General features: G+C 34.4%; 6 protein-coding genes and 1 pseudogene across 6 annotated transcripts; 3 read left to right on the top strand and 4 right to left on the bottom strand.

Annotated features, from left to right (window-relative positions):
- Window positions 1-15,883: 15,883 nt before the first annotated feature.
- Window positions 15,884-16,984, bottom strand: LOC124457083. The gene has a single exon (XM_047007374.1). It carries the CDS (start codon window positions 16,982-16,984, stop codon window positions 15,884-15,886), a length of 1,101 nt encoding a protein of 366 aa, XP_046863330.1.
- Window positions 16,985-17,326: 342 nt separating this feature from the next.
- Window positions 17,327-22,060, bottom strand: LOC124457082. The gene is made up of 4 exons (XM_047007373.1): window positions 20,926-22,060; window positions 20,465-20,869; window positions 19,447-20,327; window positions 17,327-18,127 (listed from the first exon to the last, which is right to left on the bottom strand). The coding sequence occupies exons 1-4, from the start codon at window positions 22,058-22,060 to the stop codon at window positions 17,327-17,329; spliced, it is 3,222 nt and encodes a 1,073-aa protein (XP_046863329.1).
- A 9,585-nt stretch (window positions 22,061-31,645) lies between these two features.
- LOC124457081 lies at window positions 31,646-33,513 on the top strand. The gene is made up of 3 exons (XM_047007372.1): window positions 31,646-31,901; window positions 31,992-32,715; window positions 32,805-33,513. Exons 1-3 carry the CDS (start codon window positions 31,646-31,648, stop codon window positions 33,511-33,513), a joined length of 1,689 nt encoding a protein of 562 aa, XP_046863328.1.
- Window positions 33,514-34,475: 962 nt separating this feature from the next.
- Window positions 34,476-37,374, top strand: LOC124457080. Its single transcript, XM_047007371.1, has 4 exons — window positions 34,476-35,516; window positions 36,208-36,268; window positions 36,574-36,706; window positions 37,001-37,374. The coding sequence occupies exons 1-4, from the start codon at window positions 34,588-34,590 to the stop codon at window positions 37,372-37,374; spliced, it is 1,497 nt and encodes a 498-aa protein (XP_046863327.1). The 5' UTR covers window positions 34,476-34,587.
- A 1,582-nt stretch (window positions 37,375-38,956) lies between these two features.
- LOC124457079 lies at window positions 38,957-39,885 on the top strand. Its single transcript, XM_047007370.1, is given in 2 exon segments — window positions 38,957-39,422; window positions 39,425-39,885. Coding segments are annotated over 2 exon segments (804 nt in total). The 3' UTR covers window positions 39,763-39,885.
- A 177-nt stretch (window positions 39,886-40,062) lies between these two features.
- On the bottom strand, window positions 40,063-40,924 carry LOC124457078. The gene is made up of 3 exons (XM_047007368.1): window positions 40,725-40,924; window positions 40,367-40,537; window positions 40,063-40,099 (listed from the first exon to the last, which is right to left on the bottom strand). The coding sequence occupies exons 1-3, from the start codon at window positions 40,922-40,924 to the stop codon at window positions 40,063-40,065; spliced, it is 408 nt and encodes a 135-aa protein (XP_046863324.1).
- A 10,819-nt stretch (window positions 40,925-51,743) lies between these two features.
- LOC124457077 lies at window positions 51,744-53,057 on the bottom strand (annotated as a pseudogene).
- Window positions 53,058-72,089: the final 19,032 nt, after the last annotated feature.

Raw genomic sequence — 72,089 nt, 5'->3', positions numbered from 1 at the left:
TTTACTATAGACACCAGGGGGAGGTCGAGAATATTATTTTTCTGCAAAGCGATCATTTCAGCGGAAATACGTCCGTTGGCCGCCATTTTTATGGTGACCTCGCCCAGTAAAGTTAGCCGCTCCAGTTATTATAGAACTCAATGTGGCTTCAAAATTTGTTTACAAAAAAATAATGAGTTGCTTTACCCAGTCTTTTTACCAGAACAGTGGTGGAAAATAGTGTTATTGACAATCCTAAAATAATGATATATTTATAGCACTTTACTTTTGATGTCCACTGTACTATACACGAGTTCTGGGATATCTTCATATTATAAGATGAGTCAGGGTTTCGTAAACATTAAAGACATCTAGAGATTATTTGTATAAATGTTGTGTAGTGTAAACTTGTTTAGAAAATGTTTTTTGGAGGCTTCGTTCATTATTATATCATGTCTCACTGATCTTCCACTTTCATCTTTCAGTCGACATTAGATTGTTCAATTATAGCACGTTAGACTGATTGCCGGAGTACAGCACCTTGGTTTGGGCAAAAATCCGCAGACACTACGTAGTACCCACTAGCTTAATCTATTTATAATTTCATATTTTTCTTTGTAAACAAGTTTTGAAACTATGTGCTGAATACGTGCCTCTCTGTACACGTTACTCAGGTGTCGTCTTGCACATTGGTATCCTTGCCCGAGCTCCGTACTTTCATACCACTTCTTTCCCTGGTGCCCAGGCCTTGGCACTTATATAAGGGGGAACCATGAAAATGTTGTGTTTATATTGGTGCTCGTGCCTGATCACAGTGCCAGGGTACTCAGTCTGAACACACTATAATAAACTTTACAAACGAAATCAAACAAACTTTGTACGATGAACGATTACTGCGAAGATTGTCAAATTACAAGATACACTTGAGAGCAGTAGCTAACAAAAAATCGCACGAGCAAAGAATAAAAAATTTGTTAATCAAAAGGGACGACACATGCTGACTGCTTGATTGCTGCCTGTATTAAATGTAATGGGAAGTTTGTTCACAAAATGAAACATGTCAAGCGTATGATTCTTGTTCCTGAAGATGTGTTTATTAGACACGAAAAACAACAAAAACTTGAAAATAGTCCGAGCATGACGAATATGATGAAAAAAGATTCACAGCTCTCACATATTGTTCAACAAGACAACGTGATGACGATCAAAGACAAAGACTTTTTAACGCAAACTTTGAACAATTACTTAAATTGAAGCAACAAAAAGATAATCTGATACTCATGATACGCGTGGTAGACACTGTTGATAGGACTTAAAGAAACTCGATAAGCATCAATAAAATGTAAACATTAGCTAACTCTGTCATTGTACAAAGTATACCAAAAACTATGCGTGAAAGAGCGAAAGCACTATTCCAGCGTCCTGAAACACACCCAATTAAAATATTATGGGACGGTTATGGACAAGTCAAACATGAAGGGTTCGCCATTCCGCTGTCAAACATAGCAGTTCTAATTAGCGACATTGTGAGAGGAAGGAAAAATCAATCCTAAAAGTTCGAAAGAAGTCTTTCGTGTTTTATCAAAAATAAAGATTCCTCGTGATTTGGTTGGGAACGATATAAGATGGAAGGAAGCTCAAATTGAAACTTCACTTCGTGAAGAAAACGAAACAGTTTATCATAGCTCATTGATAATGAAACTGACAACATATAGATACATTAGAGATCGGTGGATGGTCTTTCCATCGCCCATTTTTTAAACTCGTTTGCGTTGGGGGTCAAAAATATATAGCTAGTTCACTTTTTGTACATTCTGCATATTTTGGATCGATGACCTCCATTTTCAAATGAAAATATCTTCTGCTTCTTTAGCTGCTTTACGTCTCTTGGCTAAACGTTAAATGAGAAGGGAAGACGGTGCTTTTCTCATTTTAGCTGTTTTTTCTTACCTGTTTCTTCTGGGTTTACGTCTTTCTGTTTGAGCAAACTGCTGCATATGGTTTACAGCTTTTCTCAATGTTTCCTTTTCTGCTTGATTAACTCGATGTTTTGCAGCATTTTTAAAACTTTTTCCTGAGATAGCATCACCCAAAACATTTGCCCCTCTATAAACGGAAATTTTGCAAAGAGCTTTTGCACCGGTTTATGCCAAAGGTATTTCAGCTCTAGCTAATCTACGAAATAAACCGCCATGACCGTAACACATCTTCCCAGAATCCTTTTGCCAGGATGCTCTTCTGTAAACAGGTTTTGACCCATATAATTGTATATGATTGAGGTAATATTGAACAAAACGGTTTGTTCTAGCCATATTTTTTATATAAAATAAGAGGAAGCTTGTTTTCTGAATTGAACTGTAACTAATGTCTTCCCTCGTTCAAATGAGATCGGATTTCCTAACTCGTCCCTTAAGGGAATTTCGATGTCCTCGGAGGTTTTGTTTACATAGGTAAATATTTAATATTAGTAGATGTTCTTAAAACAACATCTCCATATTATCCTTGAATAGCAATTGCCTTTATTAATTTCACATCGTCATCTCCAACAACTTGAGGTTGTACAATGTTGCAATATACTTATATCATCGCGGATCCATGCAAATCAGAATCGTAGGGGCTTTCGGTTGTATTTAAAATCTGTACTTCCTTCCCCCTCAAACCAAGTAAGATCGACATTTGTTGTTCGAATAATACTTAGTAACCCTGTTTTATATGGACTTTAACGTTTCTGTTCGTGGGTCAAAAATTCAATTTATTTATTGTCTTTTACTTCTTTACAGTCTTGTTAAATGCTTTTACTGGGTTAAGGGCTTTTTCATACAAGCCATAGTGAACAATTACAAGTGTGGGTAGACTTGATTTCTAATTTACCTATATATGGCTATCAAAACCTTTTTTAACGCATAAAATATGTATGAGGACGGGGGCGGATCCATACTACGTCAAATTTGTCGCATGATGTGGTTGAAAAATTTTTGTAATAGTAAATTTACTTCCCTTTTTCATAGATCCATCACGACCTTCAACTTCTTAATTTAATATTCTTTGTTAATGACCCATAATAAATCGAAAATTGTTAGACAAATTTAACAAGATCGAAGTGTGTTATATTTATCGCACAAATTGCCTGTCTCCGCCATGTCTATTTCTATAAGTAAACTACATGAAGTATTTATCTAAAAATCCAAAGCTATAATATTCTATATATAACATGAATGATGAATCTTTACTTAACTACGTCGTTGCCTGCAAGTTTTGACTAAGATCAAGGCATGGGTAAGTTTAAACTCAACATCTGATTGGGCAAAATCATGAAATACGTCATTTTGTCTATTATCGAGCCTTCGTTTTTACCAAAATTCGGCGCGGTTTTATGTGAAAATTCAGCAGAACAAAAAATCCTCATGCACTAGTACCACTGATATGTATATCAGACCGGCTAACGCATCTCTTGCGAAAATTGAAGTCTGAAGATCGATCATTTCCTACTAGATTCATGGGGGGTATTGGTCCCACTTTACAATACTTTTGTATTACAAAATCACAGTTTTCGCGTTTTTATTCCTTTTAAAAACATCTGATCAAGGCAAAATTTTTATGACATGTAGAGGAAAGTCGGTAGAGAGTTTTAACCCTGAAGCTCTGTTTTTTTGCTTTGTAACGACCGAAAAATAAGATGGCAAGTTGTTTTGAAATTTGAAAGTTGAAAGTGACGAAGACAGTTTCAGCCGTGCGAGGCATTTCTAGAAGATGAATACTTAAATTACAAATTTACAACAAAGTAAGAACAAAGGTATTCATATCTTCAACATATTTATCGATATTGAAGTTGTTCAAATAGGAACTGGTAAAAAACTTTGCTTCGCTTAATGACAAAAGAAGTAATTTAATTCGCATGATTTGATGATGTACATCTCGTAGAGTTTGATGATGCCATTTTCAACTTACTATTTTTCATTAAAATGTCTTTCTAATTATGTATCTATGTCGATTTGTTTCGTTTCTTTACTGAAATAATTTGAAATTTTTATGATATTAGCGATGTGAATAACAAAGTGTTCTTAAATAAGTAAGTTTGTAGCAATCTTCCATAAACGTCATTGCAGATGAAATATGATTCTGCAATATTTTTACATTTTTAAGAAGCAGCAGCATCATATAATCTCCAGTTTGTTTCTAAAAAATACAGGTCGACCTTGTACCATCTCAATTTTCTGCCATTACAAAGCCAAGAAGACAAACTTTTTAGGATTAAACATCTTTGCCGGTTGTTCTGCACTTTCACAAAAATTTTGCTTCAATGAAAAGTTTGTAGAACGAATAAAACCGCAAAATTTGTAATTTTTTTATACAAAAGTGGGACAGATACCCCCCACGAAGGTCATAATCAGATGAGCCAACATCTGCCTTCAATTATTTTACTATATTTTATACATAGTGCCTTATCCAATGTATATACATATCAGTGACTTGTACGTTGATCAGTCGAATTTTTTGTAGCTAGATCCCGATCTTATTTCAGAATGCGGTGTTTCAACATCGTGTTAACAGCGTTTTATTTAGCAAAGATCTAGAAACTTTGGTGTTGATTTACGAGAAATTATTATCGTCTGCAATCTTGCCAAATTTACACGGAGGAGAACTTTTCGCAACGTATCGGGGTGGATATCTATGGTAAAATCAACGTAGAAAATTTCATCCCTGTTGCTGCCAAGGACAATAATCCGGATTTAATTGCAATAAGGTTTGCGAACATGTTGTTGTATGTATGGATTGTGTGTTGATGATGTCTTTATCGACGTTATTAAAGCAGTAAACTTTGTTTACACGTTTTGGCAGAAAGTGCACCATAAATGAATTTAATCATTGTTGCTTCATTCAGTTTATTGCTAATTTGTTATTACTATTAAAGTTGTGCAAAGCAGTCAACCTTGCTTTTTTGCCAGAAAATGTATTATACTGCAAAATATGTGGGCTTCGTTAGTTTATTATGTTCACAGTTCACATTCATGGATTCTCATTATGGATACAATTGGTTATTTTGTAGTTTAAAAGCTATACTCATGAAATTTAGAAATTATTTTTAGTGCCTTTAAGCAATTTATGACCACACCAACCTCTTGAGCTTGATAAAATATGTTTTAATTCTTGTTGTTACCATTTAGATCTAATGTAAGTGACAATTGTTTGTATAGTTCTATTTCTATGGTGCTTGTTGGGGACAACTCTCTCATTACCACTCTCAGACTAATGACCTCCATTGAGCTGTTTTCAAATGCTGATTATTACTGTATACATCCATGTCACATTTCTATTTTTCACAGGTAATATAGCATCTTCTAATTTGCTGTGGAAAGAGGCTTTGCTTAACTGTGCAGATAATAGGTGCTGCGGTTTCAATTTGTTTAATGACTTTAGCTTCTGTAACATCCAGAACTATATACTCCTACTATCCAGATTTTGATTCCTGCTCAGAAAAATGCAAGCTTTTGTTTAATCAAAGGATTGATCCCAGATCTCTGAAATCAGAACTCACAAATTTTGCTCATATAAGAATTGTATTTCCTTATGAAGGTTTACTAGATTCCTTTTCATCATTTAAGTACAATCATTATGTTCTATTAGTAACATTAGCAAAAGGGCTTAAGAGAAAATGCAATTTTCCTTCTTCTAAACAAAAGAAAAGTACAACTCAGTCCAAATTGTAATTTTAAACTTCTTGCTCCAAATCTCTTAATCCTCAAAGCTCTTCAAAAGTAACCATATTTGATGGGTCCATTAAAACAAAAATATCGTCCCTGTCATCATTAAAAAGTGATGCTATTGATAAATCTCACTCCTCTTTTTCTAGAAGTGCCCCTCTGGCATATAATTCCACCTGTGATCATGAATTTGATGTTTCTTCTTTTAGGGAAAGAGTAAAAGGCATGACAATTCTGAAACTGATAAGCTTATTAAAAATGATTTTATTCGAGATATTCATTATAAATTCGCTCTATTTGCTAATGGTTGTCGATTTCAATTTGACTGGATTCAAGATTATTCCTGGTCATGTTACTTATCCAAATTAGATGGTGCAATTTGCCTTCCTTGTGTTTTCCTGGTTGTGTTACTCACCCGAATTAGATAGTGCAATCTGACTTCCTTGTGTTTTGTTTGGACACAGATTTCCAAAAAAGCTTGGTAAGATCAAAAAGCTTTTTATTGAACCACTTAGTTATTGGCCTCATACTAAGGCAGCTTTCAAACGCCATGAAAAAGCAGTATCGGGGCTACATTATTGCATGGATGCTTTGTATAAGGATTTCCACAACCTGGCAGGATAAGTTCACTTTATTTGCTACCATGTTTACTGATTATCTTCTAAATCCTATTACTTTGGATGGTGAGCTTGAATTGTGAGAAACATATTGGAAATCTAAGGAGCAAGTTGGTCTTCCTGATAATATTAGTTCAACCCTAAAGGCCATTAACTTTCCGGGTTGTGAGAATATCAAAGTTTTGTTGAGAATTTTAGGAATCATTCCCGTAACCTCTTGTGATTGTGTGAGATCGTTTTTAACTTTAAGGAGACTTAAAGAGTATATTCGAAGTATGATGGTTGAAACTCGTTTAAATGGTTTGGCGTTGCTTTACATTCACAATGACATAGAGTTGGATATTGAAAAAAAGCTAAGTTCTGAGAAGAACTGTTGTCTCGATGTTGACTGACATTGCGATAACCTTAGCCGTGGTCATCTTCAGACTCAAATGAGTAGCGATACTCTTAGTTCAAACCATTTACTTTAGTATTGATATTGTTGCAATGTCGATACTTACAGTCTTCAACAAAATTGATTTTAGCCTTTAGGAACTTGTACAGTTTCAAGATGGTCTATTCTTCATTATATTCAAACGTCTTCAAAGCTTTAAATATCTGTAATTTGTCCGTTAATTCTTCGAAAAATTATGTTTTCAATGCACAAATAAGCAGATTGCTCGTAATATAATACTTAGTCGTCATTTTGTAGGTTTTTAATTGCTCTTAGTTCTTCGTTGTTTAGAGTAACTGGTGGTTTGTTGCAGAGGTTATTAGTGATTTTGTGGCGAATGTCTTCTTTCAATTGGTCTGCTAAATTGGTGTACTTTACAGATGATTCCAGGTCAGCAACTTGGTCAAGTTTGTTCGCGTATATGAAGTTGTAATTTAATCCCTTGTTCAGAATTTTAGTTTGCTGTTCAGTTAGTGTTTGCTTGGGATGTTCGTGATCCATTCATTTTTTGTTGGGTTAGAGTTGTTTGTATGATCTCGATTCGTGTTATTTTCGATGAAAGTTCGTGGTATTGTTTTATAATATATGTGGATGTTGCTTTTTTGATGGCTTCATTAATGGACTTGGCGTCTGTCTTTCGCTTTAGAAATGGGAAAGAATGATTTGCAGGAGGAGAGCGACTTCAACAGTGAGAGCCAACTTTCTAGTATTCGTGAAAATGATCATCATGATATTTCGCCGCCAGAGACAAAACTCAATGAGGCACTGATTTTTTTAGAACGATAATCTAATCAAACAGCAATCACACGCCCATAGCAAATTAGAGGGGGAAATTAAATATGGTCACATTAAGATGCCTCTTAAAACGATGAAAAGAGGTCGCCCAAAGGGATGTGGGCTTACTGTTATTGGCATTCCAAGAAGTAAGAAACATAAATCTGAAACTGATATAATGTTACCATTCTTTAAGTTGCCGCCTGTTGACATAACACGACTTAACCTGGACTGTTTAACAAGCAAATTTACCACTGCTGAATGTTTGAGGTTAAATGATTATCGAGCAGTCATGATATTCGCATAATGTCCATCTAATATCTGATACAATTAGGGACACTGAAAACGTTGACATTAATTGCGTTCAAGAATACTTCAAACAGAAGGGATGGTTAACAGTTCTTTCTATTCTGGAAAAAAAAACAACAAATAAATCTTTTACAAATTATGTGAGAAAGCTATAACTCAGGCACAAGAAAGTATCGCATGCTATCGGTGCCTTTTATGGTATCCTTTTCTTGTATATCACTCACAAACAAAAAAAAGCATGGAATTGGTTTTGTTATGGTTTCAAAGCAAAGTACAACTTAATTGTACAGCAAACCAGCATAAGAATGTTTAAAAACATCTTTAACTATACTCTTAAAAATAGCTACTTTGAATTACAACCATTTATGTATGTTTCAATTGAGAGTTTTTCAATTGAGACTAAGTTGGTTTTTTAACTTGGAAACTTTATAAGAAAAGCAGCTTCTTCTATTTAATAATTTTAAGGTCCTGCGTATTAGACCAGATGTAAAGTACGCCCTACCACTTCACAAAACGTTGCCGCAACTATAGAAATACAGGCATGGAAAAGACAATATTTTGGGGAGCTCATGTATTCATATATGCATGTTATATAATCTATAGAGAACAATGCATTTCAAATAACATTATGGTGGAGTATCATGCATGTATGAACATGAGCCTCTCTCTCAACTATTAATTTTCTTACGCTCATGTAGGAGTGAAACATAACAGTTGTTTTCCAGGTACATTTTACAAACAAAAAAGTGTCTTATAGGCCAGCTTAAAAATTACATACCAAGGGTTATGGCATACTTTGTTGAATTTATGTTGTGTTCATCATTGATGTAAAAATACCAAATTGTATTCAATTATATTAAAGCATCAAAAAGTACCACTAATATACGTACCATGTGTGTTTGCTCACAAATAAGCCTTACTCTAATAACTATTGAAAAATGTTTTTGAACAAAGGATCCAGGCTCTAAGAGAAATTACGCAAAAATCAAGCACTAACGACTTAAAGAATAATAATGCGCTATATGGGATGAAGATAACAAAAGTTTTTGATAAACTTAGTCAAATCACCGTGCAGTATTATACTGTAATTCCATCATCAAGCTTACTCGTTATGATGTTTCATTGGTGTCTTTCAGCTTTGCTTGAGTAACCAAACATAACAAATAACATTTCAGCCTAACACCTGATTTTTAATTCGTAAATAGAGATGTCGGAACGATAACCGTGAAAGCACAAGATCCCAAGAAGCAAGTCGCCAACCATCCTGTTTTTTTGTATTTGTATCATAAGGTACGGAACGTATATTTAGAACTTTGACTGCCGGGTATCGAAGGTAGCTTATATTTCCGATATCCGCGGCTGCCGGGCATCTATTATTTTAATAATCCTTCCCAGCTGTCGGTTAAATATTGTGAAATTAGGTCGGCACCATTGAGTTCTATAATAACTGGAGCGGCTAACTGTACTGGGGCGAGGACGCCAAAAAATGGCGGCTAACGGACGTATTTCCGCTGAAATGATCGTTTTGCAAAAAAATAATATTCTCGACCTCCACCTGGTGTTTATAGTAAATTATAAAGAATATTTCAAAAACAAACACGATTTCACGGAATATAGATATCATTAGTTCCCTATTCTCTGACGATATCTTTTTGAGCATTTCTTTTATAATGCCAACACTTCAATCGTTCAGTTGTTGCATATTGTAGTTTCCACAAAAAGGAACAAATCGCTTCTCACAGGAGAGATATTTGCTTGTTTTGCTAGTCCGTCAACGATTGAAAAGCAATCATACATGCATTTGAAAAGCCTTAAAATACATACTTAAGATCGTATTTTTTAAGACTAACTTGAATGCCAAATATACTGATGTTTTCTTGTTTTTGTTGATAAAACTGAGCATATTCTTCTGTCATTTGTTAATGCATGAAATCGTGAATATACCCATCTATTTGCAAAATAGTTTCCCTAAAGCAAAAAAGACCCTGCACACATTTTGCTCTGTGAGTAAGTATGAAAAAGAAACGATAAGCCCAAACATTACCCAAGATTTGAGGCAGAGATTGTTATGTTCTGTTTGCTGACAACATGTAGGGAAGATCAAGGAGTAAAGATGACTGGAAGATGTTAATGACCAGGCAAAGTCCTAAAAAAATAATAATGCTCCAAAGGTAATTGATTTATGATCTTCCCTATCCAGAGTTATTTAATTTGATCGTGGTCAAATTCTATGAATGGAGACATCAGATTCACTAATGATGCCTTGATTGCTTTGAAGTTAAAGTTCATGAACCAAAGAAAGATGGCAAGAACGTTTTTTTTTATGCTTAATAAAATGTCAATTTTCGAACATGTTTAATGGGACGGTCATAAAGTTTGTGTCTATGTAAACATTTGTACTGAGATTAATGATTACTCGATGCAGATGTGAAGTTCCAACTGCATAAGCCATTGGGTTTTATATAATTTAATAATTAAAACATGTCATATCTTTATCAAAATATTTTAGTTAAGTGTTGTTTGAATGTTAGTAGTATCTTTACTTGGTTTTATTGCCTTGGTATAACACATCTACTTGCACTTCATCATTCTTGTATGAAGAAAATACCAGATGTGAATACTCAGAGAACAAAATGCACCACCAACAGCTTATGAAATTTATTATTGAGGTGAAAACTGTTAATCATTCAAATTTTGCACTTATATTGCAAATATAGGAAAAACAAAACAAAGTCAAAAAGAAGGGTAGAAGTATTAAAACTACAATTGAATTGTAAACACCATTGGAAGCATAAATGTTTTGATGATTATTTGCATTTTTCCCAATTCATATATCAATACAACAAAATCAAAACGTTCTACAACTTTACAAGTATTTGATGTAGTTGCACTTCAGAACATCACAAAAAGGTTGCTTGATGTAATTTCTATACAAATTTGTTTGTTTTATTTACCAAACCTATGCAGACTTGAGTCTTTTTGAAATTTAATATGAAACTCAATTACAGAAAATCCGTAAATATCCTGAGTCTTAATATTTAATTCTTTAAAGAAGCATGTAAGAACCCTACAATTGTTGTGAAAGAAGATATTGCCCATTGCAAGAAAAGAAGCAAAATAGCAATGATAGCAAATAAGCTTACTTCTCTCTCATCAACCGTGGAGATGAATTATGTTATACTTTTTTGTATAGACTAAAGACTTTTATCAATCAAACAAGTTTGACGCTGGTAAGAAAACGACGCACATCTGCATTCAAATATGTGTAGCCGACATATAACTCTTTCGTCAATAGTTATAAATGCACCCAATAGGAGCAGATAACTGACAACCACAGTTGACTCGATGTTATGAATTCGATGTATATAATTTTTTACCTTGATTTTCATGAAAAAATTGCTTGCCGAATCCCAAACATACATATCCATTTTCCTTACTCTTTCCTCAGGAGGGAGTGGGAAATTGTAAATTTTTGGAAAAGTGGTCAATTTCGGTAAATCTCAGCGTCAAAAGATAAAATCCGCCATTTTTTGGCGTTATCACACATCTACGGCCGCGCTTGAGATAGCCGCTCCAGTTATTATAGAACTCGATGGTCGGCACTAGATCATGGTTAACTTACACACGCGCCCACATATTATTCTTATTATGTCAGCGGTAAGTAACAATTGACGAATATTCATGTTTTCCTTAAACGAATGACTTTTACCGCACTACATATTGCGCTTGCTATGGCAATAAGGCAAATTGGCAATAGAGAAAGCGAGAAAAGATTATAAATGTCTCAATTCATTTTTGGTCAGATATACTTTTTTTGAAATGTCTGCCTTGCAGAAATAATGGTTTGACAGTACTTTACAATATAATAACCGCACTTGATAATATGAGAAACGCGACTTGCAGAATCACTCGACCTAAGGAGAACAATGCAATGATATATAGTTTAAATGGACTGCATTTGTATTATAGATATAATATTAAATATTTTCCTGTTACTTGTAGTACTAAAATAAATTATCATAGATACAACATACATGATAAACGCACCCATCTAGATTCGTATTTTCAATTTTTTTCCCAAACTTCCTGCATTATAAAACCAAGTTTGTGTGTTTAATGTGTTTCACCACTTGTCCGTACATGCTTGTAATTTTCTGATTTGATTTAATGCATATGTGTGGTAACTTTTATAACTTTGTTAAAATTATTGCCTGGAAATTTTGAAAAGCCATTATCTCCAGCAGTGCCATCCACACAGTGAACTGCAGTCTAACGTAAGTGCTCATTAAATGAAATGGATGTTTGTCAATTGAGCATATTCATTTATCACGAAAAATAGATAGATGATCATAGTAAGGTGCAGCCTGATTGAATGTTGAGTTGTGGTGTCAGTCACAGTAGCTAATTTATATATGTTCCTGAAAATACTTTACAATAAGAAAAGGTAACAATATTTCTTAACATGTAACACTGGGTGTTCTTTACATTCATCTCTGGCAAAAATTTTCACATTGAATCTCTAAGCACTAAAAAATATTCTATTATGGAAAAACAGATTTTTCAGAAAAATCTCTGAGCATATGATTCCTTCCATTGTCAAAGGCTTTTTGAACAGTTTAAAAGCCTCCACCTGCTTTTGTTATGGTTGTGGCATAGACCCAAAGCTGTGGAACATAACTTGCCTTACATGCACATCTCTCAAATAGTGACATGTAATTGTAAAATCATTGTATGATGTCATTATGTTTGCAAACAATATTACCACTTAACATGAATAAGATTGTTTATCAATTTTATAAACTAAAAATCGGCTTTGTCAAGTTGTGGTGCTCTGTCCTCCACTTTGACCATCTCATCATTTCATAAAGAATACGACATTCCAAGTAAAAACATCAAGATGGAAACGCCAAATCATTTTACTGTAAAAAGCTCATCATCCACATATCAAGTTTTTCTGAGATCAAACGACCAAAAGATTTCTTGCCAAGGTCTTCATTACAGGAGTCGGAAGATGCCTTGTAAAAACATCTGTGCTGTTGTTCAACAACAAAATGTTGGGTGGGAATCAATTGATGTAAATTTTTCCAATCATCTGCTATTTACTTTAGATCCCCATATAATTCGACCAAAAGCCAATATAAGCCCAACTCAGACTTTTATCAAATATTAATCACTGCCAGGAAACTTTGCGTAATGTCCTAATTATGAAAAAGCTCATTCTTCTAACTGTTTTCTTACAACAACGGATTATTGCTCCAACTCAATCCAAAATGTTAGAAATAAAGTGTGTTCAAAAAGTCAAACAAATTCATTATAAGCTTTAGATTTTGGATAATGAGAAAGTTTTGGACAAAACCCTGGAGATGTTAGAAGAGGTAATACAATACACAAGAAAAATCATCCTGAAGAAAATGGAATTTCATTGAAAAACATTTCTTTATCCTCAAAAAGAAACAAATTTCAAAGTGTAGGTCACAATCTGCTTTGCTAATACGAAAATACAAGAGGTGTCCAGTTAACTAGTGGGAAGAGCAGCTTATTGAAAAAGTTAAGATTGAAGTATATGAAGAGAAGCTTGGAAAACAAGAGAAGCATGAGAAACGCAAAGTACAAGTAATTAATGAGCAACTAGTAAAAAAGATGAAACTGAACAACATTGAGGAAATTAAAAATTCTGAGGAGTGTTAGGTAGATATTCAAGGAAGAAAGTTTTCATATGCTCAGAAAGACGTGCTTCTAAATTTAATGGATGGCTTTCAGATGAACATTTTGCTGCATTACAAAAAATGAATAGGTGATCTTGGTGCCGATGTGGGAGGTCACAAGAAAAATCATCCTGAACACAGTTGTAGCAGTCACATACAGCGACAAATTCATAAATATTCCTGAAAATATCACCATGCAATTCAATGTCACAATATTGGTCACGACTGGGTGGTTTCTAAATCTATAACTGGTGAAATAGTAGTCTTTGAATCTATGAGTACCAACCTGAATTCATCATTAAAAAGGCAATTTCAGAATGTTTACAAAAACTTTCAAGAATAGGATGGTTCTTTAAATGTCAAAGTAATTCTCCAACAACATTAAAACGATCATAAGATTGTGATCTTTTTGCTGTGGGAAATGCTGTTGCATTGGCTAATGATGTGAACCCTAGCTCTGTTACCAAGCTGCAGGAGAAAATGCGAGTGCATTTGGTCAAATGCTTAGAAGAACTTCCAAAATAACTTCTCGAATTAGTGTTCTTTTAAACTCAAAATATACCATACGCAAAGTTGCTCAAGTAATTGGCTTGCTAGTTTCTTGCTCTCCTGCAGTAAGATATGGCGAGTGCCATTACAGATCAATTGAGAATGACAAAATACAAGCTCTGAAACAATCTCAAAGGAATCTTGATATGTGCATGGCTTTATCCTCTGAATCAATTGGCGAATTAAATTGGTGGCGATCATCACTACCAAATGCAAAGTATTTCGTTCATACTCTGGCGATAGATGTAGTAGTTCACTCAGATGCCTCACTTTCCGGTTGGGGTGGTGTATTGTGGAACCAGAAAATTTGTGGATTTTGGACTAATTCGGAAAGGTCAAAGCATATCAACTATCTAGGACTTCTAGCTGCCTATTTTGTTTTCAAATATTTTCATTGTTTTCTTGCTGACAAACATGTTAAAATTAATATTGATAACACCATTGCTGTCTCCGTTATTAACAATAAAGCACAAGTCATAGTGGATCCTGTAATGATGCTGCCCGTAGCATTCGATATTTTGTGAACACAATAATATGTTGTTAACGGCAGCGTATATACCATGGACGCAGACATAAGTAAGTCGATAAAGAATCACAAAATAAAAATATTGACACTGAATGGATGCTTAATCCTACGTGTTGGTCAACAACTCTGACGCAACTTGCTTTCTTTCCTGACACTGATTTCATCTTCAAGTTGCTCGCTACGTTTCTTATAGACGACATCCCTACGCCGATGCTATTGATTCCTTTACTATAAACTGGAAAAATAGAGATTTCTATTGTATTCCCACATTAAGCTTTATACTGCAAGCCATCCGCAAGATAATTGAAGAGAAGGCCAGGGGAATTTTAGTTGTTCCGGACTGGCCAATTTAGAGTTGGTACCCATTTTTAGTACAAATATTGGAGAAACCGCCTTAACTTTTTTTCACTGGAAACCGACTTACTAATTCTGCCTTCTCATCCCAACTCGAGCTCTAATGATCGTTCAAAATATACTCTCACAAATCTTTTTTGAACGAATAAACAAGATGTCTTCGCCTTCGATATGTATATTTTACTGAAGTATGATTGACATGTTTTTCTTTTCTACTGTGCATTTATAATTATTAGTCTAATGTTTCTTACACTCCCCAGGGTTGACATAATAAAATGTTGTCAACAAACAAAACAAAAAAAAAACAAAACTATTTTTAGCTAAGAATGTACAGTTGCTTAGAACTTGTTTGTATTCTGCAATCTTCGCAATTTTCCTGTTATTCCCGCGCTGCGTTGTGGTCGATCAGTTGGACGGAGCACTAGTTCTCCTTCGCCATTCTTATCGCTCTCTACTCTTTCGTTACTGTCTTCTTCCCGATGAATCTCAATTGGAATAAGTTGCCTGATAGAACGTCGCAACAAGTGTGAATGACTAGAGTCTCCATGAAGGACTCTGACTTGTGCAGCTCGTGTAATTCCGTCGCCACCTTGTAACAATTGTTCAACTTTCTCCACCTTCCAAAAGATACGTTTTGTTTGATCGTTGCGAATAATGACGATATTTCTAACTGCTATTTCGAAATTTTTATTACCTCTTGATTTTGAAGTGTATTGCTCTCGTAAGGCTAAAACATACCCGTTTCTCCATTGAAGAGTAAAACGTTGCAGCAAATTTTTGTGATGTTTCGCCTTTCTCGTCAAAGAATGATAGGTGCTCTGAATTTCAAAGTGCTCACTGTTTGGCAAGGTCGTTATTTGTCTTCCATACACCAAGTGCGACGGGCTTAGCGGAAGAGATACAGCTTCTTCATCGTCGTACACGTAGGTTAGGGGTCATGCTTTTATTACGTCCTCGATTTCAACCACAATAGTATGCAACTCGTCGTAGGTTAGATTGGTTCTACCAACTACCTTTCGCTGCGGATGTTTCACGCTTCGAATCAAACGTTCCCAGAAGCCTCCCCACCAAGGGGCCTTTTCGACGATAAATTGCCATGTAATATGATGGTTTGCAAGATAGCGTAACAACTCCTCAGAACGACATAACTTGCAAATTTCTAAAAATGCACCTTGGAAAGTCTTAGCATTATCGGATATGAGAAGATATGGCAGTGCTCGTCGACTAGCGTATCTGCGGAACGCGCGGAGAAAGGCTGGAACGCTTAAGGAAGGAGTGAGCTCCAGATTAATGGCTCTAGTAGACGCACAAGTAAACAATAGAATATACAACTTTGTTGGATTATCCGACAAATTATTCCTTTCGCTACTCTCTCGTATGAACAACGGTCTGGCAAAGTCCAAACCTACGTTTGTGAAAGGGGGATCATCCGACACTCTGCTAACAGGAAGATCTGGAGGTAGCGTTCCCCCATAAGGAAGACCTTCGGCTTTACAAAAAACGAAACATTTCCTGACTATGTTCTTTACTGCTTCTCGACCACGGATTATCCAAAAATGCTCTCTAATGGTTGTTAGTGTATCACAAATCCCGCTGTGCTTCACATTGTGCTGAAACTCGCATATTAATAACTGCACAAATCTTGATTCCTTTGGAAGCAATACAGGAGTTCTGCTCTCCAGATCCAGCGATGAATTCTTCAGTCTCCCATGGCACCGCAGCACGTGATCACCGTCAAGAAATAGCCCAAATTGCTTAACATAAATGGGTATTGAAGAATTCACATTCTTTGACAGAAGGAATAATATTTCCTTTTCAAAGGATAGTTGTTGAATAGACCTTATCCATAGCAGCTGCACCTTCCTTATTTCGTCTGAGCTTAGTTCTTCTGAGGTTGTGAGTTTGTTTGTTGTTCGCTCGCACCGTGGCATCTTCTTTAACATGTTGATGAATCTCATTACATAAGCAGTTGTTCGAAGAAGTTTCTTCATGGAGCTATAACGAGTAATGTCGATTGCTTTGTTAAGATCTGGCATGGCTCGTTGTTTGATTTCATTCGAAACTAGTGATCTTACGACATTCGGATGCTCTTTCACAATTTCCCTCAGAATTCGTCACTTTGTGAGAGGTTGCCAACTGGACGTTTTGGCCACTATTCTTCGCCCCTTGCCAAGAATTTGGGTCCATTGAACCATAAGGAAGTATTCGAAAGTAGTTGCCCAGAAATATCTCGTGAGGGTAAATCTGCAGGATTAAGTGATCCAGGACAAAAGTTCCAAGATTCTGTCAACGAAATACTTCGAATCTTGTTCACTCGATGCTGCACGAATGGCTTCCATGCCTGATCGTTTCGTATCCAGTGAAGTGCTGTCATCGAATCAACTCGATAAAAAAACTTCCAGACTCCACTTGAGTGCCTTTAACAAAGACTCTACTAACTTCGCTAGTACAGTCGCTGCCACCAGCTCTAAACGGGGAATCGTTTGCTTTTTCACTGGTGCGACCTTTGTTATTGAAGTGATTAATTTCACGTCGATGGCACCATTCTCATAGACTGTTCTTACATAGACAACAACACTAATTGCACTTTTAGATGCATCACTGAATCCATGAACTTGTGTGGTAAAGTATTTCGTTTGGGGTATATAATAGCACCTCGATACACGAACATCATTTAGAAACTTTAACTCTGACATTAAAATGGTCCACTGTTCACGTAGATTGCCATGCAGTTCAAAGTCCCATCCCAGTCTATCCAAGTACATGATTTGAAACAGAATCTTGAGCCTTATCGTAAAAGGACACAAGAATCCAAGGGGATCGAAGATTTTAGATGACCATTTCAACAACGATCGCTTTGTGACAGGTAAAGAATTGGCGTACTCGATTATTTCAGTCAAATTGAATAGAAATGTGTCCTCCACCATATCCCACACCATTCCTAGTACCTTGACTTGAGTGGGTTCCGTGAGCCGGGACTCTTTTGCAATTGTCGACTTTGTAAAGGACTGATCATCTTGAGTAACACTTGACTTGTCACTAATCAAGCTAAAATTCTTGTTACCTTCTAACGCTTCAATAGACTTTACTACGTTACTGGAATTTGAGTTCCTTTTGCCAAGTTGAATCCACCCTTTGCCATCAACTGCTTTGTTCCCTTGTATATTTGCATGATGAAACTTCGAATGATGAAACTTCGAATAAAGTGTTTCTGTCTTCAGATGTCATTTTGAGTTGGAAAAAGCAGTGTGGGGTTTTTGAAGTTATTGATGAATGTCAAAAATTACTTTAAGCATAATTTTTGACGCATATGAAAATAAATATGTTGTTGTAATTTACCATTCTCTGGCTTTATTTAACTTTAAAACACAACTTAAAATACTACAAAACAATAATATGGCGGATTATATATAAGAATGAGTACCGCTGGTCTGAAGTACCGCAGATAGTGGCACAGGGGACCAATACCAATAAAACAATAATATAACATTCTCCCTCCCTTAAACAGAACTGATAATAACACTTATGAGTTCAAAGTTTAGAGTCTATTCGTCTTCAAAACCATAACGGGTTGGTGGTTTTACGACACGCACTGAGCGTCTCAGAGGGGTATGTTGCTGTCCCAATTCATTTCAAATACTCTCCTTCTCAACTGCTTGATGCTCAGCCGGAACATGTGCATGGTCCTTTCCCTCTGCAATGGGGGCACGGTGGCAGGGGTGGTGTGATTGTGATCTGGGGGCCATGGCGCCAGATCTCTCAGTGATACCGTTGATTATCTGCCGTCCAAATATTTAATATTGGCATAAGTAGGGTTAGCTTCCTTCAACTCTACCTGGTCAACAAGTGGATCATTCTTGCTTGTTCTCACATACCGGCGGAGCAGAACCGGTCCGGGGGACTGTAACCAGGTGGGAAGTGAAGTACCATGTGTCGAACGGCGTTGGAAGCCAAAAAACCTCTCATGTGGAGTTGAGTTGGTGGCAGTGGAGAGGAGAGACCTTGCTGAATGAAGCGCGTCAGGGAGTACCATTTCCCATTTACTGTCCGGCAGGCTTGCTGACTTGAGAGATAATCGAATAGCATTCCACACTATACCGTTGTAGCATTCTACTTGGCCATTGCCTATCGGGTGGTAGGGTGTAGTTCGGCTCGTGGCGATGCCTCTCTGAGAGAGGTATTCTTTAAGTTCCTGGGACATGAATGAGGCACCTCGGTCTGAATGGATAAAGCCTGGCGTCCCACACAGAGTGAATAACTGATCCAAGCATCTGATAACGGTTGATGAACTCATGTTTGGGCAGGCGAAAGCAAAAGGGAAGCGTGAATACTCATCCACGACTGTTAGCATATAGGGATAATTAATAGTCGTAGGTAGTGGACCTTTAAAGTCCACGCTGAGTCGCTCCATAGGTCGGGTAGCCTTGATGAGGACTCCTGGCTGTGGTTTGTAAAATTGGGGCTAGAGCTCAGCACAGACCCTACAACTAGAACACACCCTCTTAACTTCTTCTGTAGAGTAAGGGAGGTTTTTCGACCTTATGAAATGTAACATTCGAGTGACACCTGGGTGGCGTAGAGCAGCGTGTATCTCAGTAAGGCTAGCTGCAGGTATGGAAGCTGAGAAAGCCCGGGTAAATGAGTCGGGAGCAGCGTTATCCTTACCGGGCCGGTATTTTATGGTGTAGCTAAAAGAGGCCAGTTCTAGCCTCCAGTCCTGGATTTTATTGCTCTTTACTTTGGTGCATCTTCGGTTGTCAAACATGAAGGCGACTGACTGCTGATCGGTTTTGAGTGTAAAATGTCTATTTGCAAGAAAATGTTGCCACTTCCTGACAGCTTCAATTATGGCCATTGCTTCCTTCTCTACCGCAGGATAGTGGAGCTGACTCCCTTGGAGGGTCTTGGACATAAACGCGACAGGTCTGCCTCCTTGATTTATTGTAGCAGACAGGGCAGTTTCTGACGCATCAGTCTCTACAACGAAGGGAAGGCTCTCGTCAATAGAGTGTAAAGACGCTTTCTGCAGCTCCTCCTTCAGCATTGTGAATGCATTCAGGGCATCGCCATCAAGTGGAAATGAGGTTGCTTGTAGTAGCGGTTGTACTTTGTCAGAATAGTTTGGTATCCATTTTGCGTAGTATGCAAACATACCGATAACTCTTTTCAAGGATTTGGAATTTTCTGGAGGAGGGAAGCTTTTAAGTGGACGAAGCCTTTCCTGGTATGGGGAGATGACACCATTCGCTATACAGTTACTAAGTAGATTGAAAGCAGACTTGGACTCTACTGTCTTGTTTTCATTCAGAGTGAGGTTTCGGCGCTTTACAGCCTCTCTGAATTTCCTCACATTTTCGTCATGCCCGAACTGATCGTAGCCTGCAACAGTTATATTATCGAGGTAAGGAAATGTATTTTCAGGCCCTCCTCTTCTACGAACTTGTCCATCGCTCTTTGGAAAACTGCGACGCCGTTGGTTACTCCAAAGGGGATGCGACAGAACTGGTAAAGCTTACCATTGGCCTCGAAACCGGTAAATTTTCCGTCGGCTTTCTTGATCGGTACCTGGTGATAGGCACTCCTTAAGTCGAACTTTGAGAACACTCTATATGAAGCTAGGTTGTTGACCATGTTGTCGATACGGGGTAACGGGTATGCATCGAGTTCCGTGTAGAGGTTGACGGTTTGAGAATAATCAATGCAAAGCCGCTTCTTGTGTCGTTGTAGTGGGTCCTTTGATACGACGACTTGAGCCCTCCAGGGCGAGGTGCTAGGTTCGATTATGCCTTCAACGAGTAGGTGGTTAATTTCTTGTTTGATAAATTCCTGGTCCTCCCTGCTGAATTGCCGCGACTTGCTTGCGATAGGCTTACATTCGGGGAGGAGGTTCGCGAAGAGGGATGGTTCCTCAATAGATGCTGCTGCAAGAGCACATACAGGTACCCGTTGGGTACTTTATGTTCGGGCTTTTCCCCACCGAACTCAATGACAACACTTTTATGTTCCCTTTGAAAGTCCTGGCCAAGAATGATATCACTACAGAGATCCTTCAGTACCCCTAGACGTACAGATGAATAACACTGGTGGCCTAGTTCGATGTCAACAAAGCAATGGCCAAGAACTTTGGCTTTAAGTGATGTGAGAACCATAGACAAACTGTCATCTGACTTGAGTAATTTGAGGTTGAGCTGGTTAGCTACCTTGTCGTTGATGTAGCTATCTGAACTCCCAGAGTCAGCAAGGGCAGTAAGAACAGTACTGTTCACACTGACTTTGGTGGATGCTTGCATAAGGCTCTTTGGACAGGCGGCACTTATGGAGCAGAGTGAGGCAGATCTTATTGATGCTGTAGTGTTAGTCCCTTTTACAGCCTGAGACTGGCAAACTTTAGCGTAATGGCCAGTTTTACCACAATTGGTGCAGACACAACTGCGTGCAGGGCACTCCTTTCTATTGTGAATAGGGCCGCCACAGAAATAACACTTTCTTTGGGGTTTGACTGCTGCTGACACATGGTTATCACTTAGTAAAGGATCCTCACCACCACTTTCAGTAGAAATAGAAGCTGCCGAGTTTTCGGTTGGAGCATAGGCTTCAGACTTTTTCTGGGCTAAGTCTAACGCGTTGGCCTGACCAAACGCCGTCTTCAAGTCGAGTTGCCTGTTCTCCAGAAGTCGTTGGCGGATTAGTGGCGATAGAAGATCATTAATAAATGAGTCACGGACTAATTCCTCCCTATACTGTTTTGCAGTCACACTTCTGACGTTACAATCCTTGCTTAACCTTTTAAGTTCCTGTAAGAGCTCTGTAAGCGAATCACCAGGCTTTTGGCGCCTTGTAGCAAGTAGATGGTGCGCAAATATTTCATTCGGAGGCTTGATATAGAGATTATTTAGTGCTTCAATAGACGAGTCGAAGTCCTGACAATCTTCGATGTAATCGTAAACGCTGTGAGAGACATAATTGATGAGAGTACGGTGTTTGTTTGAGGCTTTATCGCCGCATTCTTGAATGAAATTGTTAAACGTTCGAAGACAATGTTTCCACTCTTTCGCGGCTGACGACGAATTTGGGTCCAAGTCGAGACGTTGCGGTTTCAATATCGTTTCCATATTGAGGAATTAAAATAAAGTTAAATAAATTGTTGTAATTTACCATTCTCTGGCTTTATTTAACTTTAAAACACAACTTAAAATACTACAAAACAATAATATGGCGGATTATATATAAGAATGAGTACCGCTGATCTGAAGTACCGCAGATAGTGGCACAGGAGACCAATACCAATAAAACAATAATATAACATATGTCTTGGAACAAAGATCTTTTATTGAAGCATTTATTAAAGTATTAAAAAAATATTTGGATGAAAATGATGATAATCATCAACATTTTGAACAAATGAAACTACTTATGAACAGTAATGATGAAAAAATATTTTTTTATTTAGCTGACTAGCTTCAACATGTGTGTATATATAACTTACCCTTTCCAAAAATCAGATTGATGGAAAAATGTTTAGTATACTGAAGCATCAATATATGTTTAATAATTGTATACACTCTAAAAAAATTGCCCTTTTTATTTTAAATGTTATGAAAGATTTTACACATGTCATCATTGTCATAATAAAGATCATTTTTGCAATAAAATAGTCAATCCAAAAGATATTTCCTGGATAATGTGTAATTATTGTGGATTTGAGCAAGGATTTCGACAGTATTGTATCAACTGTAAGAAAAAGTGGGCTGAATATTTTTGTAACGAATGTAAGGTTTACGATTATTATTCGAGAAATCCTTATCATGGTGTAAAATGTGGTATTTATAGAATTAACTTACATAGATTATTGCATTGTGATACATGTGGATTGTGTTTCAAAAAGAAAAAAGGAAAAAATCAATATCATATATGCAAAAAGATACTGTACACGATAAATGTATGATATGTTTGGAAGATACATTAACTGCATTTGGACTATTAAAATGTGGTCACAAATACATCTTGATTGTTTGAGACAATTTTCATTAAATGTGTTTTCTAACTGTCCGATATGTAGAGGTGAGTTATTAACACCAACTCTCATCCCATCAATTAAACGAGCATCTTTAAGAACCGTGTCTGGTACAATCTGATACTATCCTCATTAAAATACAAAAACATTAATTTTTGTTATATGAAGTATTATAAGAAGTATTATATGAAGTATATACAAATTGATATATATAAGAGAATTTTAAGACATTTTTCAAAAAAAATACTCCATTGTGTTGTTTAAATTAATTTCTTGGTTGTGTTCTTTTAATTGATCAAGTAACTTTTTTCTTCTCTCAAATAGATCAATTAAAAAATTTACTTCTTCCTCATTTTTACATATGATATTTCCTTTTATAAGTGAATAAAACTGTCTACTAACACAAATTTGTTCGGCGTTTAAATATAACATATAGCAAGAGTATTCAGGATATTGACCGATTTCGTTGTTGTATTCTTCAAGTTTAATTTTTTGGTTGGACGTCCTCCATTTTTTTACACTTTCAGTAACATCCATTAGCTGTCTTTTTTTCCTAGCCATTCATTAGTATTATGAGGAGGGTTTGTAAATACTTGATCGGGATGAGCAAATCCTTGATCTTGATTCACAGTATTATTATTAGGAGAAGTAGTAATTCCTTTATCTTGATTAAATTCAACGTCTTCAAGTTCTCTTAGTATAGTGCGCGGTCCGGGGATATTGAGTATTAAAAAAATATGTACTTGGTGACATAATACGTGTAATTGAGATTGGAGACTTGATATTCATAACAGTTGTATTTTTTTTTTGTAGGAGAATTTTTTTATGAATATACATTATTATTATGGGTAAAGGCAGTTATTTTTGAATATCATGATGATAAGTATTCAATCGAGTTTTACCATCACTTTTTTCTGTATCTTCATCCATGGGTTGTGGAGAATCTGGTGATGGTGATGCACGATTTTGATTTTCGATGCAGGTTCTCTCAGAATTTGTCTCAGTGTTTTTCTCAGTACTTATCCAATTCAGTATTGGTGTTTGTAGAGAAACATATTCATCATTCTCTTGAAATTGATTTTCTTCTTGAAAATGATTTTCGTCTTGAACTTGATTTCTTTTTGATTTTCTTTTCATATTTTTTCTTTATATTTATTTCTCTTTATAAACATTTCTAAAACGTTTTTTGTTTCTTATAAGAGAAAGTAAAATTTTTTTGTATAAATCGTTTGATTCCATTTTTCTTGATAATAAAGAAATTTTTAACGAGCACGCATACAACTCGAATTTAATATAAAAAATTGTATTTCCTTTCATTTCATCCATTTATGTTATGATTAACCCATGGTTGAACTTGCTACATACCCTTGGTTGTGTTTGGTACAATCTGATACTATTTTTGCTTAAATATTCAACAGATATTCAAGGTTTGAATGATGAATTGAAAGAGAAGCTAGCGCAAAATGAAACAAGTCATATTGAATATTTAAAAGATATTCAAGTTTTGCAAGATGAATGCGATTGTTTAAACAATTCGTTAACTGATTATGAAAAAATAAAAGAATATCCTCAAGTAAAGCTAATATTAGCACAAGCTAAGTTGGACGAAGAACTTCAAAATTGAAGTGAGTGTGATATCAAAAAACGATGACAGACGAATTAAAGGGTACTGAGACAAAGTGAAATATTATTCTGAATAAATTTAATATAGTTTGTGAAGTATTTTGTTTAAACGATAAAATGTAGTTGTTCTTCATTTTTGGTTATATCAACATCTAAAAAAATAAAATCTAAGTAATATTTACATTTATAATTACGTTTTCCTTTTTTCTTTTTTTTTTCTTGTTTTTGTTTTTTCTTTAGTTCATTTAATTTCATGTCGTGTTCCAATTGTCTTTGTCTTGATTTGCTGACTTCTTCAAATGTAATTGTTTCTTTATCAATCAAGTCTATCATTTCATCACAAACTTCTCTCGTTATGTGGTTGTATATTCTTTTTTTTTCTATTCTGTTGTTTAAGTTTTGCTTGACGTCTTCTGTATCGCAATATTTTTTCCTTTTGAAATTTTCCCATTTTTCTTTGTTTGCTTTCACTGTTTGTTTCTTACTGCTTTCGCGATAAGTGTGTGTTTGCAAGTGAAGTAGATGAAATAAATGCTTCAACTTTATAGATCAATTTTTTTGTGCAAATATAACCTTGTGACCCTACAAACATGCTGTTTTTGTGTTTACTTGTTTCACAATCATTAAAACTCGCGATTTTTGTCATAACACAAACCATCACACAAATGCCATTTTTTGTCATAACAGAAATGAGTATTAAATACATTAAAGTGATGAAAAAAAATTTTTCAATCTAAATTTTATTACAAAATTTATATTGTCGATTTTTTTGAAGTTAATAGTATCAGATTCCATTATCATCCATAAGTATTGAAGATAATTGCTTAATAGATTTGATGACAGCAAACGGATTTTGATTGAGTTACACAATTCTGTTTTGAATTAAAGTGTGATTCTATACAATAAAACTTGCAAATTTTGTCTTAATACAAATCGCATTGATGTTTAATCGAAAAAGTGTTTTTTTGAGTTATAGCACATTACAATATGGTAGCTGAGGGTTTGAGATGTGGTTTGTTTAACGTGGTGTATCACAATGACCTCGATACACGAAGGGAATTTTTTCTATAATATAATAGATGATAAGATGGCAAAATGTGAACATGACATCGCTATCCGCAAGGAATTATTAAAAGACATATTAAAGCTGGCACGCGCTGAACTAAAAAACAAAAATTACGATCAAGTTCAAGTTCATCAATATTTTCGTATGTGTAAAGGTTATATCAAACAAATCAAAGAATTGCGAAACAAATGCGAAAAACTGAAAAAGTTAATACAGTAAATGTTGGAATTTTACTAAATTTAATACAAATCTTATATTTCGATTTTGTTGAAGATAATCATTTAATAAATGTTATGACAGCAATGGAAGACAATTGTTTAACATATGTGATGACAGCAAACGGATTTTGTTTGACATATTATTAGTATTCTCTCGAATTTACACAGTTCTGTTTTGAATTTAAGTATGACTTTATATATTAAAACTTGCGGTTTTTGTCGTCACACAAACCGCGTTGATTACTAAATACATTAAAGAGGTGAAAACAATTTTTGTATCTTACTTTAATACAAAACGAAGATTTTCCATTCTGTTGAAGTCAGTGTCAGGTTGTACCACTCACAGATATTTAACTGATATTTAATTGATACGATGACAGCAAATGGGTTTCGTTTGAGTTATTCTTAGTGTTCTCGAATGTTCAAGGGCAACTAGCAAACAGAGACACAGTATATTGAGATGTAGATACGAACGTTCAAGGTGAAACGGAAACACATTGTATTTTGTTGTAACAAGAGTATTTAAGAAATCGTTGACCACTTGCTATTTGTTTCCAAATATTAGTTAGGAAAAACGTATACAGGTAAGAATTTATTACTATTCGTTTTTTATTCACGAGGTAAATTTTTTACTATCACCACTGCGTTAACGTTTCTCTAGTTACGCTAAAGGGTGTTTGTTTGTTTCCAAAGACTATTCCGAAGAATATTAAAGTGGTTATATCACGAATTTTAGCCCCCCTTTTTTATGAGCTTAATTAAAAATTTGGATTTTTTGAAGAACTATGACATGTCGCTGGACTTAAACAGATAAGTATAAGTTGCTTATTTTTGCCTCCAAAGTCGGGTACTATTTGCAAATTTTTTACGACGCCATATTGATACTTGTGACGTAGATAGTTGAACACGTCTGTTTCCGTCAATATAATATTATATTATAGGAGGTGATTTTGTTCTCGTTTTTCTTGTCTTAAAAACAAATAATGACAGTATTTTCAATAAAATATTAAAAAACAAGTTGTCCGGAAAGTATGGCCTCAAATCAATGCTCAGATAAGTCGAATTCGATGTCTGAATGCGTATGAGATTCGAGCTCGGAATCCGTGTGTTATGTCGAGCATTTAAACGTCTTCGCTTATGACGATGAACCGCTCGCAGGAGATGGTGATGAAGTGCATACTCCAGATGATCGCGATGGAATTCTCCCTGTGACCTTAGAACAACGAAGTGATGGCGTAATTCCACTCGGTGAATGGTAAGTTGTTGTTTTCTCCTGTTTGTAATATACATAAAGTTACTTTATAAACCACAATGCTCCCACGTTTCAGGTGTAATTGTCAATGCTGTCATACCGATTTGTTAGAAGGCGCATTAGAGTACAGATGCTGTAAGGAAATAGGACCAGCTTTGCAGAAAATGACATTCGATGGCAGCATTGAGAAAATATCATGCATAACACAGCATGCCAAATTTGGGCCTTTAGTTCATGAGGCTGTCCTTGAAAACGTCCGGCCACTATTGAGAGATAGGAATGGACGTGCTTATCGCCGCCAAGCATCACAATCATTAAATATGTAAGATTGTAAATTGTATGAGAAACAATGTTATCATCAACATTGTTTCATCAATAATAATTAGTCCAACCTTTTTGTTTACTTCAGGTACTTGAGAGCTGTGGCATACAGATGGTTGATGCGATGGTTTTGTGGGTCTATGGGATGGGAGAATACTCGGCCTTTACCTGCTTGTGTTTACCACTTTATTCGGAAAGCATATCCAAGTGGTAACACTAAAGGTTACATACCATCAGAGGGCGATGATGGAAAGGTCTTTTAACTTGTGCACTGTAGAGACTGTTGGCCTTCTTTGCTGAGTTTAGAATGGTTGGGAAATATGCCTAGATGAAAACCAAATAGGAGATATATGGATGCACTATATGGTAAAGAAAATCTTTTCTTCAATGTCAGTCTGGGAAAAAAGACAAAAGAAAAATTATATGGAATTAAATCATAGCATAAATGTAAAAATGGAAAATAGCAAGCCACATGAACTTATCTAATAAGGTCTTCACACTTGAGTGCACTGCATCCGCAAAGGGCATGTTGAGCATTAAACTACAATAAAAAAAAATTATTTGTCAAAATTAATTAGTTGCACAATCGAGTGAGATAGTCATCTTCAATCTGACAAGTATACATACCATTCAATGTTATATTAATACTGTAATCATCAGGAAAGGTGTGTATATCAGTGCCCAGATAGGGAGGCTAGAGGGTACTATCACTTGCCTAAGGTGAACCCTCAGGCTGGTGGTGGGAAGGAGGTGCCTTACTTCTCCATTCCAGACAGGCTCCAAGCAATGTCTGACCACTGCCCTATCATCTACCAACTTCAATTTATTCTTTTTCAGTGGAGCATTGACCTCGAGGATGTCCTTTCATTGGAGCTTTGCATTTAGTACATTTTTATACCAGCTTATAGTCTTTTGTAAAGATGTAAGTTTTTTCTTAAGACGATGGCACGATTTACATGGAGACTGGGATTCACAAATATCTTCACCAACTGCATGTAGTTCTTCTTCAAATGGCGAATCGTTTGCTTCCCCAGTGCATACTTCAACATGCTCGGCTCCATCACTAGTAGATGGTACTTCCCGAACGAGAGAACATGTTTCCTTCAGCGATGGCTTATGGAGAGCATGTCGAATAATCTACAAAACTTATATCGAATTTATATGACAAAAGAAAAATTAACATAAACAAACGTAAACTTACTTGTCTGCGCTTTCGATCGGTTATTTCGTCCTGTAATGGTTCAGGAATCCCAGCCACGTCAATGGTTGGGATAGCATCTTTCTTCAACCTTCTTTTGTGCTTGACTTGCACGCTCAAATTAAGGTCAAAACAAGAATCTTCAAAATGCGCAGAACACAGACACGAGGTAAAGCAAGCCTCAAAACCCGGTCTATGTTTACGCACAAAATTTACCCGTTTTCTATGTCTTTGCGGCTCTGTTTCTTTTTTAGGAAACAGATGCATCGACATTCCTTCTGTTTTTGAATCATTGGCGCAATTAATTTGATTAGGTCCGCCAGCAACACAGAGTTTTCCTCCGCGTTTCTTATTAAGATTACTAGTAGAATACGCCATGTTGATATATGTGTTCAACTTTCTACGTCACAAGTCATTAGCATACCAATCAAAAAGTTCGCAAAAAAAATGCTGAAAATCGTGACTTTGAACGTCCGTAAAATCACTTTCACCAATCCAATTTCAATTATAATTGCAGATTTAAAATCACTGAAACAAGGTCTTTCGATTTAGCTAATAAAAAAGCGGGGCTAAAATTCGTGATATAACCACTTTAAGGAAAAACGTATACAGGTAAGAATTTAATAAAATTTGTATTTTATTTACGAAGTATGTTTTTAAATATGTTAGAAAATTGATTGCAAATTATTTCATGGGAATAATTATATATGATCACACGGTATAGCAAACGATTAATGGTTCATTTGAAAGAGTATTTGTATCATACCGATGAAAATTTTTTTGGAGGTTGGGAATTTATTATAAAATTTTCTTGTAAAGACGTATATCAATTACCCGCAGAATTTTTAATATGGAAGCAAAAACAATTTATTATAAAAGTTAGACAATATGAAAAGAATTTCTGTGATATTAAAGATCTTAAAAAAGTGCTAAATATTTTTATTTGCATAATCCAAAAAATCAGAGTATGGGTTTTAAAAAAGTATAAGATATTTTTATGTTAATTTTTTTAGTAGGAAAAAATCATGATCTATTTCGAAAAAAATAGAGTTATGAACATATTTAAAGAACACTGCGAAAGTAATTTTCAGAACTGCCAAATGTGCAATTATTGTGTAAGGCTCAATTTGACCTTAGCAAAATTAATACTTGATTATATCGTAACTGATTTTTTTCATTTTATTCGTGGAAAGATACAAAGAAAAGATTATTTTCAAATTAAAAACAAATTTCTATTACAAATATTGCAAAAAGGAAATATGGATTTTACTTTATTAAACCCCGACGGATTGCTGGATAAAGTTTATACGCATTTAAAAAAAGATGGTAATGATGACAGTGATGAAGATGAAGGAGAATATGACAATGATATAATTTATTTTAATAAAAAGAAAGGTCAGAAACGAAAATTATTATCTCACCAAAACCTATGAAGCCAATTGAAATAAATTAATGACTTTTTTTTAGTAATTTTTTTGAAATTAATTAATGGAAAAACACTATATCAAAACTCATGTGCTAATATAGGACTTGATGGTTATATTTTTTGTCGTGTGGACATATTGGTGGTCATAGTTGTAATTTTCATTATAGTCAATACAAACCAAGAGTTGGTATTAACTCTAAATATTCAATGTATATAAATGAATATGCTAGTAAAATTAAAAAAGTACACAACGCATTTCTCAACGAAATAAAAGACAGCACCACAGATACTTATCGCTGCCGACAAAACAAAAAACTTCTAAAAACTAAACAAGCGAGCATACAACGACCTCCTACAACAAAATATCACGAAATCATACAAGAAAATAAACGTCGACGCAATACAAGCCATTCACACCGAAGACAAAAATATCACATCACAACTGGTTATACCTGACAGAGTAGACTCCACCGCTAACAAAGACGCATGCATAACACTCAAAGATTACAAACCGAACTTTGCAAATAAACCCACCTGCCGACTAATAAGCCCGAAGAAATCTAAAATTGGAAAAATTAGCAAAAAAATAATTGACAGAATAAACAACGATATCATAAAAGCCACTTCGCTGAACCAATGGAAAAACTCGTCATCTGTCATCAAGTGGTTCAACTCCATCAAACACAAACAAAATCTCAACTTCATATCTTTCGACATTGTAGACTTCTACCCGTTTATCAACCAAGACCTCTTCAACAAAGCACTTGATTTCGCCTCAACCCACGACAACATCACAAACCAAGAAAGAAACATTATCATACATGCAAAGAATTCATATCTCATTCACAACGAACAACCCTGGCAAAGAAATACAACTCCACATTCGACGCAACAATGGGCAGCTTCGACGGCGCTGAGACATGCGAACTTGTAGGAAGCTATCTCCTCTCACAACTACAACACATCATCACTAACATAGGACTCTATCGCGACGACGGACTAGCCATTACTAAAGCAACACCTAAAGAAACAGAAAAAATTAAAAAAGAGATATGCCGCGTATTTAACAACAACGGATTGCGTACCACTATCGAAGCTAACAAAAAAGTCATCAACTTCGTGACATCACGTTCAATCTAAAGAGTTCTTCCCATCGACCTTACACTAAGCCCAACACCTCTTTGCAATACATACACCACGAAAGCAACCCTCCTCCAAGCATTACAAATAACATACCCGATACCATTAACAAACGCATTTCATCTTTATCATCCGACGGAGCATCATTCGACCAAGCAATTCCTCCATAACAAAAAGCACTTGACGAAAAGGATATCATTACACACTAAATATGACCCGAACGCTACTACGAAACGGAAAAACAGACTTAGAAATAACATACTTTGGTACTGTGACATTGCATGCCTAATTATATTTATATGCTGTAATGACGTAGGTAATTCCTTATTTAATATGCATTAGTAATGTATATAACAACCTGTACTTATGTAAGTTGGAGGATTAAAATACAACACTTATTACATGGTGGCAGTGATTAGGAAAAGTTGGTTCTTATCGAATGGCAGAAGGATTTTCCAGGCCAACACGACTCTCCTTTGAAGGCAACGTTGCTGAGAATTGGCGCCGCATCAAACAGAACTATGAAATATACATTGTTGCTGCAGGACATAGTCGGAAATCAAAGAAAGAAAAGTCATGCATCCTCTTAAATCTAGCTGGCAAAGATGTGGTTGAAAGATATAATTCTTTTACCTACAACGAAGAGGAAGACAAAGACGATCCAGAAATTCTAGTGAAGAAATTTGAAGAAATTTGTATGCCGCTTAATAATTTAACATTCGAAAGACTTTTATTTCTTACAAGTTAGCAAAGTCCGTCAGAGTCGATTAGTTCCTTTATTACAGATTTGAAAAACATTGCTCGAAAGTGCGACTTTGGTGACCTCGAGAGCGAACTTATTAAAGATCGTATTGTGTGTGGGATTAACAGTGATGCATTAAGAAAGATTCTCCTTCGCGAAACAAGTTTAACATTAGACAAGGCTCTAAACATATGCTGTGCAAACGAATTGTCGGAACAACAAGTAAAAGATCTTACTAATTATCAAGATGTCGGTGAACTGAAGGCTAGGAAGAATTCGAAAACCTCAAGAGGAAGTTACACAAACTTAAGTCAAACAAAAGAAGATAAACATCTAGGACAAAGATTCGTATTAAAGAACAATTGCAGAAACTGTGGAGGAAAACATCTTCCAAAGCAATGCCCAGCTTTTGGAAATTTTGGGCACAAATGTCATAACAAAAACCACTTTGCTCGTGTGTGTATAATGTCTACACAAAAGTCACAAAGAACAGTTCATGAAGTTAGTGGTGAAAAATTGTTTATTGGTGCTGTTAATGCAATCACAACAACGCAACAACGCATAAGCTGCAAAGTCGATTATCGAATGAATATTGGAGCTGTAGAAAAAAGCAATGACGAGTGGTATTCTGAACTCAAGTTTGGCAGACATTTGGTGAACGTGAAGGTGGATACAGGTGCAAAATGTAATGTAATTTCTAAAAAATTGTTCGACAAAGTCACAGAAGCTGAGCAACAAGTTACCAAAACAAATACAAAGCTAATGTCGTATAGTGGAGATTCAGTTCAAACCTTGGGACAAGCAGTGATGACGTGTTCTTACAAAGACAAACCATACAATCTTCTTTTCTATATAGGACACAGGATGTAAAGCCCATTCTTGGTTTACCTGATTGCGAGCGTTTGGGTATGGTGAAAATAATTATAGATGTCAAACCTATTTTCACTTGCGACGATATTTTCAATGAATGTGCAGATCTCTTCGATGGCAAACTAGGATGTTTACCCATTAAGCATCATATTTGTGTCAATCCAAATGTAAAACCTACAATTCATATTCCTCGACGCGTTCCAGTAGCTATGAGAACGAAAATTAAAGAAGAGTTAGAACGAATGCAACAGATGGGTGTCATCGATCCTGTAGAAAAACCAACGGAATGGGTTTCGTCAATGGTAACAGTGGAAAAACCAAACAAGTTACGAATATGTATTGATCCTAGACATCTTAATGAAGCCATTCAGCGAGAACATTACCCTCTCTTAACAATAGAAGAAGTCGTATCAAGACTACCTGGAGCTAAAACTTTCTCCGCATTCGATGCAGCCTCTGGATTTTGGCAGATACCTCTAGATGAAGATTCCAGTTATCATACAACATTCAATACGCCTTTTGTCAGATACAAATTCAATCGTCTCCCATTTGGTATATCCCCAGCACCTGAAGTGTTCCAAAAAGCTATGCACCAGCTGTTTGACAGAATAGACGGTTGTGAAATTATAATGGACGATATCTTAATATGGGGAACAACAGAGAAAAGCATGATGAAAGAATTGTCAATGTGCTGAATAGAGCTCGTGAAATCAATCTCAAATTAAAGAAAGAAAAAACAAAAGTTAATGTAACAAGTGTAGATTACATGGGACACAAAATAACGTCAGATAGTCTTCAATCCGATCCTGAAAAGATTAAAGCAATATTAAACATGCCAATTCCTAAAGATAAGAAAGATCTTCAAAGATCTCTTGGAATGGTTCAATATTTGGCCAAGTTTTTTCCTTATCTTTCAGAAATGGCAAGTCCCTTAGAGATATGTTAAAGAAGGAAAATGATTGGTGCTGGTTAGATTAACAACAAATAGTGTATGACAGAATCAAGAAATCCTGTGGAGAGCATCCAGTATTGCAATTCTACGATGTATCAAAAGATGTGACATTGTCCGTAGATGCAAGTATGTCAGGTTTAGGAGCAGTTTGTCTTCAAAATGGCAAACGAGTTGCTTATGCGTCGAGAGCTTTAACTGAATGCCAAAAGAAATATGCACAAATTGAAAAAGAGTTAATTGCAATTGTATTTGGATGTGAAAAATTTCATGATTACATCTATGGCAGAGATGTCAATGTTGAAACAGATCATAAGCCCTTAGAGCAGATTTTCAAGAAACCCCTTCATCAATCTCCATTGAGACTCCAGAAAATGTTGCTGAAACTTCAAAAGTACAGTTTGAAAGTCTCGTTTAAGAAAGGAGCAGAACTTTATCTCGCGTACCAATTAAGTCGAGCGTATATCCAAGAAGAATCAGATGATCACTTAGAAGATTTTGAGATAAATGTTTTCTTGCCAGTAAGTGAAGAGAAAATGAACCAATTGAAGGAAGAGACAAAGAAAGATAAAGTAATGAAAATGTTACGACAGTACGTAAAAAATGGATGGCCAGATCTACGCAGTAAAGTCGATTTTGATGTTTTCAATTACTGGGAGTTTAGAGAAACTCTTTCAGTACAAGATGACCTACTGTTTAAAGGAGATCGAGTAATAATTCCGGAGTCATTAAGAACTGATATGTTGAAAGCTATACATCAAGGACATTTGGATCTGAATCATGCAAACGTAGGGCTCGAGAGTGTTTATATTGGCCAAAGATGAGCTTAGAAATAGAAGCAGAAGTTAGAAAGTGTGAAATCTGCAATGCCCATAAGAGTCATCAACAAAAGGATCCTCTACAATCACATACTGTACCACATCGACCGTGGAGTAAAGTTGGAGCAGACCTGTTTGAATTGTATGGTAGAGGCTATCTTCTTATGGTAGATTACTACAGTGGATTCTTTGAAATTGATTACTTGTTAAATACAACATCAAAGACAGTTATCACAAAGATGAAATCTCAAATTGCGAGATACGGAATTTTCGAAGATCTTATAACAGATAATGGTCCACAATTCAGGAGTAAAGAATTTCGTGCCTTCTCGTTACAGTATGGATTTAGACATACAACAAGTTCACCAGGATATCCAAAAAGTAACGGCATGTCAGAACGTGCTGTACATACAGCAAAAGCAATCATAAAGAAAGCAAAATATGATAACACCGATCCTTATTTAGGACTCCTTAATTACAGAAATACACCTAAAGATGAAATTGTTGGCAGTCCAGCTCAAGGACTAATGGGACGAAGAACTAGGACATTACTACCAATATCAGAGAAGTTACTTGAATTTCAACCATTAAACCCTGTTAATGTTCAAAAAAAATTAAAAATGTATCACAAGAAACAAAAAGAGATTTACGACCGCAATGCAAAAACACTTCCGCCATTAAAAGAAGGAGATACGGTACGTATAAAAACAGAAAAAGGCTTCCAAAAGAAAGGAATCGTGGAAAAATCGTTACTTGAGCCAAGATCTTATTTGGTTACGTCTGATGGTACCTGCTATAGAAAGAATAGAAATCATTTATTAAAGATTAATGAAGAATCGAGAAGTCAAGATACAGATAAGTCTCATAGTGAGAACAATAGATCTTATAAAAATTGTAATGAAAGTACTAACAACAGTAATATACGAACTCGGTATGGACGTCCAATCAAAAAACCTACTACATATTTTTATTAGATAAAAATAACTTAAAAAACATTTATAGTGTGAAATTATTTAAAAAAACCGAAGAAAAAGAGATGTGACATTGCATGCCTAATTATATTTATATGCTGTAATGAGGTAGGTAATTCCTTATTTAATATGCATGAGTAATGTATATAAGAACCTATACTTATGTAAGTTTTAGGATTAAAATACAAGACTTATTACAGTTACAACCCACCATACAGCAAAAACGTCAACACAAACATCGGCTACAAATTCATTTCACTAATTGACAAGCACTTTCGCATAGACCACAAACTCAGAAAACTATTTAACCGCAACACAATTAAATTAAGTTACAGCTGCATTAACAATATGGAACATATTATTAATAACCATAACAAACGCATATTGAGAGAACCTGACAATACTAATGACACCACCAATGACAAAAACGCACAAACTAAAACATGCAACTGCCGACAAAAAAAAACTGCCCACTTAACGGAAACTGCCTACAATCATCTGTCATCTACCAAGCAACTGTTAAACGTTTGGACACTAACAAAACTGAGACCTACATCGGACTTTGTCCTATTATATAGTAAGATAAAAAAATGGTATCTATCTTCATCCATCTTGAGATTATATAGTCTATATTTTTGTCCAATTATATAGTAAGATAAAAAAATGGTATCTATCTTCATCCATCTTGAGATTAAAGTTCAAGTATGTTCAGGTAGGTTGCATCTATGGAAGAGCTCGAAAAATTAGTCCAAGAGTTTGTAAAAAACCGCGCGGAACTCAAGCGGAACCAAGTCGATTTCAAAGTCTCTCGACAGCACGAAGGAGAATTCTTTGAAAGGGCGTCTTAACGAATTGTTAATGGTGAAAAATGTGCAGCAGAAGCTATTAACAAAAAAACAAGACCAAGAAATTGAAGGGTTGCAAGAAGTCACTCAAGCGGTTGAGAACACTCAAGAGCAGCTTGTCCAACGGCTAAATAATCTAGTCCTGTTAACAAAAGACAAACCATTTTGAAAGGTTATAGAGAATTCAACGACGCTTGATCGGTTGGAGGCTGGTGAGTATATGAACGACGTAGATTTTGAAAATCTTGGAAAATCTATCGGCTCGTCTATAAGAAGAACCGCTTCTCCAGCTAACCGAGAGCAAGGTAAAAAAAAACTTCGAACGTTACAAGGTTCTAAAAGAAAAAACAAGTCGCCCCAAACAACTCTTTAAAATAACAGGAACTGGAGTGCACTATTATAATAGCCCATCAGAGCTTATCGACCGCCTTCTCCTTTCCTGCAAGCCTGTAGAGGCTGGTAATGACTCTCGTGTGTTGAAAAACGATATTAAAGCAATCCTAACAAAACTGCTAGACGAAAGTGCAATATCGAAAAGTTATTACCGAAAAATCAGAAATAAATACATGCGTTAAAATTTCTCTTTGTATATTATACAGAGCTATTGCTTAGTGTTATCAATATAACCATAATGGCTGGAGTATTAGAAGACGAAATCAGCATTGAGATAGACTCAACAAGAGCCATTGCGGCGGACGGTGGAGAAGCGAATGACTTTCAAATTGGCTTTAGGCCACCTATACCTTTAGAGGCTAACAAAAAATATCAAGTGGCTCTTACTGAAGCTGGTTTGTGGAATTCGTGGGAAAATGTCACTACGAAAAACAATCAACTAGTGATTGAGATTAGAAGAGGAAACTATGGTGATACTGATGGTGCACAGAGAGGAAAAAAATCGCAATACACCCAGGCGCTTACAACATTCCCGACATCGATCAAGCTATTGAAGATGCTATGGAATAATTGGGGGTAAAGTTCGAACATGAAGATGAGATCGCGAGACGTGATCCACCATTTGCGCTTTCAGTAAATATTCCTACATCAAAATCTGCGATTACTATTAAAGGTGACCTTGTAGTTTCGTTTGACACAGATAACAGCATAGGCCCTATTCTTGGGTTTGCTGTGGGTGGAGGTAATATTACTAGAGGAAAGACTTTAAGCCAGAATCGAATTAACATTACAGATGTACAGAAGATCCATATTCACTGCTCGCTTGTTAATTCAAGTGTAGTAAACGGAAATCCTAGTGATGTTATTAAATCGCTTACTCCAAGCAAGGACCAGGTCGTTTGTTGGAAATAAGTCCTAGTCCACCGACCTACTTACTGCCCCTAAAAACTAGCCTTATTACTAAAGTGAGAATGGAAATCACTGATCAGTCAGGAAAAAAAATTGATTTAAATGGTGAGCAAGTAACTTACACTTTAAACATCCGTCCTTAAATGTGATTATACACGCTCATAAGCGCATTTCGATTCAGAAGATGTTGCCATAATGGCTTATTTTTCCATATATATAATATACTAGTCAAAATGTTAGTTCTTATGATTAGACGTTGTATAGTTAGTGAAAAAATTAGATCTCGCGTAGGCAAGTTTGCTCCAAAAATCAAGAATGTGGCCGTGGCGGCTGGTAAAAAAGCGTGAGTGACACGACTACAGCAGCCAAAGAGGCTGCTATATCGACTGCAAAAGAGCTGTTTTCGCCTGAAAACGTAAGCAGTCTCGTTGCTGATCTCGCCCGAGGAGACGTTAAAGGAGTGGCAACAAAGCTAAATCACGTGCATCTGCAGTGGCTCGTGCTGGGGCTGAAGCTGGTATTAGTACTGCAAAAACGTGCGCAGAAAATGCTCGCACTGCTTTAACGAAAGAAGCTAGAGCTAAACTTAAAGGGGAACTCCATCGAAAAATAATGTTGGTCTTAAAACTTTGTCTGTCCGGTGAAAGTAAATATGCGGCAATTTTTTTGTTTGTTTGATTCAATATTTTCACAAAAAATGAGTTGAAATGCTGCAGCTAGGGCCTCCGGTGCGTGCGAGCAGAAATATGTCAGCGGCTTGTATTGACGTCATATCGTCAATTGCTCCTCAAAGCTTTATGTAAATTCATTGCACAGTCATAATAAACTTGCGTCAAAATGCTTCTCCTAATCACAAAATGTTTCTTTTCGAAACGTCAGAATTTTTTATTCGTAGGTATATACACAAGCAACTTTTATAGCTTACATGCAAGTATTGAGCTGGTTATTTGTATTCTGTTTTAATAGAACGGTTTCACATCCATAAAGGCCATTATCGCACAGTTTCCGTACTACATATAGAACTTGAATGTCGATTAATATTATTTTTTCAAAAATACGAAGGTTTCTTTGTGTGGAAACTGTGCGTAATGCCGTTTGCTTGTCCTCCGAATTCAACCTTAACAACAGTTTCCACTGATGTGAAACCAATCTATTGCCCTTAATAAACATTGAATAATAATAAACATGGTTGTGTAACTCATTACGGTTAGAAAATAATCCTACATAAAACCATTGTAAAAATAGCCAGTGCTATGAAAAACAAACACCCTCATATTGATCACCAATATGATGTGTGGCCTTTGTCCAAATCTGTCACAAAAAAACTAAAAATGAAGGCTAACATTAAGGGAAATGATGACTTGACCCATTGGATTAAGTCCATTTCTAATCATATTTGGTGGTGCTCTGCAAGTTGTAACAAGAATGCAGAAGAATTGTTGGAAAAATGGAAGTCTGTCCTTAACCACATTTCCAACAAGCATTTCTGGAAGGGGAACACATATTTTCATCAATGTTGCCACCAACAATTAACAGAAAAAGAAACAAAGCAGAAGAAGTGGTTATCTCCTACTTCACAAGCATATATTGCTGCAGAGAAGGTGATATGTGACAAGAGGCTTCTAAAAGACCTGCGGAAGCTATCTGAGTTTTGTCACACAGGAGAGTTGGAGGTTTACCATTCCCTTTTACTGAAATATTGCCCAAAGCGAGAGCATTTTTATTTCCTGGGATGGTAGCCCGCACTCAGTTAGCAGCATTAGATCACAACAACAATATTAAACGTGATAAAGCAGTCATTAAGTCAGGGACAAACAAAGGGCAAGACCGTTACAAAATGATTTTTGCTAAAACACAGAAGCAATGGGTTGTAAAAGCAATGAAAGAAAGGAAAGAGTACCTGTACATTGATAAATTACTTGCGGAGGTTGTGAATGCATGCAAAACTGAGGAGATTGAACTTGTACATCATGGCGAGAATCTTCCAAAGAACATTTCTAAATCAAGTCCACCCAGGAAAGAAGTACTTGTAAAGGAACATCAGTGTAGATTTGCATAAAATGTCAGTGGTGATGTTAGCTATGGCAATAGGTTTTGCCATACCCATATAATATGACGTTGAATCAGTGAAGACAACTTTTGTACTACTTAAAAAATGTTCATTCTTAAATATTAACAAAACAAAACCTTTTGCTATAGTTAGTTTAACCACTGCATTACACAATTATATTATAACCAGTGTAATAGCCAAGCCACATTTATAATCATTTCTTTGAAATCATTTCTGTTTTTTTTTTGTAATAAATTAATAATAATAAATGTGCATAGCATGACCTATAAATGAGCTGGCTATGCCACTTTAATATTGACATACAAAGTAATTGTAATGGGTATACCTATATCATAATAAAATACTTCATTCATCAACATAGTGAAAGCCTTCAAATTGAAATTCCTCTGCAAGGCCAGGTGGAGGAAATGTTTCTCTAAAGCGAGTAACTGCACATGATGGCAAGATGACTCTCACTTCTCTACCCAAGACACCCCAGCACCATCTTGCCAACTGTGTATATGCAATATGGCGGTACAGTTTGTCTTCGGGCCCATCATATGCTACCTCATATTGCTGCTTGTACTGGTACCAAGCTGTTTGTAAAACCCACCTGTTAAGACAAACAGGCTCAAAACCAGGATGTTGTGTAATGCACAACGGGACTTCGGTGGTCTCATTCGTTTCTACTGCCTCTAAATTTTTGTCACAAATATTGGAAATCTCTTTGCAGCATAAACATTCCTCGTTATTATCCATTATTTGGCAGTTACCACATTGACACCTGAAAATGTTAAAAGAAAGGATCTTGAAAAGTAAATGTCGAAACTTCAATACAAATTGTATCTTAAAATAAAAACTTTGAAATCTAAAGTATTATGTGTGTGTGGACGTGGTCAACTTCAAAAACTGAAAACGTACTTTTGAGATAGAAACAATGGTCTCGAATAATATAACATTTTACTACCCACCATACAAGATTGTCGCGCCGAGATTCATCGTCAATATACAAAAATTCCTGTTCTTCGTTATCCTCAAACTGGTGAGCTTCTTGGTGTTCATCAGCCGGCCATTCGGGCTCAAACTGATATGGCCCAATATTGTTTGTTGGATTGTCTTCCATTTCACTATCGATTGGTGAATTAGGCGGAGGTTCTTCCAAAAAAGCCATTATAAGCGATTGTTTTGTTTTTGTGCTAAGCTGTGCGTTATTATTTTACTTTGTTGTAAACTCAACTCCAAATCGGTTTGACAATATGACGTCAAAATAATTTCCGCTGACACTTTCTGTGCCCACGCTGCTAAGCCTCAAAAAAGCTCAAATAGCGCACTTGAAGACGCGATTTTGTCAATAATAAAATAGCTGATGTAAAAATTTCAAAATATAGTGACCTTTGCATAAAAATGGAACTTTTAAGACCAACATTATTTTTGGGTGGATTTCCCCTTTAATGAGCTGGTTGGGACTTGTGGAGCTAGAAATGCTCTAGTATCGCGCGCTGAAAGCCTTGCTAAGCAACAGCTGACTTCTCGAGACTTAGGTATTGTAAGCAACCTCGTGTCAGGTAACGGCATGATGTATGCCTAAATATCACATCGGTCTGATGATCGGAAGACGCAAATGTTTTATAAAATATATATACTGTACGAAGTACAAACTGTCATAACAATGGCTACGGACATGATATTCCCAGCACTTCGACTCTTTGACGAGCCCATCGTTGACCGCTCTGTTGAGCATCTGCAGTTCGAAAGAGTTCTTCCCCTCGATCCAAACTTCGATAATAAGAATATCAATATCGACACTGAGAATGTTAACCAGCTTATATGGCTTCACAGAGCCCTTCTTGAAGTTCGAGGTTGCAAAATAAAGAACGATGGCACTAATTATGATGCCTTCGACAATGTCGCTCTGGCAACTGGTGGCTGGGGCCTGTTTGAGACGGTCCAGATCCAGGTTAACAACAAGACCGTTGAAGAAATAAGTCAGTATGCTTCAACTGACAACACGATCATGCGGTATGTAACTGATATTGGATGATTCGTCCAGGAGCACCCCACGAGTGCTTTCTGGTACCGCAAGACTGGAACTGGTGCACCTAATCCGAATAAGTTTGTGAACAGACCTACCGCTCAGTTGCTTCCTGCTGCTAATGTAGGTGACTGTATTGCTTTAAATTGCGGCAACTTCCGGACTCACTTTAACTTAAACCTCAACGCAACAGAGAACCATAACTTCAACATTGGTTTCGCCAGTCGCCGCCAGCTCTGCGCGGGTGCCAAAGACGTTACCATGATGCTTCCCCTCGCTGAAATCCTAGGCTTTGCCAAAGACATTGATTCAGCTTTCATAGGTATAAAGTTCAATCTGAATCTCACTCGCACTTCTGGTGAAAAATAGCTTCATAGAGCAAATGGGGTAGATGCCTGAAAATGTAAGATAAAACATCTTTCGCTCTGCGTTCCTTTCATCAGTCTTTCGATCGAAGTTCAAACCATGATAGAAAGCAAGTGGGTTGCTGGTTACACACGCATGCTATACTTTGAGAAAGTTAGTATTTACCGAGAGAGATTCACCAGACGTCAAACCCAAATCTCGTGGCGTGTGACGACAAACGGAATTGAAGAGCTACCAACACACATCTTCGTAGCGTGAAAAGACGCAGAGCGCATAGACAATCAAGAACAAACTATACATGTGTTAAATAATGCTAATTTGCGTCAGATTAATGTGCGGATTAATAACAATCACAAGTATCCTGAAGAAGAGCTTCAAGTCAATTACACATTTGCTAAAGAAATTACTGCATGGCTTACATGATGTTCCAAGACGCTGCGATGAAATACAGCGACCCGGATACAGGCTCTCAACTAAACTTAGGAGACTTCGCAAACCTCTTTCCTATTAAAGACTTCGACGTTAGTCCTCATCCTGAAGCTTTGAAAAACGCTCATGCAAACATTGATGTTCGTTGGACCTTTTAATAGTGCTATTAATGCTGGTGGCAAACAGGCGTTCATGTGGTACACTGCTACGTGCTTAGCGAGCGTTTCTTTCGGCTCAATGTGATTAACGGTAAAATGAACATAATAAATAGTTTAGTCTGATGTGATGATTATTCTGATGTGATATTTCTGCGGTTTTGGGATAGGCCTGCGTTTTCGCGGTTGGAGATAAGCCTGCGCCTTCGCGGTTTGGGGATAGGCGGAGTGACATTTTGTGGCGTGGGCATTTGAAGAGCCTCAAGAGAGTCGTGCAGCGCGTCTCCGCTGATCGCACCTTGTTTATATAATTGTATAAGATCCTTAACAAGAACATCCATCTCAAGTGTTCCAAATTTTAGTGCTATGTTCTACGCGAGATAAATCTCTAAATCGAAATTAATTCAAAATGTGGAAGTTAATTCGGCGAGTACCATAGCAAATCTCTTTCGTGCTTATTTCTGTTTATAACGAGCTTATGATGCACCCTATCCTCACTGCAGGCTTGGCAAAGGTAAGTTTCTGCCCGTGTTCGGACGCCACACTTAAGACATGGTTGTGGAATTCGCCCGCACTCCATTAATCGCCTCATATGAAGTCAGCAGTTTTTACCTATGGAGCTTCGCCCACATGTGGTGAGCTTTCCGGGTAAAAACCACGCACAGCTCTTCTTTCCCTGCCTCATGCCTGTTAAACGTTTGGATATACTCTATGAGAGTATATCTCTCTAAATATTAGACCCCCGACGGCTGGGTGCGGTGGGTGGAACGGCCGTGTTTGGCTCCCGCCGTTGTCAGGGGCTTGGCCTTCGCTGTCTTGTGATTTTTGTGCCAATATATGTGCTTAATATGTGCTTACTATGTGTGCAAACTAAGGCTGGGTCGCTTATATTAGTGCATACTCCTACTCAAAATCTGAAGTGTGCTAGAACCGGTAGTCTCTATACTACTATTTGGTCAAATCGTTCAACTTTTTTCGCGATTTCTATTTAGTATTTGATGACCCACGGACGTCGTATTTTGTAACGGCAGAGATACAGGCTTTAGCTTTGTTTTTGACGTCATGCACGGAAGGCTGTGGTAAAGAATTCTTTGATGTTATTTGCGGTAGATAAAGTGAGATCAAACTTGACGGCTAACTCATATTTCTACACATTTTCAATGGAATTTTGTGATTGTCATATTCTTTATAAGTAATAAAAAGTTTCGCAAAGTTCTTAGACCGATGACTCAAACATTAACTTCATTTGGGAAATATTTAACAGACTGAAGACTGTTGGAATTATGATAGTTTGCAAGAAGGGATTTGCGTCAGCTTATGCGTCATTGATATATGTAAATTAACAAATAATTTAGTGAGCACATGGTCTTGTAGACACCGGGATTGCAAGTTTATCGTTTAATTTTACCCTTTTATAATTTTATCAGCAAGCGTGGACGTGTTATTGAAGCATGAACAATCGAAATATCTTTCTAACATTCTTTATCCATTAGACCAAAATTCCCCTCACACCATCAAAAACGCCACCACCTTCCTCGCCATCATTAGTGACTTTAGCAAAGACTACGAGTACGACTACGAGTACGAATTACGTCATTTTTGCGCAAAAACATTGCTGCGACAACAAAAACACTTAGCCGTCATTAATGTCAGTACGATGTTTTTTTAAAAAGTTCGCGACTACGATGTCTTTTTAAGCAGAGATATAGTATATTCTTTTATTGTGTAAGAAATTAGTTTAAAGTACTATTTTCGAGCATTCTGTCTAAAGAGTCATATATTCTCGCAAAAACTGTATTACTGATTAGTTGATACTATTAATGACGAATGAAGCCGTAGCTGCTGCATAAACATCGGAGTATTACACAATAAAAAGGCTTGTTCTGTTTATAACTAAAACTAAATTTTGACGAAAATGAAAACAATCTTCCTCGTGGCATTCCCTTACACGGCACAATTTCGTACTCGTTCTCGTAGTCAAACTCATGCTAAAGCTCTCTATTGACGCCATTAAACAAAGACCAGACGAAACCATGATACCCAAACACGTTACATCACTCTTTACATCCATGGCACTAGACATAGCCAAACAAATTAAAAACAAACTACTAACAAACGACAAAACTTGGCAAGCTACAACACAACTAGACAAAAATGACAAGCTAGACTTACTCAACCTTTGCCTCTCTACTGGATTCTCCTTCCAAAACTCATTCTATAGACAAATTTCAGACACATCAATGGGGTCATCACTGTCCACCTTTCTCGTAGAAGCCGGTCATGCAACACCTCGAAACACAATCTGTCACAAGCAACACACACATTGGACTATGGAAAAGATATGTCGACGACATCTTTGCCATAGTCAAGAAAGACAAAACTGAACAAATCCTACCCACCATAAACAGTACCACAAAAAACATAACCTTCATTACAGACAAAGAGCACGACCAACAACTTACTTTCTTCAACACCCTACTGACCAAAACACATGACGGTATACTAAACACACAAGTTTACCGTAAAACTACTCACGAAGACCAGATAGTTGATTTCAACAGAAATCACCCAACACAACACAAAATAAGCTGCACACGAACATTTTTTAACAGAAGCAACACCCATTGTAACACCGAAGAAGCCAAGAAAACAGAACGCAACTAATTATCTCCCACATTTCTTAAAAACAATTACCCTAGAAACTTCAAAAACAGAACTCTTAACAAAATAGAAAACAAAACACAAACCGACAAAAGTAACAAAAAACCCGAAGAAACAGTAAATACCATCACATTACCATATGAAACTGAACATCAGAAATAACTGCCAGACTTCTTCAACCATTCAATATTGACGTCGTTTACAAACCTACACGATAACTCAACTCATATTTCACCACAAATAAAGACAAAAATACCAATCCATGATACAATCGGTGCGATCTACATGATACCATGTAAAGACTGTTCAAATTATTACATAGGACAAACATCAAAGAAAATCAAAACAAGACTTACAGAACACAAAAACGCCATAGAACAACGAGACCCGAACTAACTACTGGCAGAACATACCCACGGAAACAACCACACATTCGACTGGACAGAAACTAAAGTACTCGGACGCGCACAGACTAAATACGCACGCGAATTTAAAGAAGCTTAGTACAGTAAAGACAACGACACAATAAACAGACATATCGACATACCCATCATATACTCACAACTATTGAAAAGGACAAAAACCTAAAAACAACACCAAAACCAAAACACTACACTCTAATATTAATAACATCAATCATGTTAACAGTACAACAAAACCCATGGCAACGCATTTCACCCCATCCAATCACATTAATCTACTCACTAATCCAATTAGACGCTCTAAACGTCCCCAAGCTAAAAGCACGTGTAAATAAATATCCTCAATCTGATGAAGGCTCGAAGCAACGAGTCGAAAGCTCAATAAAAATCACTTAAAATCCGGAGAAACTTTTATCTTTTATATATTAAATACCTGGATTACAAATTTTCAAACTTATATATATATATATATATATAAGTTTGGTGATAGCTGTGCGTAGTTTGAGCACTGTCGGATTGTGTAGAGAGTCTCATATGGAGATGTTCACGTGTTCGCGATATGCAAAGCTCACCTTTATAGGTTTGAGCACTGTGGTGACTCTACAATACAATCCATACAATGTGTAACCGTACGTCCTGTGTCCCAAGTGCAGGAGTCACCATTTTACTATGGTGATAGCCGGGAGGGCACATTGTAATACACTTTGTATATATATATATATATATATATAAAAGATGAACGTTTCTCCGGATATATATATATATATATAAGTTTGAAAATTTGTAATCCAGGCATTTAATACATAAAAGATAAAAGTTTCTCCGGATTTAAAGGGAGTTTTATTGAGCTTTCAACTCGTTGCTTCGAGCCTTCATCTGAATGAAAAATATTTGATTACACGTGATTTTTAGCTTGGAGACGTTTAGAGCGTCTAACTGGATGAGTGGGTGGATTAATGTGATTGGATGGGGTGAAATGCGTTGCCATGGGTTTTGGTGTATTAAGAATATGATTGGTGTTCATAATATTAGAGTATGGTGTTTTAGTTTTGGTGTTGTTTGTAGTTTTTATGTCATTTGTCTTTAGTTGTGAGTATATGATGGGTATGTCGATATGTCTGTTTATTGTGTCGTTGTCTTTACTGTACCAAGCTTCTTTAAATTCGCGTGCGTGTTTAGTCTGTGCGCGTCCGAGTACTTTATTTTCTTTCCAGTCGAATGTGTGGTTGTTTCCTTGGGTATGTTCTGCCGGTAGTGAGTTCGGATCTCGTCGTTTTATGGCGTTTTTGTGTTCTGTGAGTCTTGTTTCAATTTTCAGATGTTTGTCCTATGTATTGCTTTGAACAGTCTTTACATGGTATCATGTAGATCGCGTCAGTTGTATCATGAATTGTTGTTTTGTCTTTATGTTTGGTGAAACATGATTTGAGTTTTTTGTGTAGGTTTGTGGGCGACGTTAATATTAAATGTTCGAAGAAGTCTGGCAGTCATTTCTGATGTTCCGTTTATGTATGGTAATGTGACGATTTTTATTGTTTCGTCCGGTTTTTTGTTTCTTTTGTCGGTTTGTGTTTTGTTTTGTATTTTGTATATATAATAATAATAATGGACTCCGTCGATTTCGACGTATGAGGGTTCCACAAAGTGGAACATCCTGGTTACTTAAATTATAGTGAAGGCAGCTGACCAGACTACAATCACTCGTACCTTTCACGCAACTACAACGCTGATATCAGCGTGACACACAGTGTGACAAGGCTGCAACATTGCAGATGCAGATACAGTCCATCCGAGGACATAGTTTCCGCTACCAAATTTCCCTCACATGGCTTTGGTCAACCCGGGCTAGGTTTACAGACACATTGCCAGATGTGCCACGAGCCGGGATTGAACCCGCGCCGTCTGGCTTACAGCTCACGCAATTAACCATTCAGCCAACCGCCCCCCCACCCCCATGTGTTCAATACTGACGAGGAAAAAGGTGGCATTTCTGATGGTGTGAGGTGAATTTTTGACTAATGGATACAGAATGTTATAAAGATATTTTGAAAGTTCATACGTAGGTGATCCTGGAAGCGATACGATAGGTCGAAGTGGGTTGTTTTCTTTGTGGATTTTTGGTAGTCCGTAGAATTTGGCGGTAGATGCGTCATTTGGTCAGATTCTTCTGTAGTCGTTTTCGTTTAGTTTCTTTTTGTCGTTTAGTTGTTTCAGTTTCTGGTTGATGCGGTTGGTGGTTGTTTTGCTGGGGTCTGTGTGGAGACGTTCGTTGGTGGTGGTGTCTTGTAGGAGGGTTTTGGCTTTGTCGATGTATTCTGATCTGTCCATGATAACTGTTTGGCGTCCTTTGTCAGCTCGTAATATGATTATTTGGTCGTCGTTTTGTAGGTTTTTCATTGCTCGTAGTTCTTCGTAGTTTAGGGTGACAGGTGGTTTGTGGCAGAGATTATTTGTGATTTTGTGACGAATGTCTTCTTTCGTTCGGTCTGTTAAGTTGGTGTACTTTTAAGCGGATTCCAGGTCGGCAACGTAGTCAAGTTTGTTCGCGTCAAAAATTCACAAAGAAAACAACCCACTTCGACCTATCGTATCGCTTCCAGGATCACCTACGTATGAACTTTCAAAATATCTTTATAACATTCTGTATCCATTAGTCAAAAATTCACCTCATACCATCAGAAATGCCACCTTTTATGATGGCATTTCTGATGGTATGAGGTGAATTTTCACACCCATGTGTTCAATACTGGCGAGGAAAAAGGTGGCATTTCTGATGGTATGAGGTGAATTTTTGTCTAATGAATACAGAATGTTATAAAGATATTTTGAAAGTTCATACGTAGAAGATCCTGGAAGCGATACAATAGGTCGAAGTGGGTTGTTTTCCTTGTGGATTTTTGGTAGTCCGTAGAATTTGGCGGTGGATGCGTCATTTGGTCGGATTCTTCTGTTGTCGTTTTCGTTTAGTTTCTTTTTGTCGTTTAGTTGTTTCAGTTTCTGGTTGATGCGGTTGGTGGTCATTTTGCTGGGGTCTGTGTGGAGACGTTCGTTGGTGGTGGTGTCTTGTAGGAGGGTTTTGGCTTTGTCGATGTATTCTGATCTGTCCATGATAACTGTTTGGCGTCCTTTGTCAGCTCGTAATATGATTATTTGGTCGTCGTTTTGTAGGTTTTTCATTGCTCGTAGTTCTTCATAGTTTAGGGTGACAGGTGGTTTTGGCAGAGATTATTTGTGATTTTGTGACGAATGTCTTCTTTCGTTCGGTCTGTTAAGTTGGTGTACTTTTAAGCGGATTCCAGGTCGGCAACGTAGTCAAGTTTGTTCGCGTCAAAAATCCACAAAGAAAACAACCCACTTCGACCTATCGTACCGCTTCCGGGATCACCTACGTATGAACTTTCAAAATATCTTTATAACATTCTGTATCCATTAGTCAAAAATTCACCTCACACCATCAGAAGTGCCATCACTTTCCTCGCCAGTATTGAACACATTAAACTACGACCAGACGAAATCATGATATCCTACGACGTGACATCACTCTTCACATCCATACCACTAGGCATTGCCAAACAAATTACAAACGAACTACTCACAAACGACAAAACTTGGGAAGCTACAACGCAACTAGACAAAAATGACATCCTAGACTTACTCAACCTTTGCCTCTCCACTACAAAACTATATACAAAATACAAAACAAAACACAAACCGACAAAAGCAACAAAAAACCGGACGAAACAATAAAAATCGTCACATTACCATACATAAGCAGAACATCAGAAATGACTGCCAGACTTCTTTGACCATTTAATATTAACGTCGCACACAAACCTACAAAAAAACTCAAATCATGTTTCCCCAAACATAAAGACAAAACAACTATTCATGATACAACTGACGCGATCTACATGATACCATGTAAAGACTGTTCAAAGCAAAACATAGGACAAACATTTGAAAATTGAAACAAGACTCACAGAACACAAAAACGCCATAAAACGACGAGATCCGAACTCACTAAAGGCATAACATACCCAAGGAAACAACCACACATTCGACTGGACAGAAACTAAGGCCCGTTTTATACGTCGAATTTCAGTCGAATTTAATTCGTCGAATTTAATGCAGCCGATTATATTCGACGTAAATGCGACGTCTAAACTGATTGCATTCGACACGTTGAATTAAATTCGACGCTGTCAAATTATGCGACAGTGTCCGTCGAATAATTCGACAAAATTCGACAGAAATGAGATAGCAGTTTAAACGTCGAAGTTCCATCGCGTCGAATTTAATGCATAAATTATTAAAATTACATTTCTATCCCACAATTCAATATTTTTCGCCTCGTGTGTCCCACGATATACGCATATTCAAGATGGCGAGCGAGCAACCTTCTTTTTCATGTGAGAACATAACAAAATATACATGTATTTCTTGCGCTACTTTCGTTTGCAATCGATCGACTTGCTCAGCTGCTGAAATAGATGAAAGTGCACACGGTTGGGTTGAAGGTGTTAGTGTTGGCTACTACATTGATTGTGTTTAAGATTTGTCAAGCGTTGCAGGTACTATTGAATTTGAAAATAATGTCGAAGAAGCAACAGCTAAACGAAAAGAAAAAAGCAAAGCGTCTTGTCAAAGATCAATATGGACCTCTGCACATATTGATGACATGGTTGATATAATTGTAAACAATGAGACTTACAAAAAGAAATTAATCTTTGTGAACAATCGGCGTTCAACAAACACAGAAATTTATGACCACGTGCTAACTCTTATTAAAGAAAGGCATCCATCTTTTCCATTTAACATTGCGCAGATGAGAACAAAATTTAAAGGGTGTGTTTCTGTTTGCAAAAAAGTGGCTCTTACTATACAAACAGCAACAGGTATAAAAAGATTCATTGAAGAGAAAGGTTATGGTAAATGGTTTGATGGACTATTTCCCTTAATAAAAAGCAGGGATTCTTGTCAGCCTGAACAAGCAATTGAGCCATCTGCGAGTGTAAGTTCAAGCAGCACCAGCACCCCTGCAAATTTCCCTGACAAGGACAACGATGACGAGGATGATGATGATGATGACGACAGACAAAGAGAGCAACCTCCACAAAAAAAAAAAGAAAATATGTTTGTCCCCATAAGAAATAGGAAAAAGAAACGTAAGTCAGATGTGGGAATCAAAGTTCTGAAATTGCTGGAGTCAATGATAGAAAATGATCCCACAAAAGAACTCATAGAATTTATGAAAGAAGATGCTGCAAAATCAAGGCAAAATGAGATGGAACTTATCAAAATTTTGTCAAATCAACATTCCAGAGAAGGTTATGCTCCTGTCATGCATCATCAAAATCATCAGCAAGGGTATTTCCAAGCAGCACAACTCCCATAGCACTGGCAACAGCCTGCAGTTCCGATGGTCTCTCAAACTCCTCCACCACAACAACATTGGCAACAACCTGCAGTTACCATGGTTCCTCAAACTCCTCCACCACAACAACATTGGCAACAACCTGCAGTTCCCTTAGTTCCTCAGACACCACCAAGTGGCCAAAACTCCCACCATCAGGTTGGGCACAGTTCGTCGTTTGAACAAATAAAAAAAACCTACACAAAACTTTAAATTAATTTTTCATTGTATAAAAATCTTTATTAAATTTATTGTGTTTTTTCTACATACTACCATACATGCAATAACATAGATTTGAACAATTCATTGCCCACAGTGCCTCAAACACTGCCAAGTTTTGCTTTTCAGAAAATGAAACACGCACAAAACTGTAAAATTCTAATTTTTTTGAAGTAGTTTTAGTAACATTCTTACCATATTTGTAAATTTTGTGTAAAACAATTTACAATAAATTTTACTTATATTAAAATAACCAAATTTTGATGTTCAATCTTAATCATTAATATGGTATACTAACAGACACCATGTCCTTCCCTTTCTTTCCATAATTTATCCTTCAAAACCCCTCTTATCTTTACAGCCTGGACAGAAGTGTCCTTTACTTTTTCATAACTCCGCATATTTAATAGCTCTCTCACAGCTTTCCGGTCTCGTCTCGCCATTGTTGTCGGATCAGCAGCCAAATCTGATTGTGTAGGTAATGGTTCGCCATTTTCAATGCATAAATTGTGCAGCACAATACATGCTAATGTGATTGTTTTCATTGTTTGCTCATTACACTCACACTTTCTATATAAAACTCTAAATCTTCCTTTTAGCTGGCCATAAGCACATTCTGTAACCATCCTTGCACGAGACAATCTATAGTTAAAATTACTTTGTTCTGGTGTAAGTACTGCACATGTTTAAGGCTTCATGATCCATGTTGTGCAGGGAAATGCTGAATCAGCAACTATGAGTGGACCAACCTCAACCCCACCTATATATTTAGATACGGAAGGAATGGCATTGTTTGTTGATATGTCTTTCCATAACTGTGTTGCCTGCAAGATCATTGCATCATGAGTATTGCCGGGAAACCCAACACTTGCCCAAACAAATCGATATTTAGAAACAACAAGACCCATTAAGACAATAGAATAGAAGTTTTTAAAGTTATAATATTCCTTGGCAGCCTCTGCTCCACCATCTGGGCATTTAATAGAAATATGGCATCCATCAACAGCTGCCCAACAGCAAGGAAATTGCCAAATCTCCTCCATCTCAATCATCTTCTCTCTCAATTTTTCTTCAGACGAGGGGAAATGTCGGGTAACAGCATCTTGCCACAAATTTAAAACAATTGCTTGGCATACCTCGATAACAATTCCTTGTATTGTCGCAACCCCCAGGCCCGACATCTCAGACAGTGTGTAATAGTAATCACCTCGTGCCAATTTGTAAAGGCAAATGGCTAGTCTACAAGCTGGTGATACTGGCAGTTCGGTTCTTGTAGCTTTTCTCAAATTATTTGCAATTCCATTAAGAACGAAATTGAAAATGTTTCGTGACACGCGAAAGGTGCCTCTAAATCTCTTTTCGGAGTAACTGGACCATACAGAGTTCGACCAAAGACTCCATTGTGTTGTTCTTTCCAAGCGGCGACAAGAACGAACTCGCGAAATCGATGGTTTTTTAGCTGTAAGGGCGAGCAACAGTGAACATAACTGGGCAATACGTAATTTCCTATTTCTCAATTAATTTAATATTTGTAGCTGCTTTTGTCTTCTTTCCCTTCTTATTTTCAAAATTTGCCTCAACACGATAGCTCTTGTAACAGCCGCCATATTTAAAATATAAGTTAGGTCAGGCTACCCTAAATTTAACCCGATTTGCAGGCTTAGCAATTAAATTCGATGAACTAATTTCGACGTATAAACTGATGATAACGACGTATGCTGTTTCCGTCGAAGTTCCGTCGAAGTGTTTAAAAATTAAATTCGACGAATCAAATTCGACTGAAATTCGACGTATAAAACGGGCCCAAAGTACTCGGACGCGCACAGACTAAACACACACGCGAATTTAAAAAGCTTGGTACAGTAAAGACAACGACACAATAAACAGACATATCGACATACCCATCATATACTCACAACTAAAGAAAAAGGACATAAAAACTACAAACAACACCAAAACTAAAACACTACACTCTAATACTATGAACACCAATCATATTCGCAATACACCAAAACCCATGGCAACGCATTTCACCCCATCCAATCACAATAATCCACCCACTCATCCAATTAGACGCTCTAAACGTCTCCAAGCTAAAAAGCACGTGTAAATAAATATTTTTCATTCCGATGAAGGCTCCAAGCAACGAGTCGAAAGCTCAATAAAACTCACTTTAAATCCGGAGAAACCTTTATCTTTTATGTATATATATATCTAGGAAGTTTATAATTTATGATTTTCCGTATAAAACAGTGCTCGATGCCCGAGAGCAGAGCGTAAATATTTTCTTCTCCTTACCAATATATATATATATATATATATATATATATATATATATATATATATATATATATATATATATATATGTGTAGTGGTGTTGAGAAAAATCACAAAACTACAATTTCATCCCGACAAGCCTGTTTCGTGATTTCTCACTCTTCAGGGATAATATTTAATGAATACAAAAGCATGTGCTAGATTATATATACAAGAGGAAGTTAGGGTAAAAAATTAAGATTGAATTACATAATAGAATAGAAAATTACATAATTACATAACTACATTAAGATAGAATTACATAAGTCATTAACTTCCTCGACATAACGTTCAATCTAAAGAATTCTTCCCATCGACCTTACACCAAGCCTCTATCGCGATGACGGACTAGCCATTACTAAAGCAACACCTAAAGAAACAGAAAAAATTAAAAAAGAGATATGCCGCGTATTTAACAACAACGGATTGCGTATCACTATCGAAGCTAACAAAAAAGTCATTAACTTCCTCGACATCACGTTCAATCTAAAGAATTCTTCCCATCGACGGTACACTGAGCCCAACACCTCTTTGCAATACATCCACCACGAAAACAACCATTCTCCAAGCATTACAAAGAACATACCCGAACCATTGACAAACGCCTTTCATCCTTATCATCCGACGGGGCATAATAGTAGTATAAGACATGGGGGTACCAGAGCAAAAAAAGGCCGTGTTTTCAAAGGGAACCAACCAATGGCAAATGGCCATGTAAATAAAACTGCGCAAAAAAGTCATTGTTTCAAAGTAGTGGAAAAGGCCATGTTTCAAAGGGGAACCAACGCAAAAGGCCATGTAAACAAAGCTGTGTAAAAAGTCCATGTTTTAAAAGTAGTGGGAAAGAAGGTGGTAAAATCTCGAGGTTACAATCTGTCGTTTAAAAATATGGAATCTATATGTTTTAAAAACTATCTTTAGAAATAAATGTTAAGAAAGCATCGTTTCGGAGGGGGCTCGGCAGCGCAGATCACGAAGTGATCGAGCAGGGGGATGGAGCCCCCGAGAATCGTGCGAGCCTGGTGGGTAAAAAATTCTAGCTTTAGCTAGAATTTTCGGCTCGCCCCCATGGTGTCCGAAGGACGACAGACATAAAATATGCTCTTTACAAAATATGGAATCTATATGTTTTTTGAAATATATAGATGCGTTTAAATTTTAAAAACTATCTTTACAAATAAATGTTAAGAAAGCATCGTTTCGGAGGGGGCTTGGCAGCACAGAGCATGATGTGAATATTACGAAGTAATATTTACTCCATGCTCGAGCAGGGGAATGGAGCCCCCGAGAATCCTAAGACCCCGGTGGGGAAAATTTTCACGAAGTGAAAATTCGGGGTCTAAAGTGGCATTCGATGAATTCGAAGAATTCGAGAATAACAGAGGCTTAATATATGCTCTTTAAAAAACTATGGAAACAATATGTTTTTTTAATTTGTCTGTCAGGCGCGTGTCTTAGTGCATGTTTTTAATAATGGTTGTTTAATGTAGCTAGCACATGTCACCAGCGCATTTTAATAATTTAGTGGAAATAATAAAATGTTATTAAAATATCAGTAGCAGCGCGCTTTATAGTCAATGGTTTATTGGTATAACTAATTGGTTAATAATAATGGTTTTAAAACTCAGCGCGTGGTAGAAATATTCTTTAATAATCAAGTGTTAATAAAATATCAGTAGCAGCGCGCTTTATAGTCAGTGGTTTATTGGTATAACTAATTGGTTAATAATAATGGTTTTAAAACTCAGCGCGTGGTTGAAATATTTAGTATTATAAACTATTTTAATAAAACAGTTATTACAAATATAATAATACACATGTTTTATAAATTATCTTTTTAAATCGTTGTCTCGGGGCGAAGAATTTCAGGCAACTAAGCCTGAAATTTTGAGCGCAACAATGTCATAGATGCTCTTTACAAAACTATGGAAACTATATGTTTTTTTAAATTTGTCTGTCAAGCGCGTGTCTTAGTGCATGTTTTTAATAATGGTTGTTTAATGTAACGAGCACATGTAAGTCGGCGCATTTTTTATATTATTTGTCTGTCAAGCGCGTGTCACATGTACATGTTTAACAATGTTTTATATAATTTTTGTTAAAAGCGTTTTTTACTAATTGTTTCAGGATTTTGAATTTTTTTGTATATCGCTTTTGTATTAATTACTTATTACAAACAGTTATGTGATATGTAGTCAAACATGAGGAGCAGGTATGTATGATTTTACTCTAACAGAGACCCCACGCTACATGCTTACTACACATTATAACTGTTTGTTAATATTTAGTTATTTGAACCGATATTATAATGGCCATAAGCTAATGTTGTTACACCATCATCTAATATATATCGTTTATCATCAAAACAGCTGAGTGATACTTTATTAATTTCATAACTACTAAGTTGCTGGTTTACACTTCTAATAGTTTTCATTGTATGTTTCATTTGTTTGTTTTCAAATAGTGTTGTTTTATAGTCTTCATGTTTTATTTTACTCTTAATAATATTTTTCTTAATTCCTTTAGCTTTTTTATCTCCTTTATTATTATCTTTAATATAACTGTACATTTTACTTCGTAACCCAACAAATTCAGTAGTTGAGATTCCAGCGGCTTCGTCTTTAAATTTACCAATAACTTTTTTATTAGTCTTATCATAATATTGAGAATCTTCTGAGTAATCACTAAAATCAAATTTATCTTTATCAACCCAAAAATCTTGATAGACATCTTCAGTTTCAATTTCACATGTTAAACTATCTGTGTCTGTGAAAAGAAGTTTAGCTTTATCACCATATTTCTTCTTGATATAGTTGTAATGAAAATTATACATCAACGTTTTACTTAAATCTAAGATACACATGCCAACATATGCAGGCCTGTTAAGGGTTAGTGTTTCTTTGATCTTATGCACAGCGACAAGGTTCTCATTGAAGATTTTACTACTTACATAAGTAGGTTTTGAAGCTAATTTTAATAATTTATTTTTATTAGTTACTAGTCTAACATCTACTCGTTTTCGTAAGTTTTCCATGGTTTTACCGAATACCGAATTATTCATTAATTTGAAGAAGTCTTTTTCAAAAGAATTTTTTGCATTAGTTCTTTTTTGAGTATTAAAGTCTATGTATTTTTTTGACCATGGGGATTGATTAAATTCAAGTACTCTATGCACTTTTTTTAATTTTAACCCAAGATCTAAGTATAATTGAAGATTTCTATAATGTAAAACGTATTTGTATTTATTTTTTAAAGTCGGAATCAGTTTGCTTACTAATCCTGTTGATATATTGTAATTAGAAGCAATTGTCTTACAATATTTTGACAACATGTCGCTAGTTACTTTAACTTTTTCTGGTGCGACAGGATAATCGTTATGTAAATCATGTAGTTCTTTATTGTATTCTAAATCAACTTCTAAAATTACACCTTTTTTACTATCTGCTTGATATTCAGCAAGGTTTATGCTGTTAATCTGTTTATCAGTTAACCATTTGAAATTACCAGTAGGTAAGTTTTGTGACATAGCCCACCCATACAGATTGTTAGCATCTAAATACGTTAAATACTTCGATGGCTTATTATTATCATAAGATGATTAATATTTGTTATTAGCTTTACCATATCGATTAGCAATATAACTAACACCTCCTCTCATACCCTTTTCAATGAATTGAAACATATCAATATCTGTCATTAATTCTAATTTAATATCTGTCATCTTTAACATAGCATCCCAAGACAACCCAGGAGATGTGAAATAGTGGCATGGGTCTAATTTATAGTATTCTAAGCATGTTTTCCTAAAGTTTTCAAATACATCACTTAATAGAAGGATATCAGATTTCAGATACAGGTCGTGATACTCACCCATGTTTTTAAGATTGAATGTATTCCACACTTTTTGTGCATGATGGTATTGTTCATCTGATATATTCTCAGCAGTAAGAATACTATAAAAGTCTTTTTTTGAAGGCAATTTTTCATAAAACTTTTCAAAGCTATCCATATAATCATATGGGTATATACCTTTTTGAGTCATTAAATTAAATTTTGCACCTTGAAACTGCTTATAGGTATATTTAAATGAATCTTTAGGTAAATTACAAACAAAATTTTCCAGACTAGAGCTCATAAATTGAAAACTATCAATAAAAGTAACATGGTTACCTAACATAAAAGCCATATATTTTCCATGTTATTAGGCATATCATTTATATTCATATGAATATCTTCTCCTTTTTTGTTTTTGTATGTATGCTTATTAACAATAGCTCCGATTTCTTGCATAATAAAATGACTGTCATACCCACGCAGATTGTGAAATATTACTGGGATTTTAAATTTATCATAGTCTATTCTAAGTTTTAAATTACAATCTTGATGTGCTGACCCTCTATATTTTCCAGTGATATGACAATGGTCTCGAACTCGAATATGTTTGTTAGTGTATTTTTTGTTACAGATATGACATTCATCAGCTTTTTTAAAGTCTTCTTCATTATCAGAGGTCATTTTTAATGGTTTATTAAAGTGAGTTTTTATAATATTTTTACAATATTTAACTTCTTTTAACATAGCTTCCATAAATTTGTAAACAGCCTTTTCACCTCTATATATTTGAATTGGTTTCGTGAATTTATCATCATAACAACAAACAATTTTGTATCCATAACTACAGTCAGTATGTTTCTGATATATTTTGTATATGATTTTTTATTATTTTGGTTACAACCAGATATCATTTCTGTAATAGCCTCAAAATCGCTATATATAACAAATGGTAATGGTTGTTGCTTATGATAATTGTTGAATTTAAGTATGTTATTATTTTTATCAGGCATTCTTATTGATTGTATACCATTTATTAATATACAGTTTTCTATGTGGTTATTTAATATTTTTTCAGAACTGAAACATTGAAGACATCGCATGCAAAAATGTTTTCTTTCTTTATGTTTAGTTTGATTGTACATAAATTTATTAAAATCTTTTATTAATACAAAATGTTTGTTTTCATTATCAGTTATTAATAATACTTCCATATGGTCTTCAAATTTTTCTTTTGAAATGAATAATGGATATGGTTGTTTATTTTCATATCTGAAAACGTTAATGTTAATTCTGTTTTGCTTTTCGATTTTATTATATTGTTAACAGTCACTGGAAATTCAATCCCAGAGTAGTCTAATTTGTTAATATATTCCTTATCAGATTTTTTAATTCTCTGTGGGTCTTTATTTTGTGGGTTAATATGTCTAATATGGCACCATCTAAAACATTCATTATCTCTATTTTTGATATTTATCAAACCTTTTTTAGGGTTTTTAAGTTCTTGTGGTAAATTAATGTATGAAGATCCTTGTAAAGGCTTGTATTTAACAACATTAAGATAATGATTATTTACTGATTGAATAGACCATCCAGAACCTTCTTGAGTGAATCTATCAATCTTGTTTAATATATTTTGTTCTGAAATTTGTAGTGATTCAGTAATATTTTCATTATTTGTAATTGTTAAAGCTGGATTGTTGAAATAAGCAGTCTTTTGTATAAAGTTGGTCGTACCACCATCCTTTGTTTCTTTTTTACTAAATGTTACCTTAAACGTTTCAACAAATTTTAATCCTTTCATTGTTGTTAATAATTCTTTAATATAATATGTAAGATACTTTCTTGTGCTTCGCATTTGTATTAATGGTACATTATTGTTAATAATGCTTATTTCATATGATTTAGTGTATCCTTTTAAAGCATTGTTTGTTTCTCTTATTTTAACTCTACGTGTTGGTATTGGTTTTTTATTTTTATCTGATAGCATCTGTGTATTGTTCTCATACTCTTTAACCATCTCTTTTACACTCTTTCTTGGTTTTGGGACTGGTGTTAATACTTTGATTAATTCGTTTTTTCTAAGTTTATAATAACCTTTAAACTTTTTTTCTTTAGCAATAACTTTTAACTGATGTACAGTCATTTGTTTGATATTGGATTGTGATAATACTTTTTGTACTGGTTTGTAAATTGAAGTATTATTAACTTCAACCTTAGGCTTTTGATTTAATATTATATTAATTAAATCATTTCTAGTCATTTTTTTGAGCGCATCTCTATTCATCTTCTGCATATTATATAATATAGGTATGTCTTTAAGTACCTTTCGATTTAAATAATCTCTATTCATATATATATAGTATATATTTTATTTTTTTTAAAACGCACTAATTTTAATTATAGAAATAAATCTATATTTAAAACTTTTTATAAAAACTATATTATTTTTAATTTTTTGAATTTCTTAAGTGTTTTCTAGTTCTAAGATGTAAAGTTTTATATGCTAAACTATATGTTTTATTACATGAATCACAATGCCATGGTTTTGAGAGCATGTATGATGTCCTATGTTGTTTAATTTGCTCTTTAGTAAAAATTCTTGGCCTTCCTCTTATTAGGTTATCTGAACACATATATATACTAATACTATATATTTTATTTTTTTTAAATAGTTATTTAATACGTTTAAGATAGATTCTAATAATACAAATAAATTGTACTATTTAAATTGTATAAAAATAATTTAATAAACATTGGGCTATTTAACATTTTTTAGTTTTATTTTTTTTAAATATTCTTTTAATTCACGTTTATTATGTATTAAATTTGGTAACATGCCAGGCATTAAGCCATATTCATAATAAGGATTAAATCCTTTCATATGTAACCATATACACTGATTTAATTGTTTTCTAATAATTGGGTCATCAAGAGCTTCTTTTACTGTTCTATCGTAATATTAAAATAATTCTCTTTTTTGATTATCAGGTTTAAATCTTAATAATCTTAATTTTTTATTATGTTCAACTAATTTTAGATCATATTCAATTGCTTCAGATATTAAAGTATGTTTAAATGTTTCAAAATCTTTACATTTTTCATAAACCGGTTGATCAGGATCATAATGTTTTAATTTTGTTGGTAAAGCATGAATTTATATATATACATCAAATTTAGATAATAAATAATCATCTAAAAAATCAAAAACTCAACCAGGCCCGAAATGACATAATGATATTTTATTATTACTCATTTTAATGTTATTAATATCATCTTTTGTCTTTAAGTCTTTTAAGTTTTTTCTATTTTCTATCATATATATAATTTATATATATTTCTTTAAGTATATTTAAACGCACCATAAATTTTTTGTAAATGTTTTATTTCTTCAACTGGACCCAATTTTTATAATAAGTACAGTCGATATTTTTATCCCACTCAAGGATTTTATATACTTCACCAAATAATCTATCATCAAAAATCCTTTTTGTTTTACTATTTTTCATATCTCTAACATGGTGTTTTAATGGTATACCCCTCCTACTAGCTAAACGTATTATATAATAGTTATACATACTAATATTCTTTTTATTAATTAATTTATGTTTAATCATAGTGCTAACAACCTTTATAAAATCATTTGTAATCATCTCAACATATTCAAAAGTTACACACAATCTAATTTTATTATAAAACCATTTCTTTCTCGAGTGTATGGATCGTTAATTTTTCCAAATCTCTGGTATCCACTCATTTACTACTTTATATTAATGAACAGAACCACAATTTATACAAACATTCATTTTATTGTTATCTGAAATAATTTCTGGATTTTCGCAACATAAGTATGTCTTAACAGATCTATTAATATAATTATCACATATCTTTTTATCACAAAAGCAACAATTTACGTAACCAAAAAACTCTTCTAACTCTTTATGAATCAATTTATTGCAATACATATAATATAGTATATTATAATATTATATCTTTAAGTAGTTTTATGTAATAAATATCCGGATACAATGCCAAGACATACCATTCTAATAGATTGATATTTTTTTCATATTCTTAGATTCTTTGTAAAAGTCACTTAGTTGAGGTTCTCTATGAAGTGTTAGACCGTTGTAATTTATTGTTTTTACTTTTCTAAGCATATCTAAAGCTTCGTTCGTAAGTTCTATATCAGTATCGGCATATTGAAGTTCTTGTCTTAGCTGTTGAATTTTATCATGCTGCTTGACTTCATTTTCATAGAACGCCTCCTTAGCTTTTTGTAGTTTTATTAAAGACTCATGGTAATTTTTCATTTCCTCAACGTAACCGTTTTATCAAGTTTATGAAATAGCCAGCCTGCTAGGGAAAAACCTAGGCCGTTAACAATCGCTCCAAAAGCTGTTCCAAACCCACTAGTAATAACACTTGTCGTATATATTTATACAGATTTAACTGGGTTTTCAGGAATCCATTTTTTGTCTTCAGCATATTTAACTAACATTACTGATGTTGTAATAGCAATAGCTAGTTTTGCAAAATCTTTGATACTGTTTGTGTCTGTTAATTTTTGACCTAGTAGTTTTTAGACGACATAGAAAGACCTACAGCAGTTGTTGTCACAAGCAATGCATCAAAAGCTTAATTCATAAATTGTTTCTTAGTAGTATTACTCATATATAATAGGAAATATTTTATTCAAATGAGTGTAAATTATATTTTTTATTTTTTTGTATCAAAATATGTTTTTCACTAGTTGTTTCTTCTCTAACTTTATCGTTTGTTAATTTTTCCTGCCTTTTATCATTTTTCCTTGTATAATAGAGACTAGCAATAGCAGTTAATACTCCAATAGTTCCAAACAAGAATCCGTAATTAATATTCCAGCTATTATCTTCAATTTTTTTTTTATTTTCTAATTCAATCCTATCTCGCATCTTTTTTTCTTTAAAAGCTTTCGATATAGCAGCCAAGCGTTTCCCAGCTTCAACTCTAAGAGGGTCTTTCTCTTTCTTAACTGTAGTTATCTTTACGTTTTTTTCAGACATGTTATATCATACTGTAGATTTTGTTCACAGATAACTCACAGATAATCTTATAGATAACTCACAAATAATCTTATAGATAACTCACAGATAATCTTATAGATAACTCACAGATAACTTATAGATAACTCACAGATCTTTATATTTTTTGTTATATTTACTCATCATACCAATTATAGGAGGACAAAAGTCAATTATAATATCATCGATAACTTTTATGTCTGATAGAAATATCACTTCATTATAAGCTAATCCTCTTAAATAAGATCTTATAGTCATAAGTATTTTTTCATATGATGTATATGCAAATTTACACATTTCTAAGTTATTATTAATCTTACTCTTAACCATATAACCTTGAATTAAAGCCCCTAAACCACTCAGGGCAGCTATAACTACCGGGTTTACGGTTACACTACCAGCAATAGCACCAGTCGATACTAGAAAAATACTTCCCATGTTTAATGATAGTCTAATTTTATTTAATTTATTATACTTCCATTTATAACAGGTATACATTTTATGATAGTACAAATACAACTTTTTCAGCTTTTTAAATTCCTCTTGACTCAACTCACTCGAAATATGATTAAAATCTAGAACTTGTTTCATATTATATTATAAAACATTTTAAACTAATATGAATGATGATAGTGTTGATATACCGAGTAAAGCAATCATATCTGTTTGATGGGGATTATTTACTATCATTTTTGTATGTTTATGTACTACTTTTTTATGCACTTCATCAAGAGTATCTAAGTGTTGTGAGGGTGCATTATCTTGATGTACTTTTTTTAGTTCTTCCTTTTTAACTCCATAATAATTTATTTTAGAATTAATACCGAATTTCATAGTTTTATTCGCTAATGTTAAAATATTATTATACCCATCAATCTTTTTATCTAATATGATCATACGGCTAGGTATTAAAATCATCCCAGGGCTGATTGCCATATTTAAAATGACATTCGTGTCTTTTATACTCTTTCTCAAGTTAGATATCAATACAGTCGTATCATTCTGTACTATAGTATCCTTTAATAATTTCCTCAACACGGTTTGACTATTCTAGGCACCAAGAATTGTATAAACAAAGCTTTCAATGCTCTCTTGCAAAAGAACTTTTCCGATTTTTGTAATCCCTTCAGAATTATATGCAATGAAGCTCCTATAATTAGTAGTTGAATATTGAAAATTAACATAATACCCATCACCATTTTTATCGAATTTTAAAATACCTTTATAAGGTATATGCTTTTTCAATTCAGTAAAGTCATATTTGTCTAATAACGATGGATGCTTCATAAATTTTCGAATCTGATAATACAAATGATATTTAACAAGGCTTTGTATAATTCTACTTTTATCAAAATTTAAATGATTAAGCCCGATTCCACATAAAAAACTAGCCACATAAGCCCCACAAATCATAGCGTAGTACGCTTCTTTTTTATAATTTAAATGACTTTTAATATTGTATCTTATACCAGCCGGATGTTCTTTTTTATTTTTAATTTCACTTGTCCACGTGGCTGTTATAGGTGGTAAATTACTCATAAAATAATCATTCTCTGTTACATACAATCTGAAGTTACAGATATCAACATTTACCGGTCTTTGAAATGTAGGTTTTACAATAAACTTTGATGACCATCTATGTAACATATGATTGAAATACTCCTGGCTATGACCTTCATCTCCATTAACAGCTGCTATGAGATTTGAAAACAAAGGCGTTTTAGTTGTTTCTAAATATATTTTTGGCCATGATGTATATGATACATGTTTCAAATCATCATCGCCTAATTTTATAGAATTTTCTTGTATTTTCTTGTTTGACATATAATATAAGCTATATTATATATGAAGTTCACTGTTTTTATAAACGGAGATAGTACAAAAATTGACTTACAACAAAGTATAGTAACATCTAACTATTCATATTTATATATCAAAAAAGCTTATGTGTACTGGGGATATAAAAATGTGAAACTAAATAATACTTTAGCTTTTACAATAGGCTCAACAAAATATAATATAGATGCTGGTTACTGGACTTTTAAATGCTTAAAACGTTTTTTGAGTCTGTTAACGTAAAGCTTGAGATGGTAGAAAACAACGGAACTTGTAAAATAACTAATAATAATGACGAGGTATTAGTACTATCTGATACTATTATTAAAATGTTAGGTTTTAATGATGTCATAAAAACTATTAAAAAAGGTATCGTACAAAATGGTGTTTCTAAAGTGGATATAAACAGAGGATTAAAGTGTGTGCAAATTTCTTCTAATATTGTAAATTCAAGTTATAATTATAACCCTGAAGGAAAAAAAAGTAATATAGCTTTAACTTTACCAGTAATAACAATTCAATCGTTATTTGGCACTTTATACGAATACAATGATATTGAATCTAGAGTTACAATTATAAAAGGAGTCTTTAACGAGCTACTATTTAATATATTAGATCAAAATAATAACCATGTTAATATAGGTAATATTCTACTAGAATGTTATCTTGAGTAAGTTAAATGGATGAAGATATTACAATTGAGCAAAGTTTAAGACATATTTATTATGATCCGAAAACAGGGTATCAATCAGCAGAACGGCTGTATCAGAAAGCATTAGAAGAAGGTATAGATGTTAGTAGAAAACAGGTTAAAGAATGGTTAATATCTCAACATACACACACTAGATATAAACCTATTATTAGAAGACAATTTCAGACAAACAAGGGTAAACTATCTTGGTGAACAAATTCATATGGATTTAGTTGATATGGGTTGTTATAAGTATAAAAACAATGGTTATTATTGGATATTAACAGCTATTGAAATATTAAGTAGATATGCATTTACTATCCCTGTTTATATGAAAGACACAAATAATATGACAAAAGCTGTTGCAAAACTATTAAGTCAATTTAAAGATAGATTTAATGATTACCCAAAATTAGCTCAATTTGATTATGGTAAAGAATTTTATAATTTAGGTGTCAAATCATTATTAGAGAAACATGGAATTAAATACTTCTCTACTAAAAATGATAAAAAGGCTGCGATTGTTGAACGATTCAACAGAACTCTTAAAACATCTATGTGGAAATATTTTTACAGTAAAGGAACATATAAATGGATTGATATATTGCATGATTTAGTATATAACTATAACAATACAAAACACAGTACAATCTTCATGAAGCCTAAAGATGTTAATAAAAATAATGAAGATGAAGTATGGAATACATTATACGGTCATGAAGTTGCTGATTTACCATTACCTAAGATTAAAACTGGTGATATGGTTAGAATATCAAAGTATAAATCTATATTTACGAAAGGCTATGAAGCAAATTTTACAGAAGAGTTGTTTAAAGTGACTAAAGTTATTAGAGGAGATCCGAATTTATATGTGATAGAAGATTTAGAAGGAGAGCCTATAATCGGTAAATTTTATGAAGAGGAACTATCAGTTGTTAATAAGAAAGTTGATTTTTATAGAGTTGAAAAGATATTAAAACGTAAGAAGTTTAAAGGTAAAAATATGGTTTTAGTTAAATGGTTAGGTTATGATAATAAACATAACAGCTGGATTCCTGAAAATGAATTACAAAACATAGAGTAATCTATATAATGGATGAAGGAGGTTTTGGTTATATTGAATTAGAACATAAGAAGCAAGAAGATAATAATGATGATTGCAAAATTTTCAATTTATTGATGAAACATCATTTAATGATGATAATTTTGGTGTAACAATAAGAAGACAGACAAATAAAACTAATACTCTTCCTGATGTTCCTACTTCCACTCCTGTTTATACAGATATTATTAGACCTGAAAATGAAGTTTCTTTTGCTGTTGAATCTTTTATTAAAAAAAATTATAAAAAGGAGTTTAGATTTAATCACCTAAAAGGTATGGCAGCTTCTGAAGGTATAAATTTTAGATTAAATTTAGGTAAAACTGAGTCGAATCATATTACTTACAGACCATTAAATACAAAAAATAAGCGAGGAAATAGTATAATTGTTTTAAAACGTAATAGTAATGGAATACTACAATATAATAAAATTAAAAATGCTAAAGAAGCTGTTAAACAATTTAAAAACGAAATTAAAAAAAATTTTTAATTTGCAAGATGAATTTATGAAAACTGAAGAGAGTATGCCTATGGTTAATTTAATTAATCAATATACAGAAAATTTCAATGAAATAACTGATGAAGAACTTAGAGAACATAAAGGTGTGATGACCCCATCTGGAACTATTGATAAAAGAACAAGACCGCAATTTATAGAAGCACAAATAAATCACTTTGATGAAGAGCTAAACAAAACTTTAGCTAGACTAGATGAAATAGAAAATGAAAATGGTATTGACAACAAAACTATAGCTAGAATAGATGAAATAGAAAATGAAAATGGTATTGACAACAATATTGATGAATTAACTAATTTGCACGAAAGAGCTGCGGAATTAGAAATTATAATTAGAGAAGAAGAAGATCAACTAGAAAAAAAGGATGTACGAGAGCAACAAGAAGAAGACATTACTAGATTACAGCGGTTTAAAAAATGGGTTAAGGAAAATATTCCAGGATTATCAGCTTTAGCTATATCTGTAGCTGGTGTAATTACAACCATTATCATTAGTGCAAGAAAAACAATCCTACAAGGTGCTCAAGCTACTAGTAAATTTTGTAAGTCTTTAGCAAATCTAGGTAAAAAATTATGGCCAGTGTTAGGACCATTATTGAATATTATCGCTCAGGCTATATCTTGGGGAGCTAAAGGTTTAACATGGTTTGCTTCTAATCTTTGGGTTTTAGCTATTGCTGCTGCTTTGTTAACATATGACCAGTATAAGCAAAGAAAAAAATAAAATATGTTTTAATATATATATGAACAGATTACAAGAAGAGCTTTTACCTGGTTATAAAAGGAGTACTATGACAAAAATTAAAGGTAACCGTACTTTTTATAGTATAACCTTTAACCCTAATAGTGTTAAACCGAATGAACAAATTTATGTTAATATACCAAAATTAAAACCAAATAGTTGTTTAGTTCCTGGGTCACTTAATCTATCGTTTGATCTTAAAATCAGTAATACAAAAAGTCACTTTCTAAATAATCTCATTCAAATTTTACAACATAGACTACAAATTAAAGTCGCTGGTGAGACATTATACGACTGTAATAATCATAATGTTATAAGTATATAGAAAGACTTGTGGATGCCTAAAAGTGATCGACAAAGTCTTATTGAATATGGTGTTTGTAACCAAAATTTACGAAAACTCATTTCAAAGGATGATAGTGGTGCAAAAAGTGGGGATTCACAAAAAGTAGAAGATAAATTAATGTATGATATTTATGGTACAAGGCAAAAAATTAATATTGATAATATTATTAAAGACCACGGTTTGTATTGCCCTTTCAATATGAATAATAACTTTCAATACATAATAACATTGCCACCGAGTGATCAAGTCCTTATTGCACAAAGTGGCCAAACTATCGGTGATTATGAATTAGAAAATCTTCAGCTAGAATATGAAACTATTGAAAATCAAGAAATTGCAGATGAGGTGACAAATTTATATTCTCAAGGAAGGAGTCTATTTTATCAGCATATAACCCTCTTAAAAAAGGAAAAATGGGATAAGTCAAGTACATTACAGAATGTAAACGTAAATGTCCATCAAAAATGAATGAAAGGCATTGTCATACTTTTCACTGAAAATTCAGTTAGTGATAGTGAAAAATTCATATATCCAAACATTAATAAAGTTTCAGTGACAATAGAGGGTGTGCCAAATTGTATTTTCTCTCAAGGCATGAATAAAACACTATTTTATGAAGAAGCAAGAAGATTTTTTGATAGAACTATCCCGATAGATTGCTTCATGACAATTGAAAAATTTTATAAAGATAAATTTGCATTAGTTATCGATCTACGCACCTTTCAAGAAAAAAATATTGCTGGCAACGGATTACGCGTCGTTAATACTCAAAATGGTGTTTTACTAGAGATTAAAAAAAGAGCATATACAAAAGATTTAAACTGTTACATCTATGTTATTAGTGATGCTCTTGTTCAATTTGTAAATAATGATTTACAAAGTATTCAATACTAAAATAACCAGTAATATATAAATGAATACACCTTTTAATATGATTGTTTTAGGAATGACCAATTGTGGGAAATCTTTTTACCTTCTCAAAATGTTAGAAGAAAACTTTAATAGACATTTTGATTATATTATTTTATTATGCCCAACGCTATCATATAATAAAACCTATCAAGAATGGAAATATATAAATGATTCTGATTTAATTAAGGTAGAATGTGACCAAGATCAGGTAGATATTGTTTTAAAATATGTTAGTGATGTATATAAAGGCACCAACAGTCTTATTATACTTCATGACTGTGCAAGTTGCTTAGATGTTAAAAATAGGACATCGCAATTAATAAAATTAGGGTTTACTGCTCGTCATTATGGGCTTTTTACTATTGTGATTACACAGCAATTGACTATTATTTCTAAACCTTATTGCGAAAATATAAGTTATTTAGTTACATTTTATAATACAAACCGCAATGATATGAAAACCATATTTGATGATTATCTTTATGGTGTTGAAAAAGATGATATAGAAGAAATAACCAAAAAATTGAAAAATAATAAGTATGCACATTTAGAAATCCAACTTGTATTCCCATACAAATGGAAAATTGCTATTCCGCAATAAAATATGTGTTATATATATATATGCCAAAGCGTAAAGAGCCTGAAACAATTGATGATATAATTAATGAGATTGATTCCACAAATGATATTATCAAAGACGCGGTATGTGATGATAATATACAAGATAAACCGCAAGAAAGTTCTAATAAAAGAGATCAACTACTTAAACTAGTTGAAGATGGTGATTTAGACAAGTCAGTTGCTTACATTAAAAAAGCTAGTCAAAAAATTATTGATAAATTATACACTGAATACGAGAAAAAACGATTACAAAAAGCTAATGAGTTTTTAACTGATTTAGTTATATCAAAATTTTCAGATGTATTAAAAGGGTTTGATGCTATTGAAGATCCCAAATAATTAACAAAACAGCTTAAATCAGACAACCTTTTAAAACGAGATGTGTATAGTTTAGTAGAAAAAGTATCACCATTATTACCTTTTTTAGGGTTTTTATCTGGCTGTATAACAACCGTTAAACATGTTTACGAACATAAAAATAATAAACAGGATATAAAATCTGAGGAATAATATAAATGAGCTTATTTTATGGGTATGACAAAACAGATATTAATGTAAATATACAAGGATCTGTAGATAAAACACATCTATTAGATAACTACTATACTAAAACTCAAGCTGATGGTAAATTTAATGTTTACTATACTAAAACACAAGCTGATGGTAAGTATGCTTTGATTTCTAATTTACTAAAATATTATACTAAAATGAAGGCTGATAATAAATATGTTTTTGTTTCAAGATTAGCCAACTATTATACAAAGAATGAAACAAATGGTAAGTATGCTTTGACTTCTAACTTAAATAAATATTATACAAAGAATGAAACAGATAGTAAGTATGCTTTAAATACTAATTTAACTAGCTATTATACTAAAACACAAGCTGATGGTAAGTATGCTTTGACTTCTAATTTAAATAACTATTATACTAAAACACAAGCTGATGGTAAATTTAATGACTATTATACTAAAACATAAGCTGATGGTAAGTATGTTTTGACTTCTAATTTAACTAACTATTATACAAAGAATGAGATTGATAGCAGAGTAAATGGTAAAGTAGTATACCATAGCAATCAATTAAATTATAAAAATTTTAATACCCGACAAGATACTATCAGAATTTTGTTTAATAATATTAAATTTATTGAATTTACACTTTTATTAATAAATACGTCTGATAACTCTAAAACAATCGAATTAGATATAATGGCAGATAAGATTAAAAAAAAATTTATCATTAAACTAACAAATGATAATGAAAAAAAGATAGTTAATGCATTACTAGATTTATATTACATATACTGTGTTGATGACAATTTAAACTATATTTATATTATTATTGAACCAAAAAAATCTACAGTTTCAATTGCTTATGACGAATGGAAAAGAAAATGGCTGACAGCATTTAATGGATTAACCAAAACGCAAGTTTATTCACAACATCAATCTACATTGATGTTAACATATAATGGTTTTGCACAAAATTTCGGGGCTACTATAGAAGATAATATTCTATCAACTAAAAAATTTGTAAATGATGAAATCGAAAAATTAAAAAAATTTATTAAAGATAACTATCAAGCTAAAACTTAAGATGAAGAATAATCCTCATGTTTGACTACATATCACATAACTGTTTGTAATAAGTAATTAATACAAAAGCGATATACAAAAAAATTCAAAATCCTGAAACAATTAGTAAAAAACACTTTTAACAAAAATTATATAAAACATTGTTAAACATGTACATGTGACACGCACTTGACAGACAAATAATATAAAAAATGCGCCGACTTACATGTGCTCGTTACATTAAACAACCATTATTAAAAACATGCACTAAGACACGCGCTTGACAGACAAATTTAAAAAAACATATAGTTTCCATAGTTTTGTAAAGAGCATCTATGACATTGTTGCGCTCAAAATTTCAGGCTTAGTTGCCTGAAATTCTTCGCCCCGAGACAACGATTTAAAAAGATGCTTTATAAAACATGTGTATTATTATATTTGTAATAACTGTTTTATTAAAATAGTTTATAATACTAAATATTTCAACCACGCGCTGAGTTTTAAAACCATTATTATTAACCAATTAGTTATACCAATAAACCATTGACTATAAAGCGCGCTGCTACTGATATTTTATTAACACTTGATTATTAACACTTGATTATTAAAGAATATTTCTACCACGCGCTGAGTTTTAAAACCATTATTATTAATCAATTAGTTATACCAATAAACCATTGACTATAAAGCGCGCTGCTACTGATATTTTAATAACATTTTATTATTCCCACTAAATTATTAAAATGCGCTGGTGACATGTGCTAGCTACATTAAACAACCATTATTAAAAACATGCACTAAGACACGCGCCTGACAGACAATTTAAAAAAACATATTGTTTCCATAGTTTTTTAAAGAGCATATATTAAGCCTCTGTTATTCTCGAATTCTTCGAATTCATCGAATGCCACTTTAGACCCCAAATTTTCACTTCGTGAAAATTTTCCCCACCGGGGTCTTAGGATTCTCGGGGGCTCCATTCCCCTGCTCGAGCATGGAGTAAATATTACTTCGTAATATTCACATCATGCTCTGTGCTGCCAAGCCTCCTCCGAAACGATGCTTTCTTAACATTTATTTGTAAA

The sequence above is a fragment of the Xenia sp. Carnegie-2017 genome, unplaced genomic scaffold, assembly GCF_021976095.1.
Source record: "Xenia sp. Carnegie-2017 unplaced genomic scaffold, XeniaSp_v1 HiC_scaffold_6, whole genome shotgun sequence".
Lineage (NCBI taxonomy): Eukaryota > Metazoa > Cnidaria > Anthozoa > Malacalcyonacea > Xeniidae > Xenia > Xenia sp. Carnegie-2017.
This window is presented reverse-complemented; position numbering and strand designations above follow the sequence as displayed.

Excerpts from the sequence above, each read along its gene's own strand:
- LOC124457082 (XM_047007373.1), bottom strand. The coding sequence starts at position 22,060 with ATGGAAACGATATTGAAACCGCAACGTCTCGACTTGGACCCAAATTCG. Across the intron at positions 20,328-20,464 it reads TACCGGTTTCGAGGCCAATG|GCTACGATCAGTTCGGGCAT; the intron begins GTAAGCTTTACC and ends TAACTGTTGCAG. Across the intron at positions 18,128-19,446 it reads CTACAGAAGAAGTTAAGAGG|TTTCATCATGCAAATATACA; the intron begins GTGTGTTCTAGT and ends CATCATTCGAAG.
- LOC124457080 (XM_047007371.1), top strand. The coding sequence starts at position 34,588 with ATGAGCTTAGAAATAGAAGCAGAAGTTAGAAAGTGTGAAATCTGCAAT. Across the intron at positions 35,517-36,207 it reads AACAGTAATATACGAACTCG|TAAGATAAAAAAATGGTATC; the intron begins GTATGGACGTCC and ends CCAATTATATAG. Across the intron at positions 36,707-37,000 it reads TCCAGCTAACCGAGAGCAAG|AGCTATTGCTTAGTGTTATC; the intron begins GTAAAAAAAAAC and ends TATATTATACAG.
- LOC124457078 (XM_047007368.1), bottom strand. The coding sequence starts at position 40,924 with ATGGCTTTTTTGGAAGAACCTCCGCCTAATTCACCAATCGATAGTGAA. Across the intron at positions 40,538-40,724 it reads CGGCGCGACAATCTTGTATG|GTGTCAATGTGGTAACTGCC; the intron begins GTGGGTAGTAAA and ends TAACATTTTCAG. Across the intron at positions 40,100-40,366 it reads GAGCCTGTTTGTCTTAACAG|GTATACCCATTACAATTACT; the intron begins GTGGGTTTTACA and ends ATTATGATATAG.
- LOC124457081 (XM_047007372.1), top strand. The coding sequence starts at position 31,646 with ATGGCAGAAGGATTTTCCAGGCCAACACGACTCTCCTTTGAAGGCAAC. Across the intron at positions 31,902-31,991 it reads GAAGAAATTTGAAGAAATTT|ATTTGAAAAACATTGCTCGA; the intron begins GTATGCCGCTTA and ends CCTTTATTACAG. Across the intron at positions 32,716-32,804 it reads ACAAATACAAAGCTAATGTC|GACACAGGATGTAAAGCCCA; the intron begins GTATAGTGGAGA and ends TTTTCTATATAG.
- LOC124457083 (XM_047007374.1), bottom strand. The coding sequence starts at position 16,984 with ATGCCAGATCTTAACAAAGCAATCGACATTACTCGTTATAGCTCCATG.